This window comes from Bos indicus, chromosome 10, assembly GCF_029378745.1.
Source record: "Bos indicus isolate NIAB-ARS_2022 breed Sahiwal x Tharparkar chromosome 10, NIAB-ARS_B.indTharparkar_mat_pri_1.0, whole genome shotgun sequence".
NCBI lineage: Eukaryota > Metazoa > Chordata > Mammalia > Artiodactyla > Bovidae > Bos > Bos indicus.
Window position 1 is genome coordinate 27,375,748 of NC_091769.1, and position 72,089 is coordinate 27,447,836.

Genomic DNA, 72,089 nt, shown 5'->3' on the forward strand with positions numbered 1-72,089 from the left:
GAGCCACCGTATTTGCATCAGACTTGCACTTTTCTCCTGGACTACTGGGTTTGTGCATTCTGTTAGCCAAATAGTTTTTATAGTGACTTTACCATTCTGTGGTCCCAATGTTGTGGATAGTTTTTTTTGTGACCTGCCTCAGGTGATCAAACTGGCCTGCACTGACACCTATGTCTTAGACCTATTAGTCATCGCATTTAGTGGACTGCTTCTTTGTTCTGTTTCATATTTCTGTTCATTTCCTATAGCATCATCCTGATAACAGTCCATCATCACTCCTCCAGTGGATATTCCAAGGCCATGTCCACTCTTTCAGCCCACATCACCGTGGTGGTATTATTCTTTGGACCTTGCCTCTTTATCTATATATGGCCATTCAGCCATGTTTTCATAGATAAGATCTTCTCTGTGTTTTATACAATTTTCACTCCCTTTTTAAATCCAATCATTTACTCATTTAGGAATAAAGACATGAAGAAAGCAATAATAAAAATAAAGACCAAGAATGTGAGTTCCAGATCAGCCTTTTAACTTAAATATTACAATCATCAAAGGCATCATCATTGTTGTTGTCATTGTAATCATCATCCAGGGACACAGATATAAGATTTTACACTGAACATAAGTCATATTTTGGGAAATTATTACTTCTCCCTACACAAGGATACATGCAAAAAAGCATTCTGAATTGTACATCCAAGCGCAAATCATTCCAACATATTTTCATCCATTTATGTTGTAATTTTAAATTTTTCTATAAATTCTTAGATTTTAAAATACTGTTGGTTGAGTTCTAACCATGTCTAAGGCACTTTGCATGCATTTACTCTTAACCTCACACAATGAAGATAGAGAATATTATTTATATTTATCACCAGAAAACTGCACATTATAAAATTTAACAAACTTGTCACAGTTAAGTACTAGACCTAGAATCAGATCCGACAAGTAACTACAAAATCCATGCTTTTATAACTAAAAATATTTTTATCTAAATTTTAATTAGTATTCATAGATTTTTGTTTCCTGTCCTCTCCTTTACATGTCATAGTTCCCAGTAATTAAATCTTCCCAACAAAAGGTTAAAATGATTTTCCTTTGATCTGAAAGTAAAAAGAAACCAACAATTTCTGTTTCCTTATGCCTCTAATTCAATGAAAAAAGTTTATTAAAACAACTAAGAAGGTTGATACATTGAGCAAGGTGTACTAATACTACTGGTACACAGCAGGGTAGGAAAAATCATGTTTGAAACTCATGTGATTCTCTGTGGTGCCTCACAGTATTTGCATATCAAGTAGTAAAGGTATGAAAATTACACAACCTAATACAAATTAGAATTTGATTCACTCCACCAGGAAAAGAATCACCATCAATGGAGATCTTGGATGAAGACAAAAGAAGAATGCGATTAGTAGTAAAAGAAGATAGCCATAAATAAATGTTATAATAGTTTAACATTAGTAGAAAGATGATTATAGAAACTAAGACTGTTTTCTTCCTAAAATATTTATGGTCATTGTGTATGTATAGTATTTGTTGACAGATTTCAATTTTTTGTTGTTGTTCATTATCAAGGAGTTGTTGGAGGTTAACTTTAGAATTTTGTCTCTAAGATATGGGATATTCATGTGGGATTATGACTAAATTAGAGAAAATACCAATACCTCACTGAGATGAACATAGTAACCTACAGAATTTTGTCTTTCCATTTGGAGAAAAGAGGGTGAATGTCTTGATTTGTATAAATCTTTAGGCTAAGACAACTGTTGTTCCTTGGTAGTTTAAATAAAGATAGATTGAGAGTATTAAACATTTGAGAAGAGAGAAGGCATGTATCGAGAATCACAGAATTTTACCCTGACCAGTAACTTAGGGTGCATAATTAATCAAGAATAAAGGATATTATATAAGTAATGAGGAATCTGGAGGAATATTTTATTGGGTCAGAATTCATAGTTGAAACAAAAGAGAAGCTTGAATTAAGCAGTTATTTTATTTTATTTTATTTTTATTTTATTGTTTAACTTTACAATATTGTATTGGTTTTGCCATATATTGAAATGAATCTGCCACAGGTTTACATGTGTTCCCCATCTTGAACCCTCCTCCCTCCTCCCTCCCCATACCATCCCTCTGGGTAGTCCCAGTTATTTTAAAAAGTTATTCAAACCCATTGTTTTAAGCAGGGTACATGCATTTTAAGCTAACTGTTATCATTAAATTAGGTACAAAAAATGAGAATATCTATTTATGTCTTTTAATATTAAATGATAAGTAAGTTTTGTTATTATTTACTACACAGATTATTTTAGGTACTCAATTAATCTGTGTGTTGCCTGGTCATGATATATGACATTTAAAGTTTCTGGAGAAAATGTGAGTTAACCAAAGACAGAGGAGGATCAAAAGCAGTTCTCTTCAAGGTCATTTGCTTTGAATAAATTGTTATTCAACAAATAGCTATCTCTCTGTATAATAGCTTAGGTGTGCTAAAGTAAAGGAGAGGGAATACTTAAAGATTATATTATCTTATTTTAGCTCAATTCATCCTCCACAACTTCATTAGGGCTTTAAAAATGTTTCTGTGAATAAACCTTGGATTGAACATCATTCTTGTTTTTAAAATTCATGTAAATGATTATAAAATGACAGAACTGATAATTATACCCACAATATGAACTTTTTCTTAGCTAAATCACAAAGTATTAATAAAAGAACAATGGAATACAGAACTGACAGTAAACTGGCCAAAATATTTAAAGTTAAGAAAAATTATTTCACAACACGGATTTACTCCCATCTTTATTAACAATGAATGTGACAATATATATTTGTACCTTGATAAATTAGCTAGTCATCAAAATTAGTAAAACACTAAAAGCTAAATATATAAAACATAAAATAAACCTCTGCAATTTTATTTGCAATATTAATAGTCAATGATAACCAATGGAAGGCTTTAAATTTTAACTAAATGTAGTAAAAAGTGTTTCCATTTCTTACTAATACCAAAAGAACAAAAGCCATATTCCACAGAGAAATTACTTGTATTTTCTTCCATTCTATAAAAATGACTAAGATGAGCAGTATGACAATAAATAAAATATATTCCTTATCAGCAAATGTTATTGAAAAGCACACAGAATCTAATTATCTGCAAATTAAGTGATAGAATAAATTATGTCTTCAGAGGAGTTTTGCCTTATATAAGAGTTGAAAGATTTTAACACTTGTACATACAAATTCTCATCAATAGTACGGACTCATAATAAAAGCTAGTCTATGACAAAAATCTACAGTAAGCCCTTGGTTGAATAGTGAATTTGACTGGAATTAAATAAGAACTTGCAGATAAGATACAGATATGTCAACCAATTTGAAAGTTACTCACGACATTGTTGGCAAGTTATTGAAATGGACTGTGAAGCCTGCTATGCAAAGTACATTAGGATGATCAATATGATAAACTGTAAAAGCAAACTCTTTTAAAAGAATAATTTACTGTAAGATTTTACAGTAAAAAGGGCAATGACAATGAAAACATATTTTGCCATATATTCTCTGAAACTCTCATAGCAAGGTAAATAAATTTTAAAAAATATTAGTATTTTAATGACCATAAAACAATTAGCTGTAACATTAATGTGTAATATGATGTTTGAAGTAATTTAATTTGAATTATTCTTAGTATATCTTTACAATTTTCTATTTCCTAAATATATTAATGTGCACATAATATGCACTTTTAGGAGTAAGCATGTAACATGTATAGATCAATTTTTCTATTAAAGATGTAATGGTCAGAAAAGTCTAGAGATTATTTATCTGAAATAATACCACAAAATTGTTAGAAGGAAGCTAAGACTGTAGCTTAGGAATAATGTGAGGAAAAGGAAGCGTCCATTAAACCAAAGCTGTCTGCACTTATTATATCACAAAAACCCAATACTCTCATGACTATTTTAATCATTCCAATGCTCAAGGAAAGCAAAGCATATTACAGGACCAGAAATTAAGAGTGAACATCTCTCTTGATCATGCTATCACAGCAGCCCCAACGTTTTAACTACTCTCACTGAAATTTGGATTCCCAGGGCTCCAAAAAAATCTGCCTCCAAAGTGGTTCACATCTTTATAAAAGATGCAGAAAACAGTATCCAGAACCACATGAAGGGCATCACAGAGAGTGAAAATTAGATTTCTAATTTCGAATAACGTCTTGAACACATATGTTTCTCATAATGTGCCTTTACAGCAAGTAAGTGAAAACATTATAGAGGGTTAATTCATTACAAATTTAGTACACTGAAGATGGCATTTTAATTAATTCCGTGTTGACTGGAAGGAAAATACTACAGTTTTCAAGACATGGAATTATATACTTATTTTACAATGGACTATAATCAACAATTTCCATGAAAATTTAAAAGGTATATGCTCTCAAAATGATATTGCAAATAAATTTGGTGGTATATGGTAAGTGATTAAGAATGATGAATAAAAGTAAGAAACATAAATTCCTGAGCATCCAGATATTTCATACTATCATTGAAAATAGTGGAAAAGCTAGAAACTCATATTATTTTTTGCAGTATAGGGATAGATTTCTTTTAATAAATTTCAGGTATACCCAGGATATATAAATAAGAATATCATAATTACAGTTGGAAAAGAAGCTGGCAAGGGAGAATTAATGAACTAGATATTTAGGTATTTAGAACTAGATATTTAGAAAATCACCGTTTGAAACTTATGGTTATTCCATATATACATAGGGCATTTTAAAGAATAGAGACAAATAAGCCCTTACAGAATGTTCATCTTCAGGAGAATAAAGGAAAAAGTGAATACTTCAGGAATCTCATTATGAGTGTTCAAAATAGTAATAATAATCAAGAAAACTATTTAACAAAATAGAGAAGAGCAAGCTTCCAAACAGATGTCATTCAAAACAATAAATTTAGATAGGAGACTTTAAGAAAAGTTTAAAGCTAGATTGTACGAGATTGCAGTGTGACAATAATTGTCTCCTGGTAAAATATATTTGAGGACAAGCAGCTGGACAGTACTCCCTATTTAAAAACACTAAATTAAAATATTAAAGATAATTTTAATTTAATAATAAAAGCAAAAATGCATAACGGTTTTATTAAATATAATCACCTAATATAAAATCACCCATTTAATACACATTTTAATGATTATTATTCTATTCACATAGCTGTGCAAGGATCACCACAATCTTATTTTACACAATCTTATTTTAAATCATTTTCACCACTGCAAAAAGAAAACTCACACCCATCTCCAATCGATCCCAAGCTGAAGGGCCACTAATATGCATTCTTTTTTCATAGATTTGCTTTTTCTAGACAGTTAATATAAATGAAGTTACAAAGCATATAGTCTTTTGTGTCCAGCTTCTATTATTAAGCATATTTTTCAGTTTCATCTGTATTTTAAGATACATATGTATAGTTTTAGAAAAAGGTGAAATTAGTCAAGGTAGAAATTATGCTTAGTTTATTTAAATGTCTATAATGAACATGGAGAAAATATTTATTTGAGTTAGTTTTACTTGTAGTGTTTGTTGTTCAGCTGCTAAGTTGTGTCTGACTTTTGTGACCCTGTCGCACAGAGCACACAGGTCTCCCGTGTCCTTCACTGTCTCCTGAAATTTGCTCAGATTCATGTCCGTTGATTTGGTGATGCTATTTAACCATCTCATCCTCTGCTACCCCCTTCTTTTTTGTTATATTAAGTAATTTATGTCTTATATACACATGAGCAAGAGTAGAAATATTTATTTTCAACAATTTACTAAAACAAGTCTTGACTCCTTCCTTTCCTAATAGAGATTTATATGGAAAAGTCTCAGGATTATATAGGATTTATATAAGTAACTCAGATTCAACACATGCCCTCTCTGTGCCCATTCTGTGTCCAGCCATGAGCTTATACATACACCATCTCACCTAATAATCACTATATTTAGTCCGGGTGGTCCTACCTCTAAGACTTGGGAAAATTTAATTAATTACGGGGGTCTTGATTTTTCATTTACTAAAGAGAATAAATAATTACAAAATTCCATCCTAACTCTAATATACTGTGATTTTGTCTTCAAATTCCTGCAAAGTGCATCATAAATTGATTAAAGGTAACTAAAACAAAATGTGCAATTATTTAAGAGGAAGACAATTTTCTTCATTGATAGGATTTTTGTCTAACCTATATGATAACTTATTTCTTTTCATTTGTATAGTCTTTTTACCTTCATAATATAGAAGCAGGTATACTAAGTGCTGCTGCTGCTAAGTCGCTTCAGTCGTGTCCAAATAAATATTTTCAGAAAGCTTGCTTAAAAATGAAAGAGAGGAATAAGAGACAGAAATGCAGGAAAAGTCATCAACACAGTAAATTCCAGCTTTCCCTCTGAAATAAAAGGCCCAAATAAATCTTTCTTAATCAATTATGTTTAACTAAATTAATTTCATTTGCAAGTTTTTCTGTTTTTACTTTATTGTGGGAAATAAAAGTCAAGGGTATTGGTTCCCAAATTATAGCTGGCATATTCATTATTTTCTAACAGTTATCAAGCCATATCACTTCCCCAAAGTGCATGCAGTTATTGCAATTTCTGTCACAAAAGTCTCAACAGCAATATTTCTGGTCACTCTCATGATAGTCATGTAACACGATCATTAGAGAAGGCATGGTGTGGAAACTGTCCTCTGCATGCCCCTCCCGGCCCACAGTACACCATTTAGCATCCACTCTGTACACTCCTGGAGGTTGACCTACAGGAACTACATCACTTTTCACTTTTATTTCCCCTAGTTTGTAGACACTGACTATTTCTTAAAAATATCGGAGGTAAGATAACAATTGAGATAATTAAGGTTGGATAACAGTGATAAGATGTTTCGACAAGAGACCGAGCAGAGCTGAAAACAAGGATAGATTTACAGGTCATTGGAAAACAAACATTTCCTAAGCATCTTTAAAACTTAATTCAGTCACTTTTCCAAATACACCACTGTTTCTACTCACTGTTATCAATTCTTTTCTTCTTATAAATCTTCAGTCTTTATGCCTTGTCCTTTTTATTTACTGACCATGAGTACTTCTTTTTTTAATTTTTACTTTTTAAAATGGTTTGAAGATAAAAACAAACAAGCTTGAAGCTGTGTCTTAAAAGTGACACTTGGAATTGGTTGCCGATTTTAAAAAATCTTACAACATTTTTCACAAATCATGTGCTAAATTAAATATTTTCTTACATGTCTCATTGCTAATTTTTGATTGATAATTAATCTCTAGATGGTAAACTCCTGAGATACCAGGTTCTGATTCCTTTTGTATAAGAAAAAAAAATGCATTTAATTACATAGAAGGATTACAAATACTTGTTGAATCATATCTGTTATGTTCATATAAATGAAGCATAATAATTCAATCAATATTTAATAATTTGACCATAAACATACATTCCTTTATGTTTGGAGGGAATATGGTGTTTTGCTACAAGCCCAGATTCTGGTGTGAGTAAGTCATTTAAAATATCTATGCCAAGTTTCCTTTAATATAAAATTAGGATAATTATAATAATGGGATTGTTATGCTCATAACAGTAAAGCTTGTTAACATATGTGAAATACAACACAGCTTATCACGTAGTGATCATATAATTATAATTAATTTTGATCACCATACATCCTAAGAATGACATCTAAAAAGCTCAGCAAAGAAAATTTAGTGTGATATATTGCAACCAAAGCAATATCTATACATTAGGATTGAATCATTTCACTATTTACTTCTAAACCACAACATACCATTTGCACACAACACACAAACTCTTCACTGAATAATGATGATAAAAGGATTTGAGAAAACAGCTCCAATTAAGATCTGAGATTTAAGACTATTCTCATATCACCAATAGTTACTCATCAAATAGAAATCAAAAAATATTGGTGTTTTTGTTGAAGTTCATTTGATAAGTCGTGTCTGACTCTGCGACCCCATGACAGTGCTAACTGTGGCTTTTTAAAAAAATTCTCTTTGTATATAAAGAACATCTGGAATCTTCCCGTGTTGAATAAATGGATCTGAAAAATGGATCTGTAGTGACTGAGTTTATTTTACAAGGATTTTCTGTAGCATGGGAACTTCAGATTGTCTTCTTCGTGACATTCTCCTTGATCTATGGGGCTACTGTGCTGGGAAACGTGCTCATTATGGTCACGGTGACATGCAGTTCCACCCTTCATACTCCCATGTACTTCCTCCTTGGAAACCTCTCCTTTTTGGACATGTGTCTCTCCACAGTCACCACACCCAAGATGATCAGAGACTTGCTCACTGAACACAAGACCATCTCTATATGGGGATGCATGGCTCAGATGTTCTTTATGCACTTGTTTGGAGGTGCTGAGATGACTCTTCTGATAGCCATGGCTTTTGACAGATATGTGGCCGTATGTAAACCACTGCACTACAGGAAAATCATGAACCACAGGTTGCTGAACAGGTTTGTTATACTTTCATGGACAATTGGTTTTACACACACAATGAGTCAGATGGTATTAACAGTAAACCTGCCTTTCTGTGGCCCCCACATCATAGACAATATATTCTGTGACCTTCCCCTTGTGATTAAGCTTGCATGTGTGGAAACATACACCCTGGAACTGTTTGTCATTGCTGACAGTGGGCTGCTGTCACTCATCTGTTTCCTCCTCCTGCTTGTCTCCTACACGGTCATCCTGGCCACTGTGCAACGAAGATCATCTGGAGGCCTCTCCAAAGCCCTGTCCACACTGTCTGCCCACATCACTGTGGTCAGTCTGTTCTTTGGGCCGTGTATCTTCATCTATGCCTGGCCTTTCAAGAGTTTTGCCAGCAATAAAGTCCTTGCTGTATTTTACACCGTTATCACACCCTTATTGAATCCTATTATTTACACCTTGAGAAATCAGAAAATGCAAGAGGCCATGAAAAAATTAAGGTTCCAAAATGTTAGCTCCACATAGAACTTTTGGATTTTAGAATTGTATAAGTAATCCAGCTTTCAAATATAATGCAAATATAATTTGAATACATATGCAATACATGGGTTTACTTTATTTTAGAATCATAACTGATGCATAAAAATTAATGATAATATATTTTAAATTTATACAATGCTGTTATAACATATGATAATTAGCGATCTCAGCAAAATAGACATATAAAAATCATTAAATACTTTATGATACAGGCAATATATATTTGTTAGTGAAGAAATAAATATAAAAACATGGTGATTACTGTTAAGAGATTACTTTAATTGAAATGGGTTGTTAATGACAGTCATAATACTATCATTTATACTCATTTATAAATGACTGTCATTTATATAATGATTTGTATCATTTGTATCAATTTGTATAAATGACAGTCATTTATACTATTGTTAAATGAGACACCCTGAACAAATAATGATTGAAAGAATTTGAACCAATGAGAGAAAATGTAAGAATAAAAAATTATATTTGACAGGATCATAAATATAAAATGCTAGATTGAACATAAGATACCAAAGGGAAAAAACAATAGAAGGGCAATTTCAATAGAACTACATAGAGCAGCCTTGAATTCAAACGCTCTAAGAAATTCCATTTGTATGCACAGTTGACTTTCAAACCCAAGGAAATAAAAGTATTAGCACATTTTTTAAATTTTATGTAATATACCATGTAACTTGTTTTTTCCAAGTGCTTAAACTATGGTTCAATTGTCTTTTAAGCTTGCAATTTTTACTGCAATTGTAAGCAAATTAACATTTGCTTGTTACTGTTAAGGGGAAGGGGGCATTTCTTGCTGAATTCAGAATCCCAAACTTATTGATGGCTAATCTTAAGTATTCTTCCCCAATTCAAGAGACTAAATATTTCTTCTTGTTCTAGGCAATAGTTTTGAAATTACTCCTAAAGAAGCATATAGATTTTTTTCTGCATTCAGTGCATCCTCAAGTTCATCCAGAGTGATGCTGTTAAAACTCAATGCTCGGATTCTTTACAGCATGTTGGTAGCCTGTTTCTTTAAACTGTGCTGCTGCTAAGTCACTTCAGTCGTGTCTGAAGTGGTTGGCATTTCCTTCTCCAATGCATGAAAGTGAAAAGCGAAAGTGAAGTCTCTCAGTCGTGTCCGACTCTTTGCGACCCCATGGGCTGCAGCCCACCAGGCTTCTCCGTCCATGGGATTCTCCAAGCAAGAATACTGGAGTGGGTTGCCATTTCCTTCTCCAGGGGAATCTTCCTGACCCAGGGATAGAATCCATGTCTCCCACATTGTAGTCAGACGCTTTAACGTCTGAGCCACCAGGGAAGCCCCATTCATGCTTAGTAGTTCACAAATGTCAAAATAACCTATAACATATTATTGACCAGAATGCTCATAAAAAATTACCAGTGAAACAGTTTTATACTATACCTAAAATTGTCCCATAAAAATTATGATTATTTCTCTAAGATGGCTATAATCAAAAAGGTGACAAATAACAAGGATTGACAAGGATGTAGAATAATTGGAACCCTCATATACTGCTGATGGAATACAAAATGGTGTAAACATTTTGGAGAAAATTTTGGCAGTTCCTCAAAAATGTTAAATATAGAATTACCATGTGCACTAGTTACTTCATTCCAAATACATCCTCAAAAGAAATTAAGGCACGTGTACACTCCCAAAGTTATACTAAAATGATTGTAGCAGCTTTCATCATACTACTAAAAATGTTAAAACAACCCAAATGTTCATCAACTAGTGAATGGATAAATAAAACATGCTATATCCATACAATGGAGTATTATTTGGCAGTAAAAATGAATCAGGTACTGGCATATGCTACACTATGTATGAATCTTGAAAACATTTGGCTAAGTTAAAGAAATGAGTCACTAAAAACTACACTTTACATGAGTCCACTTGTATGAAATGTCCTTTATAGGCAAACCCTTAGAAGTAGAGTAGACTAATGGTTGCCTAGAGCCGGGAGTGAGAGGGAAGCAAGGATGTGGTCTTTTTAGACTAGTTTTTCTTTGATGTTTTCAAGACTCATTCACGTCACAGCTTACCTCACTACTTGATGCTAAAAGTGACTGAGTAACATGAGAAGAGGAATCCCTGGACCATTGCTCTCCAACAAACACACCAATTTAACAGCAATTTGTGGACAGATTTTCTTTGTGAGAACTCTGAAACCAATTGAAAATCTCTTTTACCCCTGGAGGATGAAAAACCAAACTCACCAAATCAGGCAAGGAGATTCAGGTCTTGCTAGTCTTGAAGCTCTGACAGGTCTGTCACAGTCTGGCTGTCTGGGGGAAGACAGAGGCAGTTAGCTGGGCCAGTTATATAATTGATTCTCCATAACTCAGCACAGAATGAGTGGATAAAAAATTCCAGCTCTCAGCTTCCACCTGTAAAGGAAAACAGTCAATTTATGAATCTAGCATCCCAACTTCACAGAGGATTCCCAAAGAACTAGTCCTTATCTCACCAGGCAGGAGATGTGATGGTTCTGATAGAGTCCAGGTGCTGGGGGACAATTGAGATGGCAGTTTGGGCTTCTAGATGCCAAAGCTTCACCACATACCCTACCATGGTCTGTCCACAGAGTGAGAAAACAAAAATCACTGCCAAGAGGCATGCTTCCTCCGAGGAGGGAAACCATTGGCAGAGGTCTCCAGAACCTCTGTTCAGGTTTATTGGTGAGGACCCCCTCCTGTGTAAGGCCAATCTGTGAAGACTGGCAGAGATGCCTGCATGGTATAATGTTTACAGACCAACACAGAGCATCAACAGAGAACTAGGCAAAGATGTTCTAAATAAAGAAGCAAGGTAAATCTCCAGAAACTGACACTAATGAAACAGAGTTCATGATTTAACTGACTGAGAATTAAAAATAACTGTCATTAAGATTCCCTTTGGAATGAAGAGAACAATGCATGAACACTCCCTTCAATAATAGTCTCATGGCTCCTGCCAGAACATGACAGTAAAATCTCACAATTACTTTAGTATATAGTCTCTTTCATTTTTATCAGGCCCAGTGTATCCCAGGGATTATGCTGGGCTTCTACTCTAGTTATGCGCAAGAGAAAGTTAGTCCAGGCCTATTCTGAAGGAGATCAGCCCTGGGATTTCTTTGGAAGGAATGATGCTAAAGCTGAAATTCCAATACTTTGGCCACCTCATGCGAAGAGTTGACTCATTGGAAAAGACTCTGATGCTGGGAGGGATTGGGGGCAGGAGGAGAAGCAGACGACAGAGGATGAGATGGCTGGATGGCATCACCGACTCGATGGATATGAGTCTGAATGAGTTCCAGGAGATGGTGATAGACAGGGAGGCCTAGCGTGCTACGATTCATGGGGTCGCAAAGAGTCAGACGTGACTGAGCAACTGAACTGAACTGAACTGAACTAAAAAGATGACCTATTTCCTTGCAGAAGTGAGGCCTCTGAAGCTCCTTGAGCAGGAGAAAGTTCAAGCTCTTACTGATGTTCACGAGTCTGTAGAATCAAAGTCTGCCAGGGCATTTATCCAGATGTACTCACTCCATATTTCAGGGTTTAAAATTTTTCCCTACCAGTGCTCTGACCTTATCATGACACACATGCCTAGAGTGTTTGTACTTTTTTGGATCTGTGTAACTGTAGAAGATCCCCTAGAGAAGGGAATGGCAACACACTTCAGTATTCTTGCCTAGAGAATTCCATGGACGGAGGAGCCTGGCGGACAACAGTCCATGGGGTTTCAAAGAGTCAGACACTACTGAGTAACTAACAGTTTCAGAGGTGAAAGATATTCTATAGGTATACTTGTGTAACTCTGTTAGATCTTCAGTATCTTGCTTGTCTGTGTCTACTTACTCAGGAGACAAGGAACTCTTTGAAAACTACCAAAGAGTTTTTAAATCCTTACACCTAACCTTTAACTTCTGTTAGTTAATGGCTTTCAATTTCTTTTTATTTCAAGGCATCAATACAACGTACAATAATCAAACAACTGCTCTCTTTGTAGGAATTTCTCTTCTCTTTCTTTCAAATAAAAGAATCATTCACCTGCAATAGCATTCCTTTCCAACAGATTGTATTCCCAGATCACCACACATGAAATATTTAGCCATCAGCCAACTACACTAAGCCAGGACCTGTGTCCCATCTACCACTTGTGTGAATGCATGATCACTCACTAAGTCTTAGCCAATTCTTTATGACCCCATGGACTGTAGCCTGCCAGGTTCTTCTGTCCATGTAAATTTTCAGGCAAGAATACTGGAGTGGGTTGCCATTTCCTCCTCCAGGGGATCATCCTGAGCCAGGAATTGAACACGTGTCTCCTGCATTGGCAGGTGGATTCTTTATCACTGAGCCACCTGGGAACCCTACTATTTGCAGTGGAATCTTATTGGCCACCAGGTGATGAGCCAGCTACAAATCCCCATTTTCATCTGTTTCTCAGACCACTCCCAGTACTAACTATGTTAATTTAGGTCTTCTGAGAAATAGATACCAAGATGAGGTTACATTCATAGTACATTGACACAGTGGAATAAAACTTGGTAATAAATTAAAAAAATTTTAAACTTGTACATTAAACAGTCTGGATACATCTCTAAGACTGTTATTTTAGGGAGAAGATACTCAAAAGCATACACATTGTAAGATTTTATTTAAAAGAAATTCAACATTAGACAAGACTGATATTACACGAGATAAATGATAATAGTCCTTATCTCTGCTGGTGAATGTCTATCGCAAAGCGGTCAAAGGGAAATTTTTGGTGTGAAAACAATATTTAGAAATTTGACAAGTGTGGTAGTTTCACAGATGCCTGCACAAGGAAAACAAAATTTCCAAACCATACATTTAAGATTCGTTCATTTTAACATCTACAAATTATTTACCATGGAGATAATAGAATTTAAAGATTGGATTTTAAAAAATAGCAAAAATATCAAAGAAAGTTATTGGGTATGGTATTCTTTCAATAGTTAATAAGAGAAAATTTGAGGGTGCTTTATGGAAATAATATTAATTATAATAGAGCAATATCTTGATTTGTTTTCTTACCAAAACCATTTTCTCCTTCTCCTAGGATGCAGCTATAAGCTCTTAAAGCCGATGTCTAATTCATTTTCCAAGGTAAAAGTAGGCATGGCAGAGAGGAGCTCTAGTTTTACTGGTCCTAATAGATATTTTATTGTTTTTTTTTAATATTCTCTACTTTTTGGCATTTTTGTGTGCTATATTTATCTCTAATTTTGCCTTATATGTTAAAATTAAACTAGCAGTGCACAAAAATTAATAGCTTTTCAAGTTTTCTATTTTTTTTCAGAAAAATAGATGTAATTCACTAGTAAATTACTTATTTTCTTATTCTTTCCTTTTCCCAAGCACTAAGAGCACCATAAATGACCATCTTTTATAAATTAAAACATAGTTTAGAACATTTGACTTTTATATTAAAAAAATTTAATATAAAATTTAATATAAAAGTCAAATGTTCTAAACTATGTTTTAATTTATAAAAGATGGTCATTTATGGTGCTCTTAGTGCCTGGGAAAAGGAAAGAATAAGGCAATAAGTAATTTACTAGTGAATTACATCTATTTTTACAAATAGCTGTGAAAAGAAGAAAAGCGAAAAGCAAAGGAGAAAAGGAAAGATATAAACATCTGAATGCAGAGTTCCAAAGAATAGCAAGAAGAGATAAGAAAGCCTTCTTCAGTGATCAATGCAAGGAAATAGAGGAAAACAACAGAATGGGAAAGACTAGAGATGTCTTCAAGAAAATCAGAGATACCAAAGGAACATTTCATGCAAAGATGAGCTCGATAAAGCACAGAAATGGTATGGACCTAACAGAAGCAGAAGATATTATTAAGAAGAGATGGCAAGAATACACAGAAGAACTGTACAAAAAAGATCTTCACGACCCAGATAATCACGATGGTGTGATCACTGACCTAGAGCCAGACATCCTGGAATGTGAAGTCAAGTGGGCCTTAGAAAGCATCACTACGAACAAAGCTAGTGGAGGTGATGGAATTCCAGTTGAGCTATTCCAAATCCTGAAAGATGATGCTGTGAAAGTGCTGCACTTAATACGCCAGCAAATTTGGAAAACTCAGCAGTGGCCACAGGACTGGAAAAGGTCAGTTTTCATTCCAATAGCAAAGAAAGGCAATGCCAAAGAATGCTCAAACTACGGCACAATTGCACTCATCTCACACGCTAGTAAAGTAATGCTTAAAATTCTCCAAGCCAGGCTTCAGCAATATGTGAACCGTGAACTTCCTGATGTTCAAGCTGGTTTTAGAAAAGGCAGAGGAACCAGAGATCAAATTACCAACATCTGCTGGATCATCAAAAAAGCAAGAGAGTTCCAGAAAAACATCTATTTCTGCTGTATTGACTATGCCAAAGCCTTTGACTGTGTGGATCACAATAAACTGTGGAAAATTCTGAAAGAGATGGGAATACCAGACCGCCTGATCTGCCTCTTGAGAAATTTGTATGCAGGTCAGGAAGCAACAGTTAGAACTGGACATGGAACAACAGACTGGTTCCAAATAGGAAAAGGAGTTCGTCAAGGCTGTATATTGTCACCCTGTTTATTTAACTTATATGCAGAGTACATCATGAGAAACGCTGGACTGGAAGAAACACAAGCTGGAATCAAGATTGCTGGGAGAAATATCAGTAACCTCAGATATGCAGATGACACCACCCTTATGGCAGAAAGTGAAAAGGAACTCAAAAGCCTCTTGATGAAAGTGAAAGTGGAGAGTGAAACAGTTGGCTTAAAGCTCAACATTCAGAAAATGAAGATCATGGCATCTGGTCCCACCACATCATGGGAAATAGATGGGGAAACAGTGGAAACAGTGTCAGACTTTATTTTGGGGGGCTCCAAAATCACTACAGATGGTGACTGCAGCCATGAAATTAAAAGACGCTTACTACTTGGAAGGAAAGTTATGACCAACCTAGATAGCATATTCAAAAGCAGAGACATTACTTTGCCCACAAAGGTTCATCTAGTCAAGGCTATGGTTTTTCCTCTGGTCATGTATGGATGTGAGAGTTGGACTGTGAAGAAGGCTGAGTGCCGAAGAATTGATGCTTTTGAACTGTGGTGTTGGAGAAGACTCTTGAGAGTCCCTTGGACTGCAAGGAGATCCAACCAGTCCATTCTGAAGGAGATCAGCCCTGGGATTTCTTTGGAAGGAATGATGCTAAAGCTGAAACTCCAGTACTTTGGCCACCTCATGCGAAGAGATGACTTATTGGAAAAGACTCTGATGCTGGGAGGGATTGAGGGCAGGAGGAGAAGGGGACAACAGAGGATGAGATGGCTGGATGGCATCATGGACTTGATGGATGGGAGTCTGAGTGAACTCCGGGAGTTGGTGATGGACAGGGAGGCCTGGCGTGCTGCGATTCATGTGGTCGCAAATAGTCGGACATGACTGAGTGACTGATCTGATCTGATCTGATCTGAGTATGTATATATGAACTTCTCAGTTCAAACTGAAGAAAATTAGTCATCAAAGACATGGGTTATTTTATATGATGAGAGAGAGCTTCAGTCTTTTTCTTTGACAAGGTAATTTGTCAAATTTTGGGGGAAAATCAAATCTTGGGTCACAATTTTATTATAAATATATGTAAGTGTTTAATAAGAAGTATCCCAGGGGTTCCATTTATTTTAAAGTATCAAGTTATTAATTGAGAACTTAGTTGGCACTCAAGATCCAATGATGAATGGTGGTATATAGGGTTCTTTTTTTATAGTGAATTATCTCCTTTGATGATCTGCTTATTTCTTCAATACAAGCCTTTGACCATGTGGATCACAACAAAACTGTGGAAAATTCTTAAAGAGATGAGAATACCAGATCACCTTACCTGTCTCCTGAGAAACTTGTATGCAGGACAAGAAGCAGTATTTCTAACCTTACATGGAACAACCGATTGGTTCAAAACTTGGAAGAGAATATGTGAAGGCTGTATACTGTCATCCTGCTTATTTAACTTCTATGCAGAACACATAATGTGAAATGCCAGGCTGGATGACTCACAGGCTGGAATCAAGATTGCTGGGAGAAAGAACAACCTCAGCAATGCAGATGATAGTCACTCTAATATCAGGAAGCAAAGAGGAACTAAACCTCTTGATGAGGATGAAAGAGAAGAGTGATAAAGCTGGCCTAGAATTCAACTTTCAAAAAACTAAGATCATGGCAACCAGTCCCATCACTTCATGGCAAATAGATGGGGAAACAATGGAAACAGTGAGAGACTTTATTTTATTGGGCTCCAATATCACTGTGGATGGTGACAGCAGCCACAAAATAAAAAGGCGCTTGTTCATTGAAAGAAAAGCTATGACAAACCCCGACAGTGTTATAAAGCAGAGACATCATTTTGCTGACAAAGGTCCATGTGGTCAAAGCCGTGGTTTTTCCAGTAGTCATGTACAGATGTGAGAGGTGGACCATAAAGAAGGCTGAGTGCCAAAGAATTGATGCTTTTGAACTGTGGTGTTGGAGAAAACTCTTGAGAGTCCTTTGGACAGCAAGGAGATCCAACCCGTCAATCCGAAAGGAAATCAGTCTTGAATATTCACTGGAAGGACTGATGCTGAAGCTGAAACTCCAATACTTTGGCCACCTGAGGTGAAGAGCTGACTCATTGGAAAAGACCCTGATGCTGGGAAAGATTGAAGGCAGGAGGAGAAGGAGATGACCGAGAATGAGATGATTGGATGGCATAACCAACTTGATGGACACAAACAGGCTTCAGGAGTTGGTGATGGACAGAGAAGCCTGGAGTGCGGCAGTCCATGGGGTTGCAGAGAGTCAGACATGACTGAGCAATGGAACTAAATTGAACCAGTGTAATGCTACTACAGAGGAATATTTTCTTCAAAAATTTCAGCTAGGAATAAACAAGAACAAGCAAATAATTGCAGAGTAATGAAATATTTCTAAGTTTAAAATAACATAAATTTAGGAACTAAAATAGAAGAAAGAGAAATAAGTTTCTGGAATGCTAGGAAACAACGAGCAAGCCTGAATCATGGAAGACATGGCTGGAGCAGAAGCTTTGAAAAGGCAGGGTAGTGCAGCAGAAACAGGCATCAGAGAACAACCTGATGGCTGCTTTTTATTTTGTATTTCTGCCTTCAAGTCATCTAGTAAATATGCCACTGAGACACCAAACTTACCAAGTAGCTCTCCTATGTCCCCTCTCATTTAAATTTTCCTTTTTTTGGTTTCTTCTCTGTTATTTTCTAAGCTGCTTATTATCTTCTGCTTTTAATATCAGAAATTTATGCTTAAATGAAATACAGTTTTAAGTTACAAGTTGTGTTACAGTATCAAGTACTCTGTGAATTTACTAAAATATTAAAAGCTCTTTGCAGCTATTCATGCCTTATTTGCTAACCTGGATATAAACAAGATTGACTGGTATTACAGCTTGTAAGAATGAAAATCATTTATTTTTCAAAATATAAATAGCACTTGTAAGTACTTATGCACTCAGCATAGGAACTCCTAAATACATAAAGCAAATACTAACAGACATAAAAGAACACTACAATAATGGTCAGTCAGTCAGTTCAGTTGCTCAGTCGTGTCTGACTCTTTGCGACTCCATGAATTGCAGCACACCAGGCCTCCCTGTCCATCACCAACTCCTGGAATTCACTCAAACTCATGTTCATCGAGTCAGTGATGCCATCCAGCCATCTTATCCTCTGTCGTCCCCTTCACCTCCTGCCCCCCAATCCCTCCTAACATCAGAGTCTTTTCCAATGAGTCAACCCCTCTCATGAGGTGGCCAAAGTACTGGAGTTTCAGCTTTAGCATTATTCCCTCCAAAGAACACCCAGGACTGATCTTTAGAATGGTAGGGGGCCTTTAACACACAACTTATATCAATGGATATTATTCCAGACAGAAAATCGTAAAGAAATATTGGTCTTTAATGACAGATTAAAACAGAAGAACTTAAGAGATATTTATTGAACATTCCATCCAAAATCAACAGAATATATATTTTTTCAATTGCACATAGAACACTCTCTAGGGTAGATATCAAGTTAGGCAATAAAATAAGTCTCAATAAACATAAGAATGAAAATATATCAAACACCTTTTCCAATAATGCCATAATGAAATCACTGATAATTTTCTTTGAAATATTAATAGTCATATAATAATCAATGGAAGGCTTTAAATTTTTCACATTATATATTAAAAAGTGTTTTAAAATGTTTCTTATTAATAGCAAATGAACAAAGCCACATTTCACTGAGAAAATACTTGTTTTTCTGCTATTCTGTAAAAATGGGTAAAATGAGCAATATGACAATAAATAAAATGCATTCCTTATCAGCAAATACCATGGAAAGGTACACACAAACCTTTTCTAATGCTTGCAAATGCAGTGATAGAATAAATTAAGTCTTGTGGAAGGGAATTTTGCTCATTGTACGACTATGGGAGATTTTAGCATTTGTATATGAGAAATTCCCATCAATTACAATGATTCTTGCAAAAAAGCAATATCTGTGCAAAAACTCTATATTAAACCATGGGTTAAATGATGAATTTGACTAGAATTAAATAAAGATTTGGAGATAAGGAACAGAGATGTCAACCAATTCAAAAGTTATTCAGGGCATCCCTACTTATCGAAACAGACTTTGAAGCCTGTGTTGCAGAGTAGACCAGAAATATCAATATGATTACTTTAGTAAAAGCAACACCTTATAAAACAAGAATTTATTATATTTTATTTTAAAAAGGATAATGATTATGAAAGGGTTTCCTAGGTGGCACAGTGGTAAGAATCCCCCTGCCAATGCAAGAGATGCAGGTTTGATCCCTGGGTCCGGGAGATCCCTGAGTAGGAAATTGCACCCACTCCAGTATTCTTGCCTGGAAGATTCTATGGACAGAGAAGCTTGGCAGGGTACAGTCCATGGGGTCACAGAGTCAGACACAACTGAGCACACAGCACAGCAGCACACAGAAATGATTATGACACTATGTTGTGCCAAGTACAAATATTCTCTCAAAATCTCATAGAAAGATATCTGAATAATGAAAATAGCTTTATTTTAGTTAGCTTAAAGCAGAAATATCATTAATGAATATAATTTTAAATAATTTAACATAATTTATTTCACTTCTATCTTTTAAAATTTCTACTTCTGGAATATATAAACGTATACATAAGATGTGCTTTTATACAATATGTGTAGATCCATTTTTACATTAAGGTTTTGATGGACAGAAAGGTTTTTTGATTATTCATCTCAAAAATTACTGCAGAGTTCTTAGAAGGAATGTAAGAAAAGTTCTTGGGAGTAAAGTGAGGAAAATGAAGTCTGTGTTAAATCAAAGCTATCTACACTTACTATATCAGAATCCACCAACACGCTCATGCCTATTTTAATCATTCCAACTTCCCACCAGGGAAGCCCCTCATATTCAAGAGAATAAAGGAAAATTTGAATACTCCAGGAAATGACAGGAGAGTGACAGCATATTCCAGGATCAGAAATTAAGCGTGAACATTTTCCTGGTCACACTATGGCAGAAGCCTCAGTGTCTTAACTACTCCCACTGAAATTTGGATTCCCAGAGATCCAATAAATCTGCCTCCAAGGTGGTTCACATCTTTATAAAACAGGCCTAAAATAGTACGCAGAATCATATGAAGGGACTCACAGAGAGTGAAAAGTAGATTTGTCATTAGGAATAAACTCCTGAAAATGCTGCTCCTAATACTGTGCCTTTAGAGCAGGTAAGAGAAAACTTTACAGAGAGCTAATGCATTACAAGGTTCATACACTGAAAATGGTATTTTAATTAATTCTGTGTTGGCTGAAAGGAAAAGGCTATAGATTTTAAGATATGAAATCACATACTTATTTCACAATGAACTATAACCAACAATTTTCATGAAAATTTAAAAGGTATATATTCTGAAAATGATATTGCAAAGTAAAATATGGCAATAGATTATGTGATTAGGAATCATGACTAAAATTAAGAAAAGTAAATCCTGAGTATCCAGATAATTCATACTATCATTGAAAATAATGGAAAACCTAGAAACTCATGACATTGACTGCAGAATAGGGATCAAGGTTCAAGTGTTGGCAGAAAATGTAAATATGCATATATAATGACAGTTGAAGCAGGAGTAGGAAAGGTAGAATTAGGTAGACACAAACTAGATATGTAGAAAATCTCTGTCTAAAACATACCATTTTAATACAATGAGATTTTAAATAAATCTGAAAGAATGAGAAGTCCCTACAGGATGTTCATATTAAAGTGAAAAGTCGCTTCAGTAGTGTCCAGCTCTCTGCAACCCTATGTAGTGCAGCCGGCCAGGCTCCTCTGTCTATGGGATTCTCCAGGCAAGAATACTGGAGTGGGTTGCCATTTCCTTCTCCAGGGGCTCATCTTGACTGAGGGATTGAACCAGGGTCTCCTGCATTGCAGGAAGATTTTTTACTGTCTGAGCCACAGGGAAACTCTTCATATTCAAGAGTGTAGTTCAGCTCAGTTCAGTCACTCAGTCGTGTTTGACTCTTTGCGACCCCATGAACTGCAGCACGCCATGCCTCCCTGTCCATCACCAACTCCCAGAGTCAACCCAAACCCATGTCCATTAAGTAAGTGATGCCATCCAACCATCTCATCCTCTATCATCCCCTTCTCCTGCCCTCAATATTTCCCAGCATCAGGGTCTTTTCCAATGAGTCAGCTTTTCACATCAGGTGGCCAAAGTATTGGAGTTTCAGCTTCAACATCAGTCCTTACAATGAACACCCAGGACTGATATCCTTTAGGATGGACTGGTTGGATCTTCTTGTAGTCCAAGGGACTCTCAAGAGTCTTCTGTAATATCACAGTTCAAAAGCATCAATTCTTCTGTGCTCAGTTGTCTTTATAGTCCAACTCTTACATCCATACATGACCACTGGAAAAACCATAGCCTTAACTAGATGGACCTTTGTTGGCAAAGTAATGTCTCTGCTTTTTAATATGCTGTCTAGGTTGGTCATAACTTTCCTTCCAAGGAGTAACTGTCTTTTAATTTCATGGCTGCAATCACCATCTGCAGTGATTTTGGAGCCCAGAAAACTAAAGTCAGCCACTGTTTCCCCATCTACTTGCCATGAAGTGATGGGACCAGATACCATGATCTTAGTTTTCTGAATGTTGAGCTTTAAGCCAACTGTTTCACTCTCCTCTTTCACTTTCATCAAGAGGCTCTTTAGTTCTTCTTCACTTTCTGCCATAAGGGTGGTGTCATCTGCATATATGAGATTATTGATATTTCTCCTGGCAATCTTGATTCCAGCTAGTGCTTCTCCAGCCCAGCGTTTCTCATGATGTACTCTTAATGTAAGTTAAATAAGCAGGGTGACAATATATAGCCTTGACTTGCTACTTTTCCTATTTGGAACCAGTCTGCTCTTCCACGTCCAGTTCTAACTGTTGCTTCCTGACCTGCATACAGGTTTCTCAAGAGGCAGGTCAGGTGGTCTGGCATTCCCATCTCTTTCAGAATTTTCCACAGTTTACTGTGATCCACACAGTCAAAGGCTTTGGCATAGTCAATAAAGCAGAAATAGATGTTTTTCTGGAACTCTCTTGGTTTTTCAATGATCCAGCAGATGTTGGCAATTTGATCTCTGGTTCCTCTGCCTTTTCTAAAGCATCTTGAACATCTGGTAGTTCATGGTTCACGTATTGCTGAAGCCTGGCTTGGAGAATTTTGAGCATCACTTTACTAGCGTGTGAGATGAGTGCAATTGTGCGGTAGTTTGAGTATTCTTTGGCATTGCCTTTCTTTGGGATTGGAATGAAAACTGACCTTTTCCAGTCCTGTGGCCACTGCTGAGTTTTCCAGATTTGCTGGCATATTGAGTGCAGCACTTTCACAGTATCATCTTTCAGGATTTGAAATAGCTCCACTGGATTTCCATCACCTCCACTAGCATTGTTTGCAGTGATGCTTTCTAAGGCCCACTTGACTTCACATTCCAGGATGTCTGGCTCTAGGTCAGTGATCACACCATTGTGATTATCTGGGTCATGAAGATCTTTTTTTGTACAGTTCTTCTGTGTATTCTTGCCACCTCTTCTTAAGATCTTCTGCTTCCATTAGGTCCCTACTATTTCTATCCTTTATTGAGCCCATCTTTGAATAGGTGTTCCCTTGGTGTCTCTAATTTTCTTGAAGAGATCTCTAGTCTTTCCCATTCTATCGTTTTTCTCTATTTCTTTGCATTGATCGCTGAGGAAGGCTTTCTTGTCTCTCCTTGCTATTCTTTGGAACTCTGGATTGAAGGAAAATTTGAATATTCCAGGAAACTAATTATGAGTATTCAAAACAGTATGAAAAGTATGAAGATAACTATTTTTTTTATATTTATTTTTTTTTTATTCAATTTTAATTTAAAAAAAATTATACATGTGTTCCCCATCCTGAACCCTCCTCCCTCCTCCCTCCCCATACCATCCCTCTGGGTCGTCCCAGTGCACCAGCCCCAAGCATCCAGCATCGTGCATTGAACCTGGACTGGCATCTCGTTTCATACATGACATTTCACATGTTTCAATGCCATTCTCCCAAATCTTCCCACCCTCTCCCTCTCCCACAGAGTCCATAAGCCTGTTCTATACATCAGTGTCTCTTTTGCTGTCTCATATACAGGGTTATCATTACCATCTTTCTAAATTCCATATATATGCGTTAGTATACTGTATTGGTGTTTGTCCTTCTGGCTTACTTCACTCTGTATAATAGGCTCCAGTTTCATCCACCTCATTAGAACTGATTCAAATGTATTCTTTTTAATGGTTGAGTAATACTCCATTGTGTATATGTACCACTGCTTTCTTATCCATTCATCTGCTGATGGACATCTAGGTTGTTTCCATGTCCTGGCTATTATAAACAGTGCTGCGATGAACATTGGGGTACATGTGTCTCTTTCCCTTCTGGTTTCCTCAGTGTGTATGCCCAGCAGTGGGATTGCTGGATCATAAGGCAGTTCTATCTCCAGTTTTTTAAGGAATCTCCACACTGTTCTCCATAGTGGCTGTACTAGTTTGCATTCCCACCAACAGTGTAAGAGGGTTCCCTTTTCTCCACACCCTCTCCAGCATTTATTATTTGTAGACTTTTGGATCGCAGCCATTCTGACTGGTGTGAAATGGTACCTCATAGTGGTTTTGATTTGCATTTCTCTGATAATGAGTGATGTTGAGCATCTTTTCATGTGTTTGTTAGCCATCTGTATGTCTTCTTTGGAGAAGATAACTATTTAACAAGAACAGAGAAGAACAAGTTTCCAAATACTAAACTTAGTCAAAAATATAAATTAAAATATGGAATATTAATACATTTATAAGTAGATTCGATTGGACTGCAGTACATCATTAATTATCTCACGATAAAATATATTTCAGCATAAGCAGCTATACAGTACTAGAAAACTATAATGTACAAACACTAAATTTTAACACGAATAAAAGTTAAAAATGTATAATGGTTTACATTTTATTGAATATAATTCACATAGTATATACATTTACCCCTTTTAAGTACACATTTCAATGATTATTATTATACTCATATATTTGTGTACCTATCACCACAATCTGATTTTAAGTCATTATCATCATCAGTGCCCATTGGCACTCACATCCCATCTCAAGGGGACTACTGATATAATTTCTGTCTTTATGGATTTTTGTTTTTAAATATTTCATATAAACGAAATTATATAACATGTGGTCTTTTGTGTTAGGTCTCTTTTACTTAGTTTTTGAGGTTTGTCTAGGATAAGTGTGCATAGGTTTTAAAAAATGTAAAATCCATCAATACTGAAATTATGTTTGTTTTCTTAATATGTCTATAATAAAAGGGAAAGAAAAGATTTACTTGTTACATTAAGTACTGTGTATTGTATACACATGAGCAAGAGTGGAAATGTTCATATCTGATAACAATAAAATAAGCCTTGGCTTGTTACTTTTCTAACAGGGATTTATATAAATTATCCTCAGGCTTTAATCTTGGATTTACATGAATAACTGACTGAATATATGCCTTCTCAGTGCTCATTCTCTGCCAAGCCAGGAGCTTATACATATACTATCTCATCTAATACCCACTACACATTCTTGGGAGTGGTCTTGCCGTTAGGACTTGGGGAGATTTACTTACTTACATAGATCTTGATTTTTCATTTACTAAATAAGATGTGGAGAAAAAATGATTAGAGAGTTCTATCCTAGTGCTAATGTATTATTTTTCTACCTTCAATTTTCTCCAAAGTGGATAATAAATTGAGTGAACACAATAAAATCTAATTGGCAATTAATCATTTAAGAGGAATAAAAGTTTCTTTACCAATACATTTTGTTGTCTAAGCTATGTAATAATTTCTTTCCTTTCACTTATATTCCTTTTGTATTCATAATATAAGAACAGGTCTATTAAGTGCAGAAATAAATATTTTGAGAAGCCTTGCTCAGGAAGAAGAATAAGAGACACAAGCGCTGGGAAAGTCATCAACTTAAATGAATGGCATCTTTCCCTCTGAAATACAGTAAAAGGCCAAAATAAGTCTTTTTAATCAATTTCTGCTTGATTGAATTAATTTCATATTCAGGTTTTTCTTTTGCTAATTGTATCATGGGTTGTAAAATTCCATGTACCAAAGGAACTATGTGAAAAATATAGTCCCTTTCTCATTAACAGGAGCATTTACAATAGAAACATCTTTATGTTTCGTTTCAGTTCAGTTCAGTTCAGTCGCTCAGTTGTGTCTGACTCTTTGCGAGCCCATGAATCATAGCACACCAGGCCTCCCTGTCCATCACCATCTCCTGGTGTTCACTCAGACTCACGTCCATCGAGTCAGTGATGCCATCCAGCCATCTCATCCTCTGTAGTCCCCTTCTCCTCCTGCCCCCAATCCCTCCCAGCATCAGAGTCTTTTCCAATGAGTCAACTCTTCGCATGAGGTGGCCAAAGTCCTGGAGTTTCAGCTTTAGCATCATTCCTTCCAAAGAAATCTCAGGGCTGATCTCCTTTAGAATGGACTGGTTGGATCTCCTTGCAGTCCAAGGGACTCTCAAAAGTCTTCTCCAACACCACAGTTCAAAAGCATCAATTCTTCAGCACTCAGCTTTCTTCACAGTCCAACTCTCACATCCATACATGACCACTGGAAAAACCATAGCCTTGACTAGATGGACCTTTGTTGGCAAAGTAATGTCTCTGCTTTTCAATATGCTGTCTAGATTGGTCGTAACTTTTCTTCCAAGGAGTAAGGGTCTTTAGTTTTAAAAAATAAGAAAATATAATTCTGGAAGTAAAAAAAATAAATCCATGTGGCAAATCAATGGTTCCCAAATTATAGTTGGTTTTCATTTTAATAGTTATCAAGCCTTGTCATTTCTCCACAGTGCATGTAATTATTGCTTTTACTGTCACAAAGTTGTCAATAGTAATATTTCTGCTCATTTACATGTTATTCGTATAGCACAACTCTTCATAGAAGGCTGTGTGTTTCTGTCCTCTGTGTACTCCCCAGGTCCACAGTCAACATTTTAGTATCCAATCTGTATACTTCTGGAGGCTAACCTACAGGAACAACATTATTTTCATTGTATTTTCTCTAATTTGTAGGCACTAATCATTTCTTGAAAATATCTGAGATAAGAAAGAACTTCTGGAACTTTTTTTGAGTTGAGTAAATGGATCTGAAAAATGGATCTGTAGTGACGGAGTTTATTTTACAAGGATTTTCTGTGGCATGGAAACTTCAGATTGTCTTCTTCGTGACATTCTCCTTGATCTATGGGGCTACTGTGCTGGGAAACGTGCTCATTATGGTCACGGTGACATGCAGTTCCACCCTTCATTCTCCCATGTACTTCCTCCTTGGAAACCTCTCCTTTTTGGATATGTGTCTCTCCACAGTCACCACACCCAAGATGATCAGAGACTTGCTCACTGAACGCAAGACCATCTCTATATGGGGATGCATGGCTCAGATGTTCTTTATGCACTTGTTTGGAGGTGCTGAGGCAGCTCTTCTGGTAGCCATGGCTTTTGACAGATATGTGGCCGTATGTAAACCCCTGCACTACAGGAAAATCATGAACCACAGGTTGCTCAACTGGTCTGTTATACTTTCATGGACAATTGGTTTTACACACACCATGAGTCAGATGGTATTAACAGTAAACTTACCTTTCTGTGGCCCCCACATCATAAACAATATATTCTGTGACCTTCCCCTTGTGATTAAGCTTGCATGTGTGGAAACATACACCCTGGAACTGTTTGTCATTGCTGACAGTGGGCTGCTGTCACTCATCTGTTTCCTCCTCCTGCTTGTCTCCTACACGGTCATCCTGGCCACTGTGCAACGAAGATCATCTGGAGGCCTCTCCAAAGCCCTGTCCACACTGTCTGCCCACATCACTGTGGTCAGTCTGTTCTTTGGGCCGTGTATCTTCATCTATGCCTGGCCTTTCAAGAGTTTTGCCAGCAATAAAGTCCTTGCTGTATTTTACACTGTTATCACACCCTTATTGAATCCTATTATTTACACCTTGAGAAATCAGAAAATGCAAGTGGCCATGAGAAAGTTACAGTTCCAAAATGTTAGCTCCACATAGAACTTTTAGATTTTAGAACTGTGTAATTAATCCAGCTTTCAAATATAAGGCTAACACAATTTGAATATATTATATGTAATACATGGTTTTACTTTCTTAACTGGTGCAGAAAAAATTAATGATAAAATGCTTTAAATTCACAGTTAATGCTGTTATAACACATAATGATAATTAATTATCTGCAGCAAAACAGACATATAATGTAATTAAATACTTTATGATATAGTCAATGTTTGTTTATTAGTGAAGAGATAAATACAGAAATATGTAGTGGTAGTATTAGAGATTGTTTTAACACAGATTGCTAATGATTGTCACTAACTTATACTACTATAAATGTGGCACCCTGATTAAATCATGATTTAAAGAATGTTAACAGCAAAGGCAAAAATTTAATTACAACCTCTTGAACCAATGAGATAAAGAATAAAAATAAATAAATTTTATAGTATAGTTAATATCAGATGACAGAGTGAATATAAGATACCAGAAAGGAAACAGAAATAATGGAAGGACAATTTCAATAGAACTACAAAGAGCAGCCTTGAAACCACATGCTCATAAGTGTGAAGAGTTGACTTTCAAATGTCAATTAAAAAAAAAGAAGTACACTGTTTGATTTTATGTTATATATCGTAATTTAAGAATAGTTGCCATAAGAATTATATTCAATTCTATTTCTACATAGTAAACAAAAATATCTCAATATTTTTAATTTCTAAATACCTACAATATAGCACATCTGATATTAAAGGAATTCTAACTAATTGAAAGGTAAAGTATACATTCAGTGGTAGATGGAATTATATGTCATTTGATAAAGTATTATGCAACATTTTTGTGTCTATCAGTATAACTTGCTCAAGCTCTTCAGTCCCTTGGTTGACAAAACATAGAATTGTCAAAATCATTTAAAATATTTTTTAAGTTAATGATTTAAAATAAATTTGAATTTAAAAAATAAATAGAAAAGAAATTAAAAAAAAATTACACCTGAACTCTAGTTTGAACTTTGAGTGGCATTCCAGGAAAATACACCACCATGGAACCATCACCTACTTTGAGAACATCTATAGAATACCACTGCCTAGAGCCTGCTAGTAACACTAAATTTGGGAGAGCACTGTGGACTAGACTTTGAGCCTGAACAGGGATGGCTCAGACGTCACTTGAATGAGAGCTCAGAGTCTAGGGGAAAAAAAGAGAAAATCAGAGGAAAGCTTGCCCAGCAGAAGCAGACAGCAAGAAAAAAAAAAAAGTCTCTCAAACTTGATTTTTAGTGGAGATGAAAATAAGTGCTTCCCTAACAAGGGTTTGGCTTGTCATCAAATTCTTCCTATGTCCTGAAACATCAAAGTGAGACTTTCTTTCAACTTGCAACCTCAAAGTGATAGGCTTGGGTATTTGGTAGAAGAAAACACAAGTTCACTGAAAAAACAGTGATTTGAAACACCTGTTAAAATACAAAATTCAACTGAGTAAATTTGCAGATCTAATTGGCTTATTAAACAATTCTTGTCAGGTAGAAAAGCTCATCTGCCAGAAAGATACTATGAGTGAGATACACATGAAGCTTTGATAGTAAGGAGAGTGGGATAAGGAAAGGAAGTCATATGTAAGTAAAAAGAAGAAAGTTCATTGAAAAAAAGTAAAAGTTCAGGTGAAGTCTGAGCTTAGGCATTTTCCTTTGTCTTGAACTTGTTGCTGGACAAGAAGAAAGTATTCTTTCTTCCTCCTGGGAAAGTAGAGTGATTGCCCTTCCTTATTGGGAGAACTACATACATCTATTCCCACTGAGGCTAGTGCCTGATTACTTCTTGTTTGGGGTAATTGAGGATAAATGGCAGGGCATGAGAGCTCCCTTTACAGGCCTTCCCAAATCCAATTTTAGTTAAGGTTTCCTTTTAATTTTCAGACAGGCTATACTTACTCTTGTATAAAGATTTTAAAAGAGAACTCACAATAAAAGATGCTTCTGTGGTGGCTCAGACATTAAAGAATCTGCCTGCAATGCAGGAGACCCAGGTTCAATCCTGAGGTTGGGAAGATCCCCTGGAGAAAGGAATGGCTACCAGTTCCAGTATTCTTACCTGGACAGAGGAGCCTGCCAGGCTACAGTATTCTTGCCTGAAGAATGCCATGGACAGAAGAGCATGACCAGATGACAGTCCATGGGATCACAAAAGAGCTGGACATGACTGAGAGACTTTCACACTTTCACAATAAAAAACCCAAGACAAGCAAACAAAAAGTTCAGCTTAATTGAGAATCTAGAGAAAAGGAAAAGACAATACACAGAATGGTAGAAGTTGATTATAAATCATATATCTGATTAGGGATATGTATCCAGAATAAAAGAATTTAGAAAATTCTAGAATCAAAAGACAACTCAATTAAAAATGGGCAAATAATCTAAATAAATGTTTCCATAAAAGATATACAAATGGCCAATAAGTATGTAAAAAGATGCTGAACATTACTAGTATCAAGAGGAAACCCAAATCAAATTCACAATAAGAAACCACATCACACCCACTGGGATGGCTATAATCCAATAGACAGACAATTCCAAGGGTCAACAAGGATGTAGAACAATTGGAACCCAAATACATAGCTGGTGAAACATAAAATGGTGCAACACTTTTAAAGAAAATTCTGGCAGTTTTTCAAAATGTTAAGCATAGGATTAATATATGACCTAGCAATTTTACTTCAAATATCAATGCAACATAAATGAAAACACATTTGCACACAACAAACTGTAGATGAATGATTACAACAACCTTAATCATTATAATAAAAAAGATGGTAACAATAACCCTGTGTATGAGACAGCAAAAGAGACACTGATGTATAGATCAGTCATATGGACTCTGTGGGAGAGGGAGAGGGTGGGGAGATTTGGGAGAATAGCATTGAAACATGTATAATATCATGTATGAAATGAGTAGCCAGTCCAGGTTCGATGCACGATACTGGATGCCTGGGGCTGGTGCACTGGGACGACCCAGAGGGAGGGTATGGGGAGGGAGGAGGGAGGAGGGAGGAGGGTTCAGGATGGGGAACACAGGTATACCTGTGGCAGATTCATTTCGATATTTGGCAAAACTAATACAATATTGTAAAGTTTAAAAATAAAATAAAATTAAAAAAAAAGTTAAAACATCGGCAAGTGTTCATCAACTGATGAATGGATAGAACAAAATGTGCTATATCCACATTATAGAATATTACTTGGTGATTAAAAACCTCAGCTCTCAATTTCTCCCTGGGGAAGGAAAGAATCGATCCGTGCACCTAACACCTCAACTTTTCAGAGGCTTCTCAAAGAACTAGAATCTATCTTATCAATCACTACTGAAAACTGAGATCACTGAGAAATCTGTAATTATATAAAAAAACAATAAGAACAAAACCCCAAAACCACAACAAAAGACACTGCATTTCCAGAGAGATTTCCTCTCTCTTGACACTCTCTCCTCTCTGTCTCTCTCTCCTCCTTTTTTTGTATCTGCTTACATGCCTTTGCAGCACAGGCATCTCTGTGGGCATGGTTTCTTTGTCTCTACATCTTTTCTTCTATTTTTTCCATTATGTCTTTCCATTTTTTCCCTCTTTTCTCCTGTCTTTTCCAATTACATTTCAATCTGTCTTTCTGGAAATTTATATTGTTATATTAATTTTACCCAAGCAAAATGACATATATTCAAAGTTATTTATTTGCAGCACAGATTATAATAGGAAAAAATAAATAACATTATTTTCATCTCTTTACCTCTTTCTCCAACTTTTTATCTCCTACTGCATCTCTGGCTGAATTGGATATAAATTTGAATGAAAGTACACTTGATCATATATTGTATTCCTTTTGCAAAAGATGTTGTTATTTTAATTTTAATGCCATAGATTTACTTCACTTCTTAAACAAAAAGTCAAATTAATTTCTTATAATTAAGTATTTTTTCTTCCATATAACATTAATTTAGAAACTAAAAAGTCTTCGTTTTGCTACAGCTCAACACACATTAAAAAATGTGAATAACTATAAATACAAAAATCACAGTAGAATAATTCTTTTATTTGAGACAGCATATCCCTAGAGAGACTATTCTACAAGACATCATGAAGTTCTCTTATTTAAGGAGAATTATTCCTGAAAAACATTTTGAGCATAATATATTCTCTAACTCTTTTACACAAAGAAATGCAGGTAGTAACATTTATCATTGATTTATTTTCACTATTTAACTTCTGATTAAACAACTATGCATTTTCATCACTTGAATGAATTGTATAATAAGATCTAAAATAATCTCCCTAGACTTTCTACTTTCATTATGCTTAATAAACATATGTGCCATTCCATTATCACTGTCACTGATAAATTGTCAAATTCTAAATCCTGACAAGACCTGTGTGGCCCTAGCTGGTACATTTTTTGAACAATTAATCCTTAAAATATTCTCATCTTTTCCTCTAATTCTAGATGACATTCTAATATTCCCACTGGAAGTACTCTGCGGGCTTAAAGTAGCTATAATACCCCAAACACTCCTTATTACAATATAAGTTGTAGAACAGATTTATAATTCATCATGTTTCACCATGAGAATATATATTTAAGGAAAAATTCTGGAATGATCAGTTAATCTCCTTTTCATCAGGAGGAAGATAATAGCCATTTGTTTGAGAGTAACACCGAACACCTGGTGAGGTGAAATTTTTGCTCAGTCTTCATATTTGAAAGAAATTGAAAGGAAGAAGAAAATAGAAAACAATTCACATTGTAACTGTCCGAGACATTTGCTGCCTGAAAATGCATGATAATAGGATAATGTTGCAGGAACAGAGAAAAGGTGAGATCTACATTTGTCTAATTAATGGATGTTATAGTTCAGTCTAAAAGATGTGAATTGGCTACTGATCATCTCATTTGACTCCGTGGAACAATAAAATGGGATATGTTATTTCTCCTTTTTAGATTAAAAAAAGATTTAAAAACACTAAATGACTTGCCCAAACTTATACAGTTACCAAACCATAGAAATAGTCACTTATATTAAATAGAATATCTTCAAATAATATTCATGATACTATATAAAATCTTGGAGTATTAAAGGAAATACAAATTTCTATGATCTAATTTAACTATTCCATTTAATTTATAAGATACTGTATTGGAGAAGATTTGTGCAATTGATTAAAATTTTACATAATCCTCAACTCTACTATCAATTAAATATTCTTATTCTTCTGCCTGATCCACATTTTTTAAAACTTGTAGTAATAGTAACAATACATTGTAATAAAATATAGAAATAATACATTATCAGAAACTACATTGTCATATTTGAACTTTCATCTTGGCAAGGGTGGTATTAAAGAGATTAATTTTAGAGCACAAAGTCATTTCATATATATCAGAATGAATTAAAAACAGACAAAACATGTGAGAGAATGTGTGATTCAGTGACCAATGTATGATTGAGACTGAGTAAATTTCAGAGGATAGTATTCAGGAGAAAAGGCCTAGCACTGAAGACCAAGTTAAGAATTTTCTATCTGTAGAAAATCCACTCTAAGTGAACATTTAGGAAGCACCTACCATGCTCCCTCTACCATGGAATGAGAAAAACAATCTACTATATCAGAATTAATGGAAAGACAGGCATGGAACACGATGAAATAGAATACATATAAAGAAGAAGGTGAAAAAGATTTAACACTGAAAGAATTTAGGCAAAAAGAGGGAAAAGAAAGAGAACGATAAGAAAGGAAGCAAGGAGGACGGGAAAGCAAGAGACAAAACAAGGAAGAGAAATTGCAAGAAAAAATAAAAGAATAAAATTGAAAATAAAAGAAGCTAAAGAAAATATAAATATAAAAAGAATGAGAAAATGAATGTATTAAGGTAGCATTAACAGGAAGAGAATGGGAAATTAAAAAACAAACAAACAAACAAAAAACAAACAAGAACAGGAAATAAACGGGGAAAGATTAAAGAGTGAGATGCCAGGATGGTAATTAGGTCCCCAGAGGGGAGCTGATCTGATAGCAGCTGGAAACTAGGCATGCTCCATATTGCTTGTGGATGGATGCTGCGGGTCTGCACTTTGAGAAAGAGGGAAAAGAGGTAGACAGCTCTACCCATGCATCTTCAGTGCCAGATGTGTTTTTGTACCAGTTGAAATAACAAGGAATATTAGAGATGATGAGAGCATTCGGATCTCTATCTTAGCCTACGCTGACAGTTACTTCTTTGCTTTATAGGATTAGGACAAAAGCTTGTCCCTCTAAGACCCATTGTTTGGGGCTTTTTTTTTTTTTCAGAATTCATTTTTTTGTTGTTGTTTTTTACAGAGAAATAGTCATCCAAGGCACATCTGTCCTTTATGAAAAGCACAATTTGAGAATCACTGGAATAGAAGGTATGTACATGAAAACGGGAGAAGAGTAGTGAATTTAAAATATTAAGTGGTATAGATTTTCATTTGTTAACAACAAATAGGCAGTAGAGGTGGATGATAGAAAATAAAAGCAAAGGTAGAGTGGAAGAGCTTGTAACTCATAGTGATCCCTCTGTCCTGGAACTATTAACCCAAAGAAATAACCTTGGGCACCTGAAACGCACAAAACTTAAGAACAGATAGAGGTAGCTGTTGACTTACTTTCCTAAGAGCAGGTTTCTACAGGCAGAATGAGGAATAAATGTGGAGACAAATCAGTGTTTAAGTGGATAAAAGAAACAAAGAAGCTCCTAAACTAATATGAAGGTCACCAAAGATATTTTTTTCCTATTTCAATTTTCTTAGACTCACAATGTGTGAATATGTATTTTTATGCACAAATATGTGCCCATGAGTTATGGTTTGGTTGGTTTAGTCCCTAAGTCATGTCTGACTTTTGCGACCCCACAGACTGTAGACTCCCAGGCTCCTCTATCCATAGGATTCTCCACGCAAGAATATGGAAGTGGGTTGCCATGCCCTCCTCCAGGGGATCTTCCCAACCCAGTAATCGAACCCAGGTCTCCTGCATTGCAGGCAGATTCTTTACCGATTGAGCTATGAGGGAAGCCCACCCATGAGTTGTAAACACCTTCTTTGTCACATTTGGCTGCTCCTTACAAATGTTACTAATCACACAGAACACATGTCCTGATGTTTCCTAATAAGTGTGCCTAAAATACTGCTGAATTGTCTGAATTTCCCATGAGTTCCCTATACAGACTTGTTAAGGCTGATCTTCCTTTACTCTTTCCTTTTCTCTCTTCCTCTTTCTAGGGATGCTAGTAATAATTATCTCAAATTTCAATTAGAAATTTTTTCCAATGTTCATTGAAGCAGTGTTTATAATAGCCAGGACATGGAAGCAACCTAGATGTCCATCAGCAGATGAATGGATAAGAAAGCTGTGGTACATATACACAATGGAGTATTACTCAGCCATTAAAAAGAATGCATTTGAGTCAGTTCTAATGAGGTGGATGAAACTGGAGCCTATTATACAGAGTGAAGTAAGCCAGAAAGAAAAACACCAATACAGTATACTAACGCATATATATGGAATTTAGAAAGATGGTAACGATAACCCTGTATGTGAGACAATAAAAGAGACACAGATGTATAGAACAGTCTTTTGGACTCTGTGAGAGAGGGAGAGGGGGGGATGATTTGGGAGAATAGCATTGAAACATGTATAATATCATATAAGAAACGAATCGCCAGTCCAGGTTTGATGAAGGATACAGGGTGCTTGGGGCTGGTACACTGGGATGACCCAGAGGAATGGTATGGGGAGGGAGGTGGGAGGGGGGTTCAGGATGGGGAGCACGTGTATACCCATGGCAGATTCATGTTGATGTATGGCAAAACCAATACAATATTGTAAAGTAATTAGCCTCCAATCAAAATAAATAAATTTAAATTAAAAAAAAAGAAATTTTTCCTCTCTACTCTTCTCTGCCACATTAAATAGTAGTTAAAGAAATTTGAAGAAGGAAATGGCAACCCACTCCAATATTCTTGCTGGGAAAATCCCATGGACAGGGGAGCCTGGCAGGCTATAGTCCACAGGGTCACAAAAAGTCAGATACAACTAGAGTGATTGAGCACAGTGCAAATAATATTTATTGAGATACAAAAAATACCATAAAATTTACCATTTAGACCATATTATTCAGTGCTAAGTGTATTTAATGAGCTATGCAAGCATCAACATGATATAATTTTAGAACATTTTCGTCACTTCCCAAGAAATCTCATACTCATTAACAGCCACTCCAATCCCACTCCTATTCCTTGGCAACCACTCTTCTACTTTCTATATCTACAGATTTGCCTTGTCTTGACATTTTGTATAAATTGAATTATACAATATGTGGTCCTTTGTGACTAGCTCCTTTTATATAGCATAATGGTTTTGAGTTATATCCATGTTGTAACATATATCAGTACTCCATTCCTTTTTATTGCTAAATTGCATTCCACTGTATGCATAGCATTTTTGAAAGTCAACATTGTGTGTAATTAAAAATCAAGGGAAATATTGCTATATGTCACATTATAATATTTTGTTATAGTCAACAACCTTTCTTCTTTTACATCATTCAACAAATATACACAAATATCACATATATGAATATTTATTTATAGAATGTTTCTACGATTATAGTAATGTAACACTTAGAAAGCAATCACAAATACTTTTAAAAATTCAAAGCATGATTTATAATAATGTATGGAGAAGTTCCACAGTTTTTATGCATCCTAATGGATTATCTTGTTTATCCACTGAGATGAGCATATTCCATTTTGGAGACCACTATCTATATAGTAGTCTAAACCTCAATTCTGGATGTCATGAACAGAATTCTTCTTTAGATCAGATTGTAGCCCACAAGGACAAAGTATTTACATAAGCAAATAGTAATTATTTAAGTGCCCAAATAAGATTATGCAAGTTGATGGGGCACTAATTAGTAACTTTATCACCTGGAAAGTCCCATGGACAGAGGAGCCTGGTGGGCTACAGTCCATGGGGTTGCAAAGAATCAGACACAACTGAATACACACATACAATCTGTTTAAACTGAGGAACACATACCTTTTCTCCCCTATTTAATTAGAGTAAAAAAGAAAAGTCATTGCAAATTTAAGAATCTTAACTGAAATTGCTCTTTTTTTTTTTTCTCATCTGTTAAATGATATATTAGACTACATGTTCTATATGGTCATTTCCAGATCTAGCTTTGATTTTATTAGTTGAGATAGTCACAATATTTTATATATTCTAATAAGCTTTACATTACAAGAAAATATTTGTGGGAATAGTATTTGGCTATCATCCTGAGATCTGAGGGAAAAGTAGACTGTGGATATATATTGTGAGCAAGTAAGACTGGACTAGTATTAATTAGGATTTAAGGACAGGGTGTGGAGCACATGCAGGATGGGGGACCAGTCAGAGGTGTAAGTAGGGGAATGTGTGCTTAGTTGCTCAGTCATGTCTGACTCTTTGTGACCCCGTGGATTGTAGCTCCTCTGTCCATGGAGTTATCCAGGCAAGAATGCTGGAGAGGGTTGAACTACCTCCTCCAGGGGATCTTTCTGATCCAGGGGTCAAACTTGCATCTCCAGTATTTCCTGCATTGGCAGGTGAATTTGTTACCACTGAGTCACCTGGGACGCCCCAACTAGGGGAATACTTCTAAGTTAGATGTAATGCAGTGTACTTGCTGAGATCCAGGTGACTAAATGGAGTAAGGTTGCACACGGGCACCAAAGCAAAACACTGTGATGGAACTAATAAGGCACAAATTCTGAAACAAGGCACATAGCTGCAAATCAGGAACTGGGAATTCTATAGGAACTGGAGGGAAGAAGCATCTGCAGAATATCTTTGCTCTGTGGAGATGAAGAAGGGGACCAAAACTCAGCAACTAATCTAACTAAGCCTTGGAGACAGTGCACCACTGACAACAACAAAAGCAACAGCAACCTGACAACCTTCATAATGACTAGTTTTGCTTTAATCAGGAATTTTCTAGGATATTTCAAGCAAAATAGCTTAGGAACACAATGCTTAAATAGGAATGCAAGTGTGGCCATAAGATCAGTGTCTTGGAAAATCAAGAAAATGAAAGGTAGAAAGTTTAACTGAAAACACAGGAGAGCTATGATGCGTAAATTGCATTCAGCTGGCAAAGTGCTGGATGTGGAAAATATTATTTTTACTTGGAGAAGAGCCAGGGGATAGATGAAAAGGTGGTTATAACAGATGGTATTCTGCTCTTTGTTATTCCACAGACTGAGAAATGATGGCTAGGGAGAACAGCACTGAGGTGACAGAATTCATCCTACTTGGTCTGACCCAGTCTCAAGATGTTCAGCTCCTGGTCTTCACACTAGTCTTAATTTTCTACCTCATCATCCTCCCTGGAAATTTCCTCATCATCCTCACCATCAGGTCAGACCCCAGTCTCACGGCCCCCCTCTACTTCTTCCTGGGCAACCTGGCCTTCCTGGATGCATCCTACTCCTTCATTGTGGCTCCCAGGATGCTGGTGGACTTCCTCTCTGAGAAGAAGGTGATCTCCTACAGAGGCTGCATCACTCAGCTCTTCTTCTTGCACTTCCTTGGGGCAGGGGAGATGTTCCTTCTTGTCGTGATGGCCTTTGACTGCTACATTGCCATCTGTCGTCCTTTGCACTATTCGACTGTCATGAACCCTAGAGCCTGCTATGCCTTGCTGTTGGCTCTGTGGCTTGGGGGATTTACTCATTCCATTGTTCAAGTGGCTCTTATTATCCACTTGCCCTTCTGTGGTCCAAACCGACTGGACAACTTCTTCTGCGACGTGCCACAGGTCATCAAGCTGGCCTGCGCTCACACCTTTGTGGTGGAGCTCCTGATGGTCTCCAACAGTGGCCTGCTCACCCTGCTGTGCTTTCTGGGCCTTCTGGCCTCCTATGCAGTCATCCTCTGCCGTGTAAAGGGGCACTCCTCTGCAGGGAAGAGCAAGGCTCTGTCCACATGCACCACACACATTATCATCGTGTTTCTCATGTTTGGACCTGCCATCTTCATCTACACCCGCCCCTTCAGAGCCTTCCCAGCTGACAAAGTGGTTTCTCTCTTTCACACCGTAATCTTTCCTTTGATGAACCCTGTGATTTATACCCTTCGCAATCAGGAAATAAAAGCTTCCATGAGGAAGTTGTTGAGTCATCACATGGTTTGCTGAATGCAATGGAAAGACTGGAAAACCAAGGAGGGGAGTAAATTCATTTGGAATTAAGTAAGTTATTTATTCATTAACGCAATGAATCAATCAATCATTTAGCACATAATGTATTTATTAAACACTTTCAGGTTTCAGGCATTATTCTAAGTAGATGAATGGGACAGGTAAGATTCCAGACCTGCTGGCACTATATTTGAGTGGATAAAGACAGGTTATACTATTAAACTGAAAAAAAGACACAATGTCTGAAAGAGATAATACTCTGAAGCTAATTAAAAATAATGTCATGTTAGAGTTTGACTGAGAGATGGTAGTTACTTTATTTTTGGTTGTTAAGCAAGATATTGAGTGGTATTTAGCTGATATCCAGATGATTTAAAAAAAACAACCATGCAATAACCATGGGGACTGAATATTCTAGTCAGAGAGGAGGACTAATACAAGGACACAAAGATCTTATAAGCTTGATACATTTGAAAATCATAAAGAAAAATAGACTAGCTGTAGCATAGTTAGTGTGAAAGTGGCAGAAATTGAAGCTAGAGAGATTGGTATAAGAAAATCACATATTTTAAGTGATAAAAAGATGCTCAATCTATTCAAATTGCAAAGAGAGGCCAAAAAAAAAATTAAGTAAAAGAGTGACTAATGTTTCCTATTTGATTTAAAGCAGGATTCTCAAGATTCTATAAAGGGTTTTGCATAGTAAAATATCATTAAGTACAAAGTATTATGCTGTTACATAATTTTAATGGACACTTAAAGATGTAGTTATTTATTCCTAATTTGGTGAAGTAAAGAAAGCTGTTATATCCTATGGAAAATGGTCATGAAAGAGTTTAACTTCATATTTCAAAGTTTTAGAAAGTTTTGTGGTTATTCATAATGGTTATTTTTTAAATCTTAGAAAGGAATTTGAGTTCACGAAAAAATCTTTTCACTTAACGCAATAATGATAGATATTTGGTATATCAGTCATTATTTGGTTACAGATAACTAAACTTTTCTGGTTATTTTTTAAATAAGGTAATATAAGGCATTAGGTGCTTACAAAATCATGGAAAGTGCTGTAAAGGTATATTTTGGTATGGTACTCAGTGATAATCCCAAAGCATTGCCAACCAATTGCTATATAAAACAAGTTACTGTCCTCACAGCAATTATAAAGCTGGGGGATATAGAAGCAGATTATCAACTATGTTGATACATGTAAAAATAAGTACACACTAAAAACTGACTTTATAAAAAATAGTAGCTATCTCATGGGACTTATATATATGACATGTATAAATGCAGGACAATAATGAAAAATGAAAGATCACTTATATTTAATGATATTAATATTGATATGGTTAGATTAAAATTTGTTTTCCTGCCAGATGTTTTGTATTACTCTATTTTTTCTGCTTTCTTTTGGTTTAATTGAAAAAGGCAAAAGAAATGAGGGCTTCCCTGGCAGCTCAGATGGTAAAGAATCTTCCTGCAATGTGGGAAAATGCGTTCGATCCCTGAGACTTCCATGGACAGAGGAGCCTGGGGCCTGGAGGGCTACTGTCCCTGGGGTTGCAAAGAGTCAGACTGAGTTACTACCACACACACACATACAAGGAAATGAATTCTCTCCTATAGCTTACAGAAAGAAATGCAACTCTGCCAACACAACTGCATCAGACTTCTGACCTAAAAATTGTAAGATAATAAATTATGGCTATTTTAAGGCACTAAGTTTGTGGTAGTTTTTATAGCGGCAGGAGTAAACCAGCACATCACATTTTAATTAAACAATAACATATTAGTATACTTTTCTTTTTCCGTCCTTTTACTTTTAATCTATGTACCTTTATTTTAATGATGTCTTCTTGTCTGTAACATATATTTTATCCAATATGACAATCTCTGTGTTTAATTTGGTTATTAAGCCATTTGTTGGACTGTGAAGAAAGCAGAGCGCTGAAGAATTGATGCTTTTGAACTGTGGTGTTGGAGAAGACTCTTGAGAGTCCCTTGGACTGCAAGGAGATCCAACCAGTCCATCCTAAAGGAGATCAATCCTGGGTGTTTTTTTTTTTTTTAATTTTATTTTATTTTTAAACTTTACAAAATTGTATTAGTCTTGCCAAATATCGAAATGAATCTGCCACAGGGATACCTGTGTTCCCCATCCTGAACCTTCCTCCCTCCTCCCTCCCCATACCCTCCCTCTGGATCGTCCCAGTGCACCAGCCCCAAGCATCCAGTATTGTGCATCGAACCTGGACTGGGGACTCGTTTCATACATGATATTATACATGTTTCAATGCCATTCTCCCAAATCTCCCCACCCTCTCCCTATCCCACAGAGTCCATAAGACTGATCTGTACATCAGTGTCTCTTTTGCTGTCTCATACACAGGGTTATTGTTACCATCTTTCTAAATTCCATATATATGCATTAGTATACTGTATTGGTGTTTTTCTTTCTGGCTTGCTTCACTCTGTATAATAGGTTCCAGTTTCATCCACCTCATTAGAACTGATTCAAATGTATTCTTTTTAATGGCTGAGTAATACTCCATTGTGTATATGTACCACAGCTTTCTTATCCATTCAGAATGGGAGAAAATAATAGCAAATGAAGCAACTGACAAACAACTAATCTCAAAAATATACAGGAAACTCCTACAGCTCAACTCCAGAAAAATAAAGGACCCAATCAAAAAATGGGCCAAAGAACTAAATAGACATTTCTCCAAAGAAGACATACAGAGGGCTAACAAACACATGAAAAGATGCTCAACATCACTCATTATCAGAGAAATGCAAATCAAAACCACAATGAGGTACCATTTCACGCCAGTCAGAATGGCTGTGATCCAAAAGTCTACAAGCAATAAATGCTGGAGAGGGTGTGGAGAAAAGGGAACTCTCTTACACTGTTGGTGGGAATGCAAACTAGTACAGCCACTATGGAGAACAGTGTGGAGATTCCTTAAAAAACTGGACATAGAACTGCCTTATGATCCAGCAATCCCACTGCTGGGCATACACACTCAGGAAACCAGAATGGAAAGAGACATGTGTACCCCAATGTTCATCGCAGCACTGTTTATAATAGCCAGGACATGGAAGCAACTTAGATGTCCATCAGCAGATGAATGGATAAGAAAGCTGTGGTACATATACACTGGGTGTTCTTTGGAAAGAAAAATGCTAAAGCTGAAACTCCAGGACTTTGGCCGCCACCTACTGCGAAGAGTTGACTCATTGGAAAAGACTCTGATGCTGGGAGGGATTGGGGGCAGGAGTAGAGTTGGGCAATAGAGAATGAGATGGCTGGATGGCATCACCGACTCGATGGACATGAGTTCAGGTGAACTCTGGGAGTTGGTGTGGACAGGGAGGCCTGGCGTGCTGCAATTCATGGGGTCGCAAAGAGTCAGACACGACTGAGTGACTGGACTGAACTGAACTGAACTGAAGCCATTTACATATATCATGATTATAGGTACAATTTGGTTAAAACTGACAAAACATTCTATTTTATATTTGTTTCACCCATTTTTTCTGATTTTGTCCTTTCTGTTTTGGGGGAAATATTTAAGTATTTTCTATTATTAATTTATATTTATTCATGTTAATAATGTTGACTTACTTATCTTTTTCCTGTGGTTTTTAGTGGTTATTTAGGGTTATAAATATATACTGTACATATTTTCATTGTAAAATTTTGAAATTATGTATTTCTGTGTGCCATATAAGAAAGTTACAGCAGTATACTTCCATTTACCTCCTCGCAGCTTTTATATTTGTGTTGTATATTCAATGTCTATTATTTTCTTACTGAGCTAATACATTCAATAACACATTATTATTACTTTTGCTTTGCAAAATTATTTACTTTTTAAAGAGACATATAATAAAAATTATCTTCTATTCTCTCCATGTTTTAGTCCTATTGGTAATTTTAAGCGCACTAATCTTTTTTCTGCAATGTCATCTCTGTCATTAATACCATTCAATGCATTTTCATTTCACAAATAGAATAGTTCAATCCCATGTTTCAATTTGGACTTTTTTAATATCCTCCATGACTCAACCATTTATACTGTAGTACTACTGCTTCTCTTGATGACCAAGGTAAATTACTCTTTATAAGGCTGTGGCACCTTTCCTTGCCTTTGAGTCTTTGGGAAAGGAAAATGTAGTTACTGAGTAGCAGCAATAAGTTGAAGTTAAGAGAAATCTTAATGCATCTTCTGGTGAAAGCATGTCCCAGAGCTTCCAGAACTACAGAGTCTAAAGTTGTGGGGGGAAAATATACAAATTCTACAGATTCTTCCTATAGGGGAACTTAGGACAAAATGACTTATAATAATAACTGGTTAAGAGTGTATATTAGAGAATGCTATCCCAAAACAGCGGGATGCAATATAAAAATGGATGGTTCAAATGTGATAACAAAAAAAAAAAAAAAATGGGATAGCAAATGATTATTCTAATGTTCTACCAGCCAGCACAGTACCTTCTCTGTTATGCAGTAAATGATAAGGTCAGTATATAATCTGCTTATTGGTCGACTCTTGAATCTCTTTTGCTGAAAACTAAGCTTAACATATCATAATAAAACTCTTCTTACATTGAACATTTCATGTGTCCTCAAGAGTAATGATGGTCAAAGGTTCTTATCATCCCAGTCATTGTGCCACTTGAGTAATCAAATTAATTCTGTTTAAAATATTTATTAACATTATTTAACTATAAATATTTACAGTGTTTCATGTTAGCATTAAAACAAACACTTTTCCAAATTAGACCTGAGAAAACATAGGGTTCAGTTCAGTTCAGTTGCTCAGTCATGTCCGACTCTTTGCAACCCCATGAACCTCAGCATGCCAGGCCTCCGTGTCCATCACCAACTCCCGGAGTTTACCCAAGCTCATGTCCATTCAATCAGTGATGCCATCCAACCATCTCATCCTCTGTCGCCTCTTTTCCTCCTGCCCTCAATCTTTCCCAGCATCAGGGTCTTTTCAAATGAGTCAGCTCTTCGCATCAGGTGGGCAAAGTATTGGAGTTTCAGCTTCAACATCAGTCCTTCCAATGAACACCCAGGACTGATCACATTTAGGATGGACTGGTTGGATCTCCTTGCTGTCCACGGGACTCTCAAGAGTTGTCTCCAACACCACAGTTCAAAAGCATCAATTCTTTGGCGTTCAGCTTTCTTCACAGTCCAACTCTCACATCCATACATGACCACTGGAAAAACCATAGCCTTGACTAGATGAACCTTTGTTGACAAAGTAATGTGTCTGCTTTTTAATATGCTGTCTACGTTGGTCATAACTTTCCTTCCAAGGAGTAAGCGTCTTTTAATTTCATGGCTACAATCACCATCTGCAGTGATTTTGGAGCCCAGAAAAATAAAGTCAGCCACTGTTTCCACTGTTTCCTCATCTATTTGCCATGAAATTATGGGACTGGATGCCATGATCTTAGTTTTCTGAATGTTGAATTTTAAGCCAACTTCTTTCACTCTCCTCTTTCACTTTCATCAAGAGGCTCTTTAGATCTTCCTCACTTTCTACCATAAAGGTGGTGTCATCTGCATATCTGAGGTTATTGATATTTCTCCCCACAATCTTGATTCCAGCTTGTGCTTCTTCCAGCCCAGGGTATCTCATGATGTACTCTGCATATAAGTTAAATGAGCAGGGTGACAATATACAGCCTTGACATACTCCTTTTCCTATTTGGAACCAGTCTGTTGTTCCATGTCCAGTTCTACCTGTTGCTTTCTGACCTGCACACAGGTTTCTCAAGAGGCAGATCAAGTGGTCTGGTATTCCCATCCCTTTCAGTATTTTCCACAGTTTATTGTGATCCACACAGTCAAAGGCTTTGGCATAGTCAATAAAGCAGACTAGATGTTTTTCTGGAACTCTCTTGCTTTTTCTATGATCCAGCGGATGTTGGCAATTTGATCTCTGGTTCCTCTGCCTTTTCTAAAACCAGCTTGAACATCTGGAAGTTCACGGTTCAAGTATTGCTGAAGCCTGGCATGGAGAATTTTGAGCATTACTTTACTAGCGTGTGAGATGACTGCAATTGTGCGATAGTTTGAGCATTCTTTGGCATTGCCTTTCTTTAGGTTTAATGAAAACTGACTTTTTCCAGTCTTGTGGCCACTGCTGCGTTTTCCAAATTTGCTGGCATACTGAGTGCAGAACTTTCACAGCATCATCTTTCAGGATTTGAAATAGCTCAACTGGAATTCCATCACCTCCACTAGCTTTGTTCATAGTGCTTCCTAAGGCCCACTTGACTTCACATTCCAGGATGTCTGGCTCTAGGTGAGTGATCACACCATCGTGATTATCTGGGTCATGAAGATATCTTTTTCCAGCTTTTCTGTGTATTCTTGTCACCTCTTCTTAATGTCTTCTGCTTCTGTTAGGTCCATACCATTTCTGTCTTTTATCGAGCCTATCTTTGCATGATATGATCCCTTGGTATCTCTAATTTTCTTGAAGAAATCTCTAGTCTTTCCCATTCTATTGTTTTCCTGTATTTATTTGCATTGATTGCTAAGGAAGGCTTTCTTATCTCTCTTTGCTGTTCTTTGGAACTCTGCATTCGGATGCTTATATCTTTTCTTTTCTCCTTTGCTTTTCGCTTCTCTTCTTTTCACAGCTATTTGTAAGGCCTCCTCATACAGCCATTTTGCCTTTTTGCATTTCTTTTTCTTGGGGATGGTCTTGATCTCTGTCTCCTGTTCAATGTCATGAACCTCCATCCATAGTTCATCTGGCACTCTGTCTATTATATCTAATCCCTTAAATCTATTTCTCAATTTTACTGTATAATCATAAGGGATTTGAGTTAGGTCATACCTGAATGGTCTAGTGGTTTCCCCCACTTTCTTCAATTTAAGTCTGAATTTGGCAATAAGGAGTTCATGATCTGAGCCACAGATCTAAAGCTTCTGGTCTTGTTTTTGCTGACTCTATAGAGCTTCTCCATCTTTGGCTGAAAAAAATATAATCAGTCTGATTTTGGTGTTGGCCATCTGGCAATGTCCATGTGTAGATTCTTCCCTTGTGTTGTTGGAAGAGGGTGTTTGCTATGACTACTGTGTTCTCTTGGCAAAACTCTAATAGCCTTTGCCCTGCTTCACTCTGTACTCCAAGGGCAAATTTGCTTGTTACTCCAGGTGTTTCTTGACTTCCTACTTTTGCATTCCAGTCCCCTATAATGAAATGGATATCTTTGTGGGGTGTTAATTCTAGAAGGTCTTGTAAATCTTCATAGAACCGTTCAACTCCAGCTTCTTCAGCATTACTGGTCAGGGCATAGACTTGGATTATATAGGGTTAGCAAGAGGCAAAGAGCATAACTTTTTGGTGAGTCAGCCCTTATAGGGAATTTCAACCAAGTAGTCACATGATAATATTGCTTTATTTCATGCCATTTACCAATTCTAATTACAAGGGAGGCTGTACAATGTCTGTAAATGAATTCAGGTATCCATTACAAATGAAGAACAGGAGAAGGCCACACAGCAGGTAATAGCAGTCTCTGCTACATGTTCTACGATCATGGCTAAACTAGACACTAGTGAGGAGAATAGTCGAGTTGGGATTGACCTTGGTTACTGAGATGCAGCTTTTTATAGAGTTTGAGGCTTCATGGAGGTACATAGGCATCTAATCCCAAGAAAATGAGGTGTCATTATCAAGAAAAAAGAAAGTCATGGTTGGGAAGCTAACAAGTTTTGCCTATAGCAGTTATTGTCACTGTTACTCACTATTGCTAGAAAATTTTAGTTAACAAGATAAGTAATAGAAAAAATATTACTGTGTGGAGATCATTTTATCATTAACCTAATACAAAGAAGAAAAAGTAGTAGAAAAACTATTAGAAATGAGATGTCAGCAATGATACCATTTACCAGCTATATATGTAAAACAAAAACAGTAGCAGTAAGATCAATCATGTTAGGGGAAAACCCAATATTAAGTGTAGCACTCAAGTGCAAAATTAGATTTAACAAAAATATGTTACCAAAAATGTGTTGAAACAACAAATATGACAAAATTTTGCTGTGTCATGATAGTAAATATTTAAAGGGATGTATGAATTTCCTAGAATACTCAATTTTGTAATTCTCTTAATTTTTTCTACATTTTATAAGTTTAATATTGTGATATCAAAATGACTAGAACTTGTTTTAATTTAATTTTATTTTTTAATTTTATTTTATTTTTAAACTTTACATAATTGTATTAGTTTTGCCAAATATCAAAATGAATCCGCCACAGGCATACATGTGTTCCCCATCCTGAACCCTCCTCCCTCCTCCCTCCCCACACCATCCCTCTGGGTCGTCCCAGTGCACCAGCCCCAAGCATCCAGTATCGCGCATCGAACCTGGACTGGCAACTCGTTTCTTACATGATATTCTACATGTTTCAATGTCACTCTCCCAAATCTTCCCACCCTCTCCCTCTCCCACAGAGTCCATAAGACTGTTCTATACATCAGTGTCTCTTTTGCTGTCTCGTACACCAGGTTATTGTTACCATCTTTCTAAATTCCATATATATGCATTAGTATACTGTATTGGTGTTTTTCCTTCTGGCTTACTTCACTCTGTATAATAGGCTCCAGTTTCATCCACCTCATTAGAACTGATTCAAATGTATTCTTTTTAATGGCTGAGTAATACTCCATTGTGTATATGTACCACAGCTTTCTTATCCATTCATCTGCTGATGGACATCTAGGTTGCTTCCATGTCCTGGCTATTATAAACAGTGCTGCGATGAACATTGGGGTACACGTGTCTCTTTCCCTTCTGGTTTCCTCAGTGTGTATGCCCAGCAGTGGGATTGCTGGATCTGCAAACTAGTACAGCCACTATGGAGAACAGTGTGGAGATTCCTTAAAAAACTGTTTTAATTTTAGAAAATAAATCAATTTAATTTAGAATAAAAATATATAAAAACATACAAGAACCCTTTGAATGAATAAAGCAATGAGAAAGGACATGCTCTTTCTGACACTAAAATATACCATCAAACATAAAGAGTAAAAATAAAGTGTGTAGGATGTCCTCAAAAGTTAACAGCCAAGACAAGGAAGAAAATGAGCAGACCTGAAAAAGAACCTGATCCATCTAAAAATGTGCTAGGTTATAAAAAAAAAAGCATAGCAAATTGTTAGTGAAGTAATTATTTCATTGGAATGATGGAAAATTTCCTCATATCATTTCTCAAAAACTTTCAACAGATTTGAGTTTAAATGTGCCATTTTAAACCTTATAAAATTTACAGTTAAAGTCACCTAGAACATATATATATTTGCCTAAATATAACATTTCTTAATGCTTTTTTTAGAAATTAAACTACAACAAAAGAAAAAAATATATACAAAAATCCCACAATTCACAACTAGTGACAACTTCAAAACCCCCTTGAAAATCTATTGTAGCCTTTAAAGAATTGTCTATTTGAGAACTGAAAAATGGTGTCTCAATTTCTGTAATGGCAAAAGTCTCTTTTAACAATCCCAGTTACTTTTTACTGCCAGTCTCTGAGGACTCTGAAACAATCAAGTGAGTTTTCTCCTTTATACCTCCTATTAAGGGATACATTTATATATTGAGCAGTTTGAAGTCCAGAGCAGAAAATAAAGTCACTGGATAATAACTGAGCATTCAGGATTTCATAGTGATGTTACTTCTAAAGTACAAGTGCAACTGGTAGGTTACATAATCCTGATGTGTTACTCTACCTATATATCACATCTATCAAGTTAGTTCATTTATGATATAAATGTGTATATAAATGATAAAATTCAAATGCCAAAATAATAACTGAGGTGAGGTTGAAGAGTGAAATTGCACTGGAAAAAAAAAAACAACAACGTATTTTTATATAAGTGGAAAAAATATAAAAATCACTCTAATCATGTTTACTTGAAATTAAGGCAGCAATCCAGGCCAAAGAAATTGTTCTTAGAGAAAGGGGTATGTTTTCAAGATATTTTAATTGTTTGGCTACCCTGATCAGATTAAATGACTTTATTCTTTGAGCTACTACATAATATAGATGAATTTGAATATTTGTTTCTAGGGATGCAATTATTTTTAAAGGGAGATAGATAACAAAACTGTAAGGATAAAATGCCTGATTCATGGCTTGGACAATCATAGAGTTCCAACACATACAAAATATTGATGCTTTCATTACAGTTGTTCAGAATTATGGAGAGGAACATATGACAAACTATCCAGTGACAGCAGTCTGAAAATGGCCATATATTTAAACAAGCATAGTTTTTCCAGTGGTCATGTATGGATGTAGAGTTGGACTATAAAGAAAGCTGAGTGCCGAAGAATTGATGCTTTTGAACTGTGGTGTTGGAGAAGACTCTTGAGAGTCCTTGGACTGCAAGGAGATCCAACCAGTCCATCCTATAGAAGATCAGTCCTGGGTGTGCATTGGAAGGACTGATATTGAAGCTGAAACTCCAATAATTTGGCCACCTGATATGAAGAGCTGACTTATTTGAAAAGGCCCTGATGCTGGGAGAGTTTGAGTGCAGGAGGAGAAGTGGACAACAGAAGATGAGATGGCTGGATGGCATCACCGATTTGATGGACGTGAGTCTGAGTGAACTCCGGGAGTTGGTGATGGACAGGGAGGCCTGGCGTTCTGAGGTTCATGGGGTCGCAAAGAGTCAGACACGACTGAGCAAGTGAACTGAATTGAACTGAACGGAGTTTGTAAAAAAAAAAAAAAAAGAAGAAGAATCACCCTGTCTAGGATGTGATGTTTGCCAAGTCAATGAGCACCTTCAAATCTACTTATTTGCATACTTCAGAAAAACACATAAGACACAGTGGCTATAGCTTAGATAAAATCATTGTCTTGCACTAAAAGTACAAAGCACAAAGAAGGAATGATGATTCACATATCAAAGATTTCCATTTTCTATCTGACTACCATATGAAAGAAAGAAGTTTCTATACTACTCTGAGTATGGTGTCAAACATAATGGTTAGAGTATGGCCACTTATTAAATGTGTGTCTTACTGATATTAATCTTACATACCTAAGTGCATATAATGTTCATTATGGTCACCTGGATATACTGTGTCTCTAAAAACTATACTGTTTGATTAACAGGTTGAAGGTACACAAATAATCAAATGTTTCCTATTTTATTCTCACATTTTGGCATTAGGTCTGACTCTAGGCTCTGAAGAAGGCAATAGAAGCACTAGACATGATCATTGAGCCTGTAATTAAACTTGAAAGAAAGAGCTAAAATGATAAACAGGGGAGGCAGTGAAAGAAGTGAATTTATGTAGATGAAATATTGATTTTTCCTTTTATATGTATTTTTAAAAATAATTTAGCTTAGCAGAGTACACCTCAGTCAGTACCACAATATCTATGACTTCTGTCTCTCCTTGACAAAGTTAAAGCTTAAAGGAACCTTAAGGAAAATCAATGAGAGGAAACAGGTCCAAAGGTGAGAAGCAACTATCCAAAGATGCTATTCTGTTCAAACAGTTCATCATACTTTTAGTTTGTTTGTTCAGATGCACAAGGGTAAACCATTCAGTCACCCTGCTCCTTACATCTCTTTGAGTGAAAAGTTGAACAGGACTACCTTGGTTACATCACTAGCTCATGGTCTTAACAGTATTTTTGGTATTTCTACACACTCATTGTATTTATGAAAATATGTGAGTTAAAAAGCAAATATCAGATAAAAATGGTCATGGATTTTGCAACACTTGCCTGCTAATGCAGGAGATGCAATTGATATCCCTGGGTCAGAAAGATCCTCTGGAGGAAGGCAAAGCAACCCACCCCAGTATTCTTGCCTGGCAGGCTACCGTCCACAGGGTCGCAGAGAGTTGAACACAAACCAAGTGACAGCATGCAGCATGCAGGGTAAGAAAGCACAGATGGAATAAACTTATTTACATAGCCACATAGGGAAGATGTAGGAAAATAGGTGAAATGAGTATCTGCACTTTTGAGAGTTAATCTGGTGTTTCAGTTGTAAATGAATAGGGTTTGATCTCAGTAAACTATGGAGCTGTCTCAATACCTAACTTTCTATCAACAATACATGTCTTTAATCAATCTACTTCCGGAAGCATAATACACATAATGTGATTTGGGCAATAATTTTTTATTTATTTTATAGTGTTATTTACTATCTTCATAATGTTTATGGGATGAGTAGTCTAGTAGTGATGAATTCCCTTTCATTTCTGATTTTGCTAAATTGCATCTTCTCTTTTCTTCTTAGCCTATTTAGAGTATCATTGCTTTAATTCATTTTTTTTTAAACAACCAGGTCTTGGTTTCACTGGTTTCCTTTGTTATCTTTCTCTGAATTCCACATTTAATTTTTGCTAAAATTTTTGTTATTTTCTTCATGTTGCTTTAGGCTTGAATTGGTCTTCATAATATCTTTTTTAGTAAGGTAAACTTATTGCTGCATACTGAGGATATCATAATGTACTTCTTGAGATTCACAGAAGATAAAAATCTACCTCCAGGAGATTTTGAAAACTCTCTTTTGTCACTCTAATAGTATAAGTGTTTCTACACAGTGTGATCTGGAGCTGAACATGAAAGGAGACACGTTATCTGTGTCCAACTGAACTTGCCTTGCACTAACCATGAGAAAATTTGATTTAATTTGGTGCATAATCATCACATTTTTATGGTCTCGTGGTCGTATGAAATATCTCCAACTGCAAAATACCTACAAAGCAGTCGTAGTGCCAAACTGTCATTTCCCTGAATAAAAGGCAAAATGCTTAAGTAAATATTAAGTTCCCTGACCTGTTAATCCCTATTATACCCTGTTTGTTTTCCCTTTTCAGACAGCTTCTGCAGAAGGATGAATGGATCTTCTGAATAACAGATCAAGTGTTTCTGAGTTCATTTTGGTGGGACTTTCTACTTCTCAAGAAACTCAAATACTCTTTTTCGCAATCTTCTTTCTTGTCTATGTCGCCATCATCGTAGGAAACCTCCTCATTGTCATCTCTGTGATAGTTGATAACCATCTTCACTCCCCCATGTATTTCTTTCTGGCAAATTTATCATTCTTTGATTTATGTCTTTCTTCTGCTGCAACTCCCAAAGTGATTTCAGACTTCCTTAGAAAACACAAGACCATCTCCTGGTGGGGCTGCATGACCCAGATGTTCTTTATGCACTTCTTTGGGGGTGGAGAGATGTCTCTTCTGATAGCTATGGCCGTTGACAGGTATGTCGCCATATGCAAACCCTTGCACTACAAGACCATCATGAGTCACAGGGTGCTCACTGGGTTTCTACTGCTCTCATGGGTGATCGGGCTTATCCATACTACAAGCCAGATGGTTTTTACGGTGGGTTTGCCTTTCTGTGGTCCCAATGTATTGGACAGCTTTTTTTGCGACCTCCCCCTGGTCATCAAGCTTGCCTGCACTGAAACTTACATCCTAGAGCTCTTGGTGATTGTGAACAGTGGGCTCTTGTCCCTGCTCTGCTTCATTCTCTTGCTCATATCCTATGTTGTCATGCTGGTCACCATCTGGAAGCACTCCTCCAGTGCATCCTCTAAGGCTCTGTCTACACTCTCTGCTCACATAACTGTAGTCACTCTGTTCTTTGGCCCTGCCATCTTCATCTATGCTTTCCCATTTAACGGTTACTCTGTAGATAAATTTCTTTCTGTGTTTTACTCTATCATCACTCCTCTCCTTAATCCAATTATTTATACTCTGAGGAATCAGGAAATGAAGGCAGCCATTAAGAGACTAAGCAAACATCATATTGGTGCTGGGCTCACCCACTAAATATTGTCTGTAACAAACAATTGTTTTATGTTCTCTGCTATTTGTCTGCGTGTGTGTGTGTCTGTGTGTAAGTCGCTTCAGTCATGTTAGACTTTTTGCTACTCCATGGACTGTAGCCCAACAGGCTCCACTGTCCATGGGATTTTCCAGGCAAGAATACAGGAGAGGGTTACCATTTCCTCCTCCAGGGCTATTTGTGGGTAGTGAGTCTTAGGTATTTATAAAAATATCATAAGTAAGTATTTAAATAATATAAATTTTCTTATGTATAAAATCCATGACTAAAATTATTCTTATAAAAATATTTTAGTGAACCAATATATAAAAATATGAAATTTTAATGAAAGCACATTATATGATGTTTAGTGTGACTTTTAGTTTTCATGTTGTATGTAGTAATTTACCAGGTATTAATCTACCAATCGGAGAAGGCAATGGAACCCCACTCCAGTACTCTTGCTTGGAAAATCCCATGGATGGAGGAGCCTGGTGGGCTGCAGTCCATGGGGTCGCTAAGAGTCAGACACTACTGAGCGACTTCACTTTCACTTTTCACTTTCATGCATTGGAGAAGGAAATGGCAACCCACTCCAGTGTTCTTGCCTGGAGAATCCCAGGGACAGAAGAGCCTGGTAGGCTGCCATCTCTGGGGTCGCACAGAGTCGGACATGACTGAAGTGACTTAGCAACAATCTACCAATATATGTCAACCATATAGAAGCTTCACAGAGGAGTTATGATTTGAATGACAATTTGAAAAATAATTTTTCACTGTATAGCTTCAATAAGCTAATCGTCTTTAGAATGTGTCATGTAGGTAGAAAATAATATTTCAAAAATTTCTTTGGCAACCTGAATAGTTTTCTCAGCACTATACGACCTGAAATATTGAAGATCAAAATCACAAACTGCTCATTGTATCTTGCTATACCAGATAGCTTGAATACTAATATTCTTTTAACTAAATTCAGATATTTATGACTGATTTTTTTTAAACATTAAAAGTTTTTAACCTCTGAAAGATTTACACAAAGGACATAGGAAAATCTGAAAATTTTAGAGTGATGACCACTCAACTCCACTAATTAATCATTAATTAATTGCCATTCATCTATAAAGAGCTTTCAATATGGTGAAAAGAGCCTTCTCTTCCTTCTCCTTTCTCTCTGCCTTTGTCTCTCTTCTTGTACTTTCTGCTATTTCTCCCTACCTTATTTCCTTCACAGCTTTCATGTCTCCCCCATCTTTTCTTCTCTCAAAGAGCCTTTATATGGTAAAGAAGATTTTTGCCTATGATACAACTGCTCTTTGGTCTATGAATTTCCTTATAAAAATAAATTAAAAATTAAATTTCAGTGTGCTGACATTTACCGGTTATATAGACAGAATAACATTTCATATGACTATATTTTTGTTAAGGAAAAAGATTACTTTATAGAAACAAAAGTTACAAAATATGTAACATTTCATTTAATAAAAATTTTTCATTGTTCATATAATCAAGATGATAAAACTTTGTTGTAAGCTATAAAAGAAGACAGATTTAAAGGTACATAAATTCTTTTGGGATGAAAATGCTCAATTTTGTAAAGCGGTTAATTCTCCTATGTTTATCATGAGTTTCTAATATTGCATTGATTGATTCCACTGGGACTTGTTTCAACTTCAGAAAATAATTCTATTTTATAAAAAATACAGAATATCTAAGAAAATTCTGAATGACTAAAGCATCAACATGTCCTTCCTGATATTAAAATGCACTGTAAAATGCAATGAGTAAAATGAAAACTTGTGGTAACAATATGAGAGAGAATAGGTAGATCAGTGGAACATGATAGACCCGCATAAATACAGTCAGCTTATTTTACAAGTGAGAGAATACAAGATAGACTTTCAACAAATGGACATTCACATACAAAAAAAAAAATCTAAACATAAACTTTACACTCGTCACAAAAATTAACTCAAAATAGATCACAGAATTCAACAGAAAATGTAAAATTATAAAATTCATAGAAGACAACATAGGAGGAAATCTAGATGACTTTGGGGTAGGCAATGACTTCTCAGATATATCACAAAAGGCACAGTCTCTGACAGAATTGGTAAGCTGGATTGATTAAAATAAAAAAAAATGCTACTCTCTGAATGACAATGTCAAGAGAATGAAACCACTAGCCACAGATGAAGAACAGATTTGTGAAGTACATATCCGAAAGGGACCACTATCCAAAATATAAAAAGAACTCTTAAAACTCAAAATAAGAAAATAAACAATCCTATTTTGAAAATGGGCAAAGACCTTAACTAACACCTCACCAAAGAAGTCATACATCATGTATCATCAGGACCATGCAAATTAAATAGTAATAAAACACTACTACACAGTTATGAGAATGGTCAAATTCCAGAATACCGATGACACCAAGTGCTGGCAAAGATGTGGAAACACAAGAATTCTCATTCACTGCTGGTGCGAATGCTAATGGTACAGCCACCTCAAAAGACAATTGGTGGTTTCTTACAAAACTAAGCATATTTTTACAGTATACTTCAGCAGTTGTGTTCCTTTGTATTTACTCAAATGCACTGAAAACTATCCAGAAAAAAAATGCACACAGATGTTCAGAGCAGTTTTCTTTATAAGCACCCAAACTTGAAATCAACCAAGATGTTCTTCATTAGGCTTACGGTTAAATAAACTATGATATATCTAGACAATGGAATTTTATTCAGTGCTAAATATAAACGAGCTATGAAGCCATGAAAAAGCTTGGAGAAAAATGCATATTGCTAAATGAAAGGCCAATCGAAAAAGTTTACATATTGTATAAGTCTAATCATATGACATTCTGGAAAAGGAAAAACTATGGAGACAGGAAAAAGGTCTCTAGTTGTCAGTGAATGGGGGGTGGGGAGAAGGAAGACTAGATGGAACAGAGGGGATTTTATGGCAATGAAACTAATCCATATGATTCTATAATGATGTCTATATATCATTATAGATTTGTCCCAATCCATCCAATGTACAATCAAGAGTTAACTATAGTGTGAAGTATGGATTTTGAGTGACAGTTATATGTCAGCGTAGGTTCATCATTTGTAACAAATGCACCGTAGTGCAAGATGTTGATAATAGGGGAGGTTATGGATGTGTGAAGAAAAATAGCATGTGTATGGAAAATACCATTTTCTCAATATTGCCGTGAACCTAAACCTGTTCTAAAAAATAAAGTTTATTTTTAAAAAAGGAGAAAAATAGGTAAACTTGAAGCAGATTTGTCTACACATATCTTTAAATGGAAAAGGAAATATAAAATTAAGTGGAATGAATTTATTTAATTACAATGATATAAATAATTATCTCACATCCTTTATCAATAAATTCCAAGAGATTAAAGTTAAAACATGGGAAAAGTTCACTTTTAATAAAATTTAGAATTAAAATTATCTAGACTGAATATTCATATTTTGCCTGAATAGATCATAAATGTTTACTGTAGAAAAGAAACTACAGCTAAGACAAAACATCATACAAAAAAACACAATTCACAGCTAGTGATATCTTTCAATACTCTCTTGATTATTTGTTGATATCTTTAAAGTATTGTCAATTTGAGAGGTGAAAAATGATTTCTCATGTTCTGCAGTGGCAAAGTGTCTTTGAACAATCCCAATTACTTCTTATGGCCAGTCTCTGAGGACTCTGAAACAACCAAATGAGGTTTCTCCTCTATATCACCCATCAGGGGATACTTTTATATACTGTTGTCTTTTGAAGTTCAGAGAGGAAAGTCTTTGGATGATGAAGATAAGCATTCAGGATTTCATATATATTTTTCAATACTTTCTTGATTATTTATTGATGTCTTTAAAGTATTGTCAATTTGAGAGGTAAAAAATGATTTCTCATGTTCTGCAGTGGCAAAAGTGTCTGAACAATCCCAATTACTTCTTACAGCCAGTCTCTGAGGACTCTGAAACAACCAAATGAGGTATATGCTTTATGTCACCCATCAAGGGATACTTTTATATACTGTTGTCTTTTGAAGTTCAGAGAGGAAAGTCTTTGGATGATGAAGATAAGCATTCAGGATTTCATATTGACTTTACTTCTGAAGTCCAACAGGTAAGTCACATAATCCTGACATGTTTCTCTGCCTATATACCACACCTATCACAAATTTTATTTACGATGTAAGTGTGTCCGTCCATACTGATGAATTCAAATGCCAAAATAATAACTGAAAGAAGGGAGGGAAAGGAGACCTTAAACTGGAAAAAATTTGATTTTTATAAAAATGGAAAAAAGATACAAAAGTCACTCTAATGATGTTTACAGGGAATTAAGATAATAATACAGCAATCCAGGCTAAATAATTTATCTGTACAGAAAAAGGATCTAGGCAAGCTTAAATTCTTTGGTTATACTTATCAGGCTGGTTAAATTCTTGTTTGAATTATTTCATAATGTAGAGAAAATTGTATATTTGTTTCTAGGGATGCAATTATTAAAAGAGAGTTAAGAAAACTGCAAGGATAAAATGCCTGATTCATGGCTTGAAAAAAATCATAGAAAGTCACCACTTCCAAAATATTGATGCTATTATTCCACTTGTCAGAAATTTTAGAGAGGAATATACAACTATCTTCTGATAACAGTCTGAAAATAGCCATATATTTAAACAAATATTAATTGTTAAAAAAAAGCTGAGAGAAATCACCTTGTCTGAGATCTTATCTTTGTCCAGTTCATTGTACCTATAAATCTATTTGCTTATTTGCAAACTTTAGAAAAACAAAGCCATCCAAGACTGTAGCTTGGATAAGATAAAATCATTGTCTTGTGTTAAGAGTACAAAGCACGAAGAAGAATATAGATTTTCATTTTCAATTCCATTATTATGTGAAAAGAAGAAGTTTTATGCTACTCTGAGTGATGCTGTCAAGCATAATGGTTAGAGTATGGGCCACTTATGATCAAATGTGTGTCTTAATGTACGTAAACTTACATACATAAGTGTATATAATTAAATGCTCCTTATGGTTAACTACAAATACTGTACTTCTAACATTTAAACGGTGTGATGGAAAGGCTAAGGTTACATGGATTATCAAATATGCCCTATTTTGTCTTCTCATTTTGGCCTTAGGTTTGGCTCTAGGCTCTGAAGAAGGCCAGAAAAGCACTGAAGATGATCAACAAGCCTGGAATAGATTTGAAAAATAGACCTAAAATCAGATAAGCAGGGGAGGCACTGAAATAAGTAATTTTATGTAGACTGAGCACTGACCTCTTCCCCTTCCGTGTAAGTGTGTACTTGAAATTTTTTTAATTTAGTGTAGCTGAGTTAACTTCAGTCAGTAACACAATATCATAAGTCTATCTATCCTTGACAAGATTAAATGTCAATTAAATGAAACTTAAGGTAGATTACTGTGAGGAACATAGGTCCAAAGAGGATAAGAAATTAACCTGAAAATACTACTCTGCTCAAACAATACATCATTAACTTTTTTGAGTTTAGAATCACAATGATAAAGTATTCCCCTTACTCCTTACATCTCTTTAAGACAGACAAGTTGAACACGAGTACCATGGAATCTTCACTAGTTTATAGTCTTAATGATGGTTATTTTGGTATTTCTATAGACTCACTATATGTGAAAATATATGAATTGAAAAGAAGTATCAGATAAAATGGTCATTTGATTCAATTATGCAACAATTGGCTGAGAATGCACGAATAAGATACAGTTACTTGTCTGACCACATAGACCAAAGAGTTAGGCAAATATGTGAGATGAACATCTGATATTTTGAGAGTCAATCCAAGTCATTCAAATCTAAAATCTCAGTAATTTTGTTAACTACTATATAGCTGTCTCAAAATTCAACTTTCTATCATAATATAGTCACAGTCATACTCATCATTAGTCCTCTTCAGGAAATATAATGCATATCATGCAATTTCAGCAGTATCTTTTTAATATGGTACACATTTTTACTACATAGTGTATGCAAGCTCAGTCACTCTGTCGTGTCTGACTCTGTGTGACCCCATAGATTATAGCCTGTCAGACTCCTCTGTCGGTGGAATTTTCTAGGCAAGAATGCTGGAGTGGCTTTCCCTTTTCTACTTCAGGGGATCTTTCCAAACCATGGATCAAACCTGCATCTCCTGAACTGGCAGGCAGATTCTTTCCCACTTTCCATGGAGTGCCACCATGGAAGCTCCGATGTAGGATGTAACAAAATATGTCAGTAAATGTATTATATGAAACCCACAAAAGAAAAAATCTATTCCCCTAATGCTTTTGAAAACTCGAATAAAGTAAGTGGTTATACAGAGTGTAGTCTGGAGCTGAACACGAAGGAAGACAAGTTTGCTCAATGTCTAGCTGATCTTGCCTTGCACTAACCCAGAGAAAAATGTAATCTAGTTGATTTCATAACCACCACACGTTTATGGTCTTGTGGTTCTGTAAGATATCTCCAGTTGCAACATATATACAAAGCAGTCATGTTATAAAAAGGGTTACTTTCCTGAATAAGAAATAGGATGATTAAGACTAGATTCCCTGACCTGCTAGTCCCTATCACATACTGTTTGCTTTCCTTTTCAGAAAGCTTCTGCAGAAGGATGAATGGATCTTCTGAATAACAGATCAAGTGTTTCTGAGTTCGTTTTGGTGGGACTTTCTACTTCTCAAGAAACTCAAATACTCTTTTTCGCAATCTTCTTTCTTGTCTATGTCGCCATCATCGTAGGAAACCTCCTCATTGTCATCTCTGTGATAGTTGATAACCATCTTCACTCCCCCATGTATTTCTTTCTGGCAAATTTATCATTCTTTGATTTATGTCTTTCTTCTGCTGCAACTCCCAAAGTGATTTCAGACTTCCTTAGAAAACACAAGACCATCTCCTGGTGGGGCTGCATGACCCAGATGTTCTTTATGCACTTCTTTGGGGGTGGAGAGATGTCTCTTCTGATAGCTATGGCCGTTGACAGGTATGTCGCCATATGCAAACCCTTGCACTACAAGACCATCATGAGTCACAGGGTGCTCACTGGGTTTCTACTGCTCTCATGGGTGATCGGGCTTATCCATACTACAAGCCAGATGGTTTTTACGGTGGGTTTGCCTTTCTGTGGTCCCAATGTATTGGACAGCTTTTTTTGCGACCTCCCCCTGGTCATCAAGCTTGCCTGCACTGATACTTACATCCTAGAGCTCTTGGTGATCGTGAACAGTGGGCTCTTGTCCCTGATCTGCTTCATTCTCTTGCTCATATCCTACATTGTCATGCTGGTCACGATCTGGAAGCACTCCTCCAGTGCATCCTCTAAGGCTCTGTCTACACTCTCTGCTCACATAACTGTAGTCACTCTCTTCTTTGGCCCTGCTATCTTCATTTATGCTTTTTCATTTAATAGTTACTCTGTAGATAAATTTCTTTCTGTGTTTTACTCTATCATCACTCCTCTCCTTAATCCAATTATTTATACTCTGAGGAATCAGGAAATGAAGGCAGCCATTAAGAGACTGAGCAACCATCATATTGGTTCCTGGCTCACCCCCTAAATATTATCTGTTGTATATGATCGTTTTTTGTTCTCTGCAATTTGGGGGTTGTTATTGTTACTGTTTAGTTGCTCAGTGTTGTCCGACTCCTGCAACCCCATGAACGGTATCCCAAAAGGCTCCACTGTCCATACAGTGGGTTACCAAATCCTCCTCCAGGAGATCTTCTTTATCCAGGGATTTAACCCCTGTTTCCTAGACTGGCAGGTAGATTCTTATGGCTGAGACACCAGGGAAGACCATTTAAATATTTCTTCAAATAATTGAAATCAAATGTTAAATAATATTAAATTTCTACCTTACAAAATGTGAGGAATATTAAGGTATCTTTTTATTTTACTGGAAAATATTCTTAGCACAAATGTAATACATAAATAAGCTTGCATTCATTACCTCCTTGTCTTAGAATTCAAGGGAACCCTTATGAATGTTTAAAATATATAATACACATACATGGTTATCACACAACACTGCTCTCTGCCTTGCAGAGAATAATAAGGAGGCATCCATATTAGGTGTGGTGATGTTAGAAGATCATGTTAAGAAATCTTCACAGAAATGCATTAAGAAAGCTAAAGAATAGATATTTGAGTGGGAAAAGAGCATTCCAGGCAGAAGGGCCAGTTTATATGGATATTGTAAATTGAGAAAGTCATTTTAGGTACCAAAGACAGACATTTATGAGGGAGGTTGATGAATAAAAGGAAGAAAGACCTGTGCAGAGATTATATATAGAAAGGTAGAGACTAGAGTATTCAGGCCTCGTGAATCCTAGTTTTTAGCAATATAAAGCAATTAAAGAGTTTTGTGAATGGGAGGTTTGAGAATAGATTCAACATACTTCTAAAGTGTCATGAAGGCTTATCTTCTTAAGTGGAGAGTAAATTGTAATAGAAATGAACTCAGAGAAAATAGTGGGCTATTTCAGGTTACAAATCTGAATTTATTAATGATTCAGTGAGTTTATGGAAACATTGCAGAGAGTCCTTCTAAAGACTTATTGGAAACCTAAATTATGCAAACATCTTCAGGACCACCTCTTTTGATGTATTTTGTTAACATATTGCAAAACAAGGAACCTGGAATAAGGCATATTTTCTCTCCTTATTTTCATCTCATTTGTTTTTTCCCCTGTGTTAGATTGTATCTGCCTGTAGGGAAAGAGCAAATTAGCCAAGATGGCATGGTCAGGCTCTCTCACCCTACAGCCTCGTGCTCTTGCCCCACATTTTGCAGATAATGATTATGTAACAGCTCTGATCACTTGGAGCACTGCACATTCACATCACCAGGTGCTGCTTGCCTGTGGGCTACTTTGTGTGATACAGATATATGAACTCCACCTAGAGAGCAGTGGCATTACTGCTGCATCACGGCTGTGTCCACGACAGGAGAGAAGATAGCGTGTCTGCTGCTACCACGGCCACATCAGCCAGGAGAGAATACAGTTATGGCCGCTTGCCAGCCAAGACAGAGGCTGTGCTGTGGTTTTCTTCCAGCTTCCCCACTTGCACCTTGTCTATGATGGGTTCAAGGAACAGAGCACACAGTATGAATAGCGAGACAACTGGCATCACGAACAAGATAAGAAGCAAGACACTGCCCAGTTTTAGTTTGACCTTAGACATTGTGCACCTAATATTTCAGTTTATTCTGAAAAATTATATGTGTACCATCCTTAACCACTGGTATGGGTAATCTTATCTGGATATCAATATTATGCTCATATTATCCTTCTAATTCCTATTTTTAAGAATGATCTGCTCTCTTGCAAACATCCCCTCAAAGGTCATGCTATGTTGAGGTATATATCTCCTTAGTTGAAATATTTTTTTAATGGCAATTCTAATTGCTAGCAGTTGCCTGGAGAACTACATTGAAAAAAATTCTGAGGTTCCATTAGAAAGAATAAGAAATTTATTAGCAATATTTACTATGGGCTTTGGAAGTGAATCATATTTATCATATATTTACAACCCTCACTTTCTTGTAACCTTTTCAAGAGGATTGTAATTGAGGAGACATGGCAGAATTACATATAAGAATAAAGACAGAAAAATTCCTCAAATAGGTGAAATCCTCTGCAGTCATGTACTGCTACTCAGATAGCCCCTAGAATTTTACCTGCTTAATTATGTTTTACCATAAAAGTTTTACTGTAGTAACCTCCATAATATTCTTTTAATACTGTTGATCTATCATGAAGTTAAACATAATTGTAAAAGACTACATGAAATTCCAAATCTGCTAAACTCCACAAACTAATCACTGCTGCTGCTGCTGCTGGTAAGTCGCTTCAGTCATGTCCAACTCTGTGCGACCCCAGAGAAGACAGCCCACCAGGCTCCCCCGTCCCTGGGATTCTCCAGGCAAGAACATTGGAGTGGGTTGCCATTTCCTTCTCCAATGCATGAAAGTGAAAAGTGAAAGTGAAGTTGCTCAGTCGTGTCTGACTCTTAGTGACCCCATGGACTCCTCCGTCCTTGGGATTTTCCAGGCAAGAGTACTGGAGTGGGGTGCCATTGCCTTCTCCAGTCACTTCTTCTTCTTCTTTTTTTAAAAATTTTATTTAACTTTACAATATTGTATTGGTTTTTCCATATATCAAAATGAATCTGCCACAGATATACATGTGCTAAATAATTTATTGATTACCCTGGTGAAGGTCAGGGTTTCCCTGGTGGCTCAGACAGTAGGGGTTCTGCCTACAATGTGGAAGACCTGGGTTCAGTCCCTGGGTCTGGAAGATCCTCTGGAGAAGGAAATGCCACCCACTCCAGTACTCTTGCCTGGAAAATCCCATGGATGGAGGAGACTAGTAGGGTACAGCCCATGGGGTGGCAGAGTCGGACATGACTGAGCATCTTCACTTTACTTCACCGGTGAAGGCCTCCTCTGCTGTTCTAGCTTATGAGTGTGTGTGCTTCTTTCTCTTTCTCTCTCTCTTATTCCCTTAGAGAGTAAAAGGAAAGTTTTCTCTGTGCTAAGAACTAGTTTATAGTCTATGAATTTCCTTATATGCCTTGCTCTATGTGGATCTATTTATTTCAATTCTAATTGAATAAATGCATTCAATTATCAAATTATAAATATTCAGACTGGTAAAGTCAAATGAATAGAATTACAGTTTTCTCAAGTCCATCATCTATGGTAGATCTATTTTCATAAATTTGCTTACCCTCTACCAACCAAAACACTTAAGTTAATGCTTTTTTCTGGAAAGCACTTATTAGGGAGACTCCACACAACCCATACACTTGGTGAATTCATAATCAACTTAAATAATGAGAGACTAAGTCCTTGCTCTGAACTCTAGAGACAACTAACTAGCACCTTTACTCTGATAATTCCCTCTGGGCGTTAATCACTAGTCTACACCTTATGTATGTGTTTTGTGTCCTTTTTTTTTTTTTGACCTGCAAATGATTGTCATGTATATCCACAGAGGCAAAAAGATAAATATATATTCAGAATCTCACTGTGTCTATGTATCTTTGAAGAGGCCATTCTTCAGCTAGAACTGGTAGGTTTAAATAGCAGTGCTAATAACATAGAGAAACTATATACTTTAATAAAGGAGGAGACTTTGTATACGAAACCTAGAAATTAATGAAAACCAGATTATTCTGATCATGAAGGCAATGGTAAAATACAACTTAGGCCAGATAGCATCTGGACAAATTTACCCAGTTTTAATAAGAAGAAAGCCAGTCTGTGATGGATAAATACCACTGACATCCTGATCTAAGCGGTCAGTTTTATAATTTGAGTTTGTATTTTGAGAACATAAATTTGAGTCTGTTTATTGTTTAACCACTATTGGATAAAAAGACAAAATAATTTAGAATATCGGAAAAGGCAATGGCACCCCACTCCAGCACTCTTGCCTGGAAAATCCCATGGACGGAGGAGCCTGGTAGGTTGCAGCCCATGGGGTCGCTAGGAGTCGGACACGACTGAGCGACTTCACTTTCACTTTTCACTTTCATGCATTGGAGAAGGAAATGGCAACCCACTCCAGTGTTCTTGCCTGGAGAATCCCAGGGACAGGGGAGCCTGGTGGGCTGCAGTCTCTGGGGTCGCACAGAGTCGGACATGACTGAAGCGACTTAGCAGCAGCAAAATAACAAAAAATTAGTTTCATCTTTGGCTATATTTAACATCTTTGACAAGTCCGAAATGTAGTCTAATAAAAATTGCATATCAAGAAAATGGAAAACATTGACTTATTTTATTTTATGTAATTTTTCATGTTTTTACTTTCCTACATTGGATATTTACTTCAGCTGAGAAAACACTTATGGAATCTAAATTAAATGTGGTTAATTTAAATCAATATTTAAAAGATTTCCCCTCAAGTCTATATTTATTTTTCTGAAGTAACAAACTTTCTATTCAAAATGATTGTCTAATTATACTGCTAATATATTTGTTTTGGTGATTTTGTAACCTAAGGGCTATTTCCAATTTTTCTAAACTTACCACTCTTTTCTACCTACATTTATAACAAATACATACTTTAATATTTTAAACTTGATCAATATATGGGAAAAGAGTTCTTTGGGTACATATAATGTTGGCTCTTTTTCTACCAACTGTACAAGCTTATTTTTTAATTAGGAAAATATTTATAATGGTTATTTTGGCAGAAAATCTGAACGTTCACATGTCAAATATTTTTTGTGTTAAGTGAATATTACCCCTGGGTTACCTAATCCATATACAGCTTAACACTATGAGGACAAATAATCATTAAAAAAAATTCAATCAATAGAAACTTCACAGCCTTTTTTTTCTTAACAAAAGAGCTTCCAGTTACATATCTCCACATACATTAAGTGCTTTTATGAAAATGTGTAGAAAGGCTCTATTACTGAATATAAACAAAGAATATTAAACATAGTTTTCTTTCTTCAAGTTTGCACCCCAGTTGAACTAATAATTTTTATTCATTCAGTCACATAAACAGCACAGAAAGAGAGCTAGGCTCCCCGGTCATAGGCAACCATCCCAGTCTCAGAAATTTCTGCTAGAGAAAAACCAAACCTTGCCTGATTGAGCGTTATTCAATTATTTTTTCATTCCTTTTCCGTTCAATATGATTTGTATAAATACATACCACTCAAAAATTTAAATTTTTTCATGTGAATTTTAAACTGTGCTTCAAGTTAGCAATAATTGCATTATTTTTCTGATTCTAACTTATTTTTACCTGTGTCTGAGTAGAAGAGTAAGTATTTTAAAAATATTTCACATTTGATCATATGTAAAAATTGTCAAAATGAATTATTTTGTCTCATAACATATTTGAATCATGTTTATGTGCATTTAGATGGATATATTTTATAAATATGCCTACAAATTTTTTAAAAAGCATAAATTAATAAATATAATTTTTGGTTTTAATTTTCCAATTTTACATAATGAACTATAAAAATTACTTTTAGGATTTTCCTCCAGGTTTTCTTCTGTTAGTATTTTGAGATCAAGGACTGCATAATTTTGATAATTTCATAACTATTATATAGACTCGATTATTGCATTAAATATAATACCAATGATGATGACAACTCTTTTAAAGAAGACAGCCTAGGTAATTTTATCACTTATATTTAATGAAGAAAAACACTTTCATTAACACTAAGTCTACTTTACCAAATCTTTTATAGTAAAAATCCTCCTGTGGTCCTCATTAGTTTGAGTATCCTCACAATCACCAGAAAATGAGATAATGTTAAAGATAAAATTTGGGGAATGCACATAGGCATTTAGCACCTATGTGTAGAATAAAATAACACCAATATAGCTCAAAATCCTTCAAGCTAGGCTTTAACAATATGTGAACCAAGAACCTCTAGATGTACAACCTGGATTTAGGAAAGGCAGATGAACCAGAGATCAAATTGCCAACATCTATTCAATCACAGAAAAAGAAAGGGAATTCCAGAAAAACATCTACTTTCTCTTCATTGACTATGCTAAAGCCTTTGCCTGTGTGGATCACAACAAACTGTGGAAAATTCTTAAAGAGATGGGAATACCAGACCATCTTAACTGTCTCCTGTGAAACCTGTATGCAGATAAAGAAACAACAATTAAAACTGGGCAGGGAACAATGGACTGGTTCAAAATTGGAAAAGGAGCACATCAAGGCTGCATATTGTCACCTTGCTTATTTAACTTATATGTAGAGTACATCATGCAGTATGCCAGGCTGGGTGAAGCACATGCTGGAATCAAGATAGCTGGGAAAATTATTAATAACCTCAGATATGCCAATGACACCATCCTAGTGGCAGAAATTGCAGAGGAACTAAAGAACCCCTTGATGAAGGTGAAAGAGGAGAGTGACAAAGCTGAAGTAAAACTCAACATCCAAAAAACGAAGATTATGGCATCTGGTACCATCACCTCATGGCCAATACTTGGGGAAAAAATGGAAACAGTGACAAAGATTATTTTCTTGTGCTCCAAAATCAACACAGGTGGTGACTGCAGCCATAAAATTAAAAAATGCTTATTCCTTGGAAGAAAAGCTACGACAAACCTAGACAGTGTATTAAAAAGCAGAGACATCACTTTGCCAACAAAGGTCTGTATAGTCAAAGCTATGGTTTTTACAGTAGTCATGTATGAATGTGAGAGTTGGACCATAAAGAAGGCTAAGCACCAAAGAATTGCTGCTTTTGAACTGTGGTGCTAGAGAAGACTGTTGCAAGTCGCTTGGATAGCAAGGAGATCAAACCAGTCAATCCTAAAGGAAATCAACCCTGAATGTTCAATGGAAGGACGGATGCTGGAGCTGAAGTTCCAATACTTTGGCCACTTGATATGAAGAGCCGACTCACTGGAAAAAAACCCTGATTCTGGGAAAGATTGAGGACAGGAGAAGAAAGGGACGACAGAAGATGAGATGGTTGGATGGCATCATCGATTCAATGGATATGAGTTTGAGCAAACTCTGGGAGAATTTGCAGTCCATGGAGTTGCAAAGAGTCGGACACAGCTGAGCAACTGAACAACAAAAACAACATGTTGCCCTTTAGAGTCTTATAACAATTTGAGAGGTTGAAGAGTAGATATTATTTTATTTCTATAGAAAATTAAATTAATGTTGAAAAAGTTAAAGAGTATATTTCCCTAGTACATGTTAAGGCAGGACTAGAACTGGACAAAAGAATAACTTCTGAATATTTTGTGAACTATAAAGAAAAAAAGGGAAATTCAAAAAAAAAAGGGGGGGGGAATTCAGAGTAAATTCTCCACATTCTGTCCTTGTACTCTAGAACTAGAACTTGGTATAAGCATATGTATGTATATCTGTGATTCTCTATCTGTGTCTGTGCAGTTGGCATGTGTCATTAATAGTTTTTTAAAGGAAAAAAAGAAACAGGAAGATGGGGCCAAAAGATCTAAATCAAAGAGAAAAGTACACAAAAGTAAGCCAATAGTGCCCATTCATTGTGGGAAAACAGAGTACAAGTATCAAGGATATTTGAGCCAGGAATTATCAAGAGTCAGTTTGGACACAAGTTTGAAAAGTCAGAGGAAAGCAATCATCAGAAAAAAGTAAGCAATTAGGAGCCAAGGGAAAAAATAACCACTACTGGTGAAAGATTTGATGACTGTTTAGAGATAATTTACACAGAGAATGCAAAGAGACAAGAAAGAAAACTCCAGCCAGGAATCCAGCAACAAGAGAGTCAGGGAAATAGACAAAAAGTAGAGGCTAAGAGTTTTATTCACGAGCCAAAGTATGAGATACAGAACACAAATGAAAAGAAAGAAAGAAAATAGAAGGAAGGAAAGGAGAAAGGGAAGGCAGGAGGGACAGAGGGAGAAGGAAAGAACAAAGGAAGAAAGAAACATTAACACAGAAATATTTATGTTCTTGTGCAGAAACTTCCTGGGAAGCTTATTTTATTATTATTTGGGGGAGATAGGGACACATAACAGACTGTAGCCAGTTTAAACCTTCAGGAATAAGTTAAAGCATTTGGTATATATATTTGAGATAAAAGGGAAGGGTGAGAATATTGTATAGGTGAGAGAAGAAAGTACTGTAACAATTTGCCAAGTGGGTATATAATTCAACTCATATGAACATATCTGAATATTTCAAATTAGGAAGGTGAAAAAGGTAAAAGATTGAATACTAGCTGCCAAAAAGTTACATGACTATATTCTAATCCACTTGAATTAACTTATGACCAAAGACCATTTGATTATTACATGATCCATTAAACTCAGGGTTCATAAATTCATGAACTCATGGTAAAAACAACAAATAAATGTGAAGAGAAAAATCTATACCCACAAACTATATTTACAAAATTTTACAATAAATTTCCCTTTTGTGCCTTTCTGTTTGAAAATAAATGCAGTAATGTGAAAGTGTATACAAGTAATGTGCTTGAATTAGTCAATTAAAATGTATTTTTCAGAAATATTTACCTTTTATTTTTCTGTAGGAATCAAATACTACTTCCTGTGTGCCCATACTTTCAAAACTGTCATAGATTAAATAATCACTTTTTCTGGATTACCTTCATTTTAAAGACTTTCTGAAAACACATAAACAAACGATGAAAATGATGAATAGCTCAATGATATCTGAGTTTGTTTTGTTAGGACTCACCAACACTTGGGAACTTGAGCTTTTCTTTTTTTTCATATTTTTATTGGCCTATGCAGCGATTATGGCAGGAAACCTTCTCATTGTGGTCACCATAACCTTGGACTCTCATCTGCACTCCACACCAATGTACTTCCTCCTTGGAAACCTCTCCTTTCTTGATATGTCTGTTTCTACAATCACAACCCCCAAGATGGTTGCAGATTTTGTCAGGGAGAATAAAACTATTTCTCTATGGGGCTGTATGGCTCAGATGTTCTTCCTTCACTTTTTAGGGGGTAGTGAGATGACACTTCTCATAGTTATGGCGGTTGATAGGTACTTTGCCATATGTAAACCTCTTCACTACACAACCATCATGAACCACCGGGTACTCAGAGGCTCTGTGCTGCTATCATGGGCTGTTGGCTTTGTGCATACAATGAGCCAGATGGTGTTTACCATCACCTTGCCCTTCTGTGGCCCCAATATAGTAGACAATATTTTCTGTGACCTTCCGCTGGTTATAAAGCTTGCCTGCACTGAGACCTATGTTCTGGAGTTGCTAGTAATTGCTGACAGTGGACTATTGTCTTTCATCTCCTTCATACTCTTGCTCATTTCCTACACTGTCATTCTGGTAACCATTCGACATCAGTCCTCTGGTGGTCTCTCCAAAGCTCTGTCCACACTATCTGCTCATATTACAGTGGTCACTCTGTTCTTTGGGCCGTGTATCTTCATTTATGCTTGGCCATTTAGTAGTTTTTCAGTGGATAAATTTCTTTCTGTGTTTTATTCAGTTATCACACCTTTACTGAACCCCATTATTTATACTCTGAGGAATCAGGAGATGAAAGCAGCCATGAATAGACTGAGGACCCAACATGTGAGGTCCAGAAAGACCTTCTAGGCAACAGTCATGATGACAAAGATTTCTAGACCAAATTCCATATATAGTATGTCTCGGAATAAGTTGGTATTAATTTGTCTTTTTGTAGTTTTTTCAATATTTATAATGTATATTAAACCTACCAAATGCTCCATCACGTCTCTATGATATATTTTGTTTTATTGAAAGAATAATTTTTAATTGGGCTGGAAGAAGCACAAGCTGCAATCAAGATTGCCAGGAGAAATATCAATAACCTCAGATATGTAGATGACACCACCTTTATGGCAGAAAGTGAAGAGGAACTAAAAAGCCTCTTGATGAAAGTGAAAGAGGAGAGTGAAAAAGTTGGCTTAAAGCTCAACATTCAGAAAACGAAGATCATGTCATCTGGTCCCATCACTTCATGGGAAATAGATGGGGAAACAGTGGTTGACTTTATTTTGGGGGCTCCAAAATCACTGCAGATGGTGACTGCAGCCATGAAATTAAAAGACGCTTACTCCTTAGAAGAAAAGTTATGACCAAGCTAGATAGCATATTCAAAAGCAGAGACATTACTTTGCCAACAAATGTCTGTCTAGTCAAGGCTATGGTTTTTCCAGTGGGCATGTATGGATGTGAGAGTTGGACTGTGAAGAAAGCTAAGCGCCAAAGAATTGATGCTTTTGAACTGTGGTGTTGGAGAAGACTCTTGAGAGACCCTTGGACTGCAAGGAGATGCAACCAGTCCATCCTAAAGGAGATCAGTCCTGGGTGTTCATTGGAAGGACTGATGCTGAAGCTGAAACTCCAATACTCTGGCCACCTCATGCGAAGAGTTGACTCATTGGAAAAGACCCTGATGCTGGGAGGGATTGGGGGCAGGAGGAGAAGGGGACGACAGAAGATGAGATGGCTTGAGGGCATCACTGACTTGATGGACATGAGTTTGAATGAACTCCAGGAGTTGGTGATGGACAGGGAGGCCTGGCATGCTTTGATTCATGGGTCACAAAGAGTCGGACATGACTAAGCGACTGAACTGAACTGACTGAATTTGTCTTTTTGTAGTTTTTTCAATATTCACAATGTATATTAAACCTACAAAATGCTCCATTATCACATCTCTATGATATATTTTGTTTTATTGCAATAATAATTTTTAATTGAATTCAATTCAGCTGGGATTAAATTTCTTAAATAAAGAAATAAGGAGGAAAAAAAAAAAAACTGACTCACTAACTATAGTGGGAAACCCAGGAATGTTCAAGACTAAGCTTCACCAAATAAAGAGAAATCTAATATGAGTTGGTCCACTTTTAAATTCAAAATGAGGGATCTTTCAGCTAAATTCTCCAGTTGAACAAATGTACATACAAAAGTATTATCTCAGCTCACAAGCACATACACCCATAAACTTACAATTTTGCATATCCTAATATGCATAAGAATTATTGCTTTTTTTGACAAGGAAAATTTTCTATAAGTAGATAGATACAAATAATAGCTGTCATCTGCTGGCAAGAAGCACAAATTTAATTCTTAAGGAAAATAGAAATTCCACCCTAACATAAAAGTTGCATACAGTTCATTTTACCTTATTCCATCATTCATGTTTGTATTCACAGGTGTTCTCATGTATCTATCAAGAGTCAAGTAAGAGCATTAGTACTATTTCAATCCACATGGAAAAGGAAAAAATAAAGAAGTCTCTCTATATTCAGTTATTTACTTCACAATAAAACAAAATATTCAAAGCTACTTGCATTACATGCAGTGTGCCAATTTACAAGTTTGATAAACAGCTCATGGGTATTAGAACACAAACACATTCTATGATCTCTTTGGCATCAAATTCAAATGTTCTGCTTTTCCCCAAACATTCAGTGTTCCTATTATGGGCATCTATCCAATACTTTTTCTTCATTGCCTCTAAACAATTTGTTGTTGTTTAGTCATTTAAGTTGTATCTGACTCTCTGCAAGCCAAAGGATGGCAGTACCCCAAGCTCCTCTGTCCTTCACTATCTCCCAGAGTTTGGTCAAATTAATATCCGTTGATGCTATCTAACCATCTCATTCTCTATCTATCTCTATCTATCTAATGTG

The 72,089-nt window shown here is 36.1% G+C and overlaps 6 protein-coding genes and 1 pseudogene across 6 annotated transcripts; all 7 read left to right on the forward strand.

The window, feature by feature from the left end:
- Positions 1-531, forward strand: part of LOC109564304 (olfactory receptor 4K13-like) — a 938-nt pseudogene extending 407 nt beyond the window's left edge.
- Positions 532-8,108: 7,577 nt separating this feature from the next.
- LOC139185142 (olfactory receptor 4L1-like) lies at positions 8,109-9,041 on the forward strand. Its single transcript, XM_070796787.1, has one exon. The coding sequence runs from the start codon at positions 8,112-8,114 to the stop codon at positions 9,039-9,041; it is 930 nt and encodes a 309-aa protein (XP_070652888.1). The 5' UTR covers positions 8,109-8,111.
- A 17,829-nt stretch (positions 9,042-26,870) lies between these two features.
- On the forward strand, positions 26,871-27,800 carry LOC109564303 (olfactory receptor 4L1-like). Its single transcript, XM_019967790.2, has one exon. The coding sequence runs from the start codon at positions 26,871-26,873 to the stop codon at positions 27,798-27,800; it is 930 nt and encodes a 309-aa protein (XP_019823349.2).
- A 10,318-nt stretch (positions 27,801-38,118) lies between these two features.
- On the forward strand, positions 38,119-39,045 carry LOC139185144 (olfactory receptor 4N5). Its single transcript, XM_070796788.1, has one exon. The coding sequence runs from the start codon at positions 38,119-38,121 to the stop codon at positions 39,043-39,045; it is 927 nt and encodes a 308-aa protein (XP_070652889.1).
- Positions 39,046-51,961: 12,916 nt separating this feature from the next.
- On the forward strand, positions 51,962-52,903 carry LOC139185453 (olfactory receptor 4K13-like). The gene has a single exon (XM_070798053.1). It carries the CDS (start codon positions 51,962-51,964, stop codon positions 52,901-52,903), a length of 942 nt encoding a protein of 313 aa, XP_070654154.1.
- Positions 52,904-59,551: 6,648 nt separating this feature from the next.
- LOC139185454 (olfactory receptor 4K13-like) lies at positions 59,552-60,493 on the forward strand. The gene has a single exon (XM_070798054.1). The coding sequence runs from the start codon at positions 59,552-59,554 to the stop codon at positions 60,491-60,493; it is 942 nt and encodes a 313-aa protein (XP_070654155.1).
- An 8,585-nt stretch (positions 60,494-69,078) lies between these two features.
- On the forward strand, positions 69,079-70,020 carry LOC139185145 (olfactory receptor 4L1-like). Its single transcript, XM_070796789.1, has one exon. It carries the CDS (start codon positions 69,079-69,081, stop codon positions 70,018-70,020), a length of 942 nt encoding a protein of 313 aa, XP_070652890.1.
- Positions 70,021-72,089: the final 2,069 nt, after the last annotated feature.

Excerpts from the sequence above, each read along its gene's own strand:
- LOC139185145 (XM_070796789.1), top strand. The coding sequence starts at position 69,079 with ATGAAAATGATGAATAGCTCAATGATATCTGAGTTTGTTTTGTTAGGA.
- LOC109564303 (XM_019967790.2), top strand. The coding sequence starts at position 26,871 with ATGGATCTGAAAAATGGATCTGTAGTGACGGAGTTTATTTTACAAGGA.
- LOC139185142 (XM_070796787.1), top strand. The coding sequence starts at position 8,112 with ATGGATCTGAAAAATGGATCTGTAGTGACTGAGTTTATTTTACAAGGA.
- LOC139185144 (XM_070796788.1), top strand. The coding sequence starts at position 38,119 with ATGGCTAGGGAGAACAGCACTGAGGTGACAGAATTCATCCTACTTGGT.
- LOC139185453 (XM_070798053.1), top strand. The coding sequence starts at position 51,962 with ATGGATCTTCTGAATAACAGATCAAGTGTTTCTGAGTTCATTTTGGTG.
- LOC139185454 (XM_070798054.1), top strand. The coding sequence starts at position 59,552 with ATGGATCTTCTGAATAACAGATCAAGTGTTTCTGAGTTCGTTTTGGTG.